We start from the raw sequence: 72,089 nt of genomic DNA, 5'->3' as shown, positions 1-72,089 counted from the left end.
GCTACCTCTAAGACACTCAAATGTCTAGGCAATACCACTAAGCAACTGCAAACTTGCTTCAGCAAATTAGGGCTTGGATGGATTTGCTGAACTGGAGTTCATGAAGCCACTGGCAGTTTAGAAGTCACTCATAAGGAAAGGATAGCTAAAGCCAAGACAATGGAGAAAGGCACAGTTACAGGGGTAAGGGTACAGATAAGTGAGTCAAGGACTGAAGACACTCCGACAGTGAAGGGACAGCAGAAAGAAGAAAAGCCAAATGTGGAAACTACACCAAGAAGTATCAAACCCATTCCATCATACTGCCCAGATCTCCATTAAACACATCCCTGCCCCTCCACCCCTACTCCTCAGCTCAGCTCCTCACCTCTGTCTATCTGTACTGTGTCTGTGACCTCCTTCCCAACCGACCCCCATCTAAACTCCCATTTTGATCATGACATGACTGGAAAGTCCTATAGACTTGTCTCAAACTGAGGCTCTTTGTAGCGGTTCAATGAAATAAACTCTTTTTGAGACAGGGACTGTGCATGTAGTCAGAGTATGGTGAGGGCCTATGGAAAAAGACCCCTACCAAAACTCCCTATTAATTAAGTAAAATCAGAGTCACATTAATTCTCTAAAGTAAAATATCAAATTAGGAATATAAGCATTCTTCAGTGAAGATTAGTTAAAACTAAAAAGCCAGGAGTAACTTGGCCTGGAATATTTGAACATCCCCCAGATAAGAATATACCTCAGCATAGCCCATGTCTTCATTGTGTCAATTAAATGAGGCTATTGTAAAATTTACTTTAGCCTGCTAAAAGGCCCAGTTTATCTTCTTTAACTTTGCCCAGATGCTGCTTTTCCTCCTCCAGCCCTAATCAAGAATATATAACCTGGGCAATTAATATAGCATGCAGGCCCAGCCATAAACAACATAGTAAAAGGCAGGAATGATTCCAACTTAAAAGATAAGATTGCATTCTAACACCCAGGAAGTTAAGAAGATTCTTAACTTACTCTTTAGCAATCAGACAATAACCCAGCCCTTCTTGGGAGCAGGACAGGTAGTCTTGATTAATATGCTCCCAAACCAAGAAGCTGCTATTCTGGGAAAAAAATCAGAGCAGTAAATTTCTTGTGTTAACTCTGCAAAATACTCCAGAAGACTGATAAGAAACTTAGTGTCTCTTCAAAGATAAACATTTGGGGACCATTTAGCAGGTCTGCATCCCTAGCCCTTTTTCTCTCAACTACCTATAAAACCCCTAGACAATGCACCACTATGGGCTCTCTTGTCCCCTCCTGGCATGAGCCAAGAGCTCTGTCCTCTCACTGTATCTCTCAATAAAAGCATCTCCTTGGCTCTCCTACCTTGGGTATTTGCTAAGTTCATTCTTGACTCTGGAAACAAGAACCCCAGTGTCAATAGTACAACTTCATTTGGGTACCTGGGTCCAATTCCAATGTATGTTAAGTATGTTGGGGGTGGAGGGTGGTCTTCCCACACATACTTACACCAAGCAATTCTCAAACACCAGCAAGGTGTTGGCGAACTCAATTCTGGTGCTATCTGCCTGGAGACAGCACCAGATTCCCAATTTAAGGGCTCCATGCAACAGGACTGCCCTCATCTCCAACTCCAAGCACTGGTCACAAGCCCCAGGCAGTTACTTGTGCTTCTCATCTACCAGCTACAGTTTGGAGGTTCCCACAACCTCCCTCTTAGGCTTGTTTAATTTGCTACAGTGGCTCACAGAACTCAGGAAAACACATTTACCAGTTTAATAAAGGATACCATAAAGGATACAAATTAACAGTCAAAGAGCGATATCATAGGGTAAGGTCCCAAATAAAGGCGTTTCTATCCTCATGGTGCTCAGCACCTGGCTCAGTGGCACATGGGGGTTGTTCTTGTTCCCCAAGCATAGAAGCCTCTCCAAGAAGCAGGATCCAACTGATGAGAGAACAGTGAGCATAGCACAGAGAGCAAAAAGCTGTTCTCAGAGGTTTCTGTGATGGTGTCACTGCATAGTCATGATGGACTAAACAACTGGCCACCGACAGATCCAACATGCAGCCCCCACCCTTGGATGGTTGGGGGAGGGTCCAAAAGTCTCTCATTAACATGAAAAAATACCTGATTCACCTTTAAGACTCTGCAGTGTTTTCAGGAACTGTGGATGAAGAACAAATGTACCTGGGAAATGTTTCTTATGATTCGTTATATTGCAGTCTACCCCATGGTTTCCAAACACAGATTCCTTACAGCAAAACAATTGTACCCATCACAGCACTTACATCTGGTATGGCATTTATATCACAGATAGAGTAACAGTCCAATGCAAAAAGGTGTAATATTTGGAAAAGCCAGTGTGGGGTGTGGACAGATTTAAAGCGACACTTCACTTGTCCTATAAAATCTCATGACAAGCGAACTTTGGATTAAAGATGGTGGTGTGAGAGGTGAGACAGAGGCTTCTTCCTAAAACCGCATATAATATGAATCTATAATCAATACAATTAATCCTGAAAGAGCAACAGGAAAGAGGACTGTGCCAGACTGCATACACCTGGAGAAAAGAGCAGACTTCATGGAACAGGGTAACATACCCAAACTGTGGCCTGGTGGGATCCAAGCCCTTTCCCCACCCCAGGTCACTGGCAGGAGGAAGAGAAACAGAGGGGGGAGAGAGTAGAGACCTGGGACTGTTGAATACCTAACTCTGGAGATCTTCTCTGGGAGCAGAAACCTACATTTCATGGTGCTTTCATGATACTCTCGAGATTAGGGGATTGGAAAGCTAAGACAGGGAGAATTCCTGGAGAGACTGAGATTCCAGCCACTTGTGAAAAGCAGGGATACATATCCGCCTGCTCTGGGAAAAAAGAAAGGTGGGCAATATGAGAGACTTCCTAACAAGGAAGCCCTCAGCAAGAGGGCTTCTAAAGAGGCAAGGATTACACAGAGCTTATTGCTAAGGAAAAAGGACAGCTAGGAAAAATTGTCCGGATGCACTATGCCCAGCAGGTTGGGGGCTTTCTTGATCTTCAAGTGCTCCAGCTCCCTGGCTGGCTACACAGCTCCAAAGACTCCCTCCATGATTTGCAGCCTACTGCACCATTCTCCCAGCCAGCTCCAGCTGGCTTGCAAACCAGTAAACCTTACACTGGCATTAGGCCAGCCAGAGGGAAGATCTGTCTACAGCAACTTCAGGCAGTGGAGACAGGCATAGCAGCCGGGAAGCAGCAAACAGCTCTTTCCTCCCCCCAGGCACCAAAACCGCTCCCTTGCAACCCCCAAAATTGCTTCAGGGGCTGAGAAGCTCCATAGAGTAGAACTTCTGGGCACCAGAGTGCGCCATATGTGAAATGCCAAAGAAACCTGGTTCAGAATAAAATTATGAATACAACTCTTGAGAAAGATTTAAATGACATCGACCTCATGAATCTTTCTGAAAGGGGGTTCAAAATAAAAATCATTAACATGCTCATGGAGGTACAGAAAGATATTCAGTAACTCAGGAATGAATTCTGGTCAGAGAGCCAATCGTTGAAGAGCACACTGGAGGGCATTCAAAGCAGATTAGACATGGTGGAGGAGATGATAAATGAAATAGAATCTAGAGAAGACGAATACAAAGAAGCTGAGGCACTGAGAGAAAAAAGGACACCTAAGAATGAAAGAATATTGAGAGAACTGTGTGACCAATTCAAAAGGAACAATATTCACATTATAAGGGTACCAGAAGAAGAAGAGACAGAAAAAGGGATAGAAACTATCTTTGAGGAGGTAATTGCTAAAAACTTCCCCAATCTGGGGAAGGAGATAATCTCTCACGCGATGGAGGTGCACAGATCTCCCAACACAAGGGACCCAAGGAAGACAACACCAAGACATATAATAATTAAAATGGCAAAGATCAAGGATAAGGACAGACTACTAAAAGCAGCCAGAGAGACAAATAAGATCACATACAAAGGAAAGCCCATCAGGCTATCATCAGACTTCTCAGCAGGAACCTTACAGGGCAGAAGGGAGTGGCATGATGTATTTAATGCAATGAATCAGAAGGGCCTGTAACCAAGATTCCTTTATCCAGAAGATTATCATTTAAATTTGGAGAAGGGATTAAACAATTTCCAGATAAGCAAAAGCTGAGAACATTTACCACTCACAAACCATCTCTACAGGCTATTTTGGAGGGACTACTATGGATGGAAGTGTTCCTAAGGTTTAACAGCTGTCACCAGAGGTAGTAAAACCACAGTAAGCTAATTACTAAGCAAATGCAAAATTAAATTGACTATCCCCAAAGTCAATCAAGGGATAGACAAAGAGTACAGAATATGATACCTAAAATATAAATAATGGAGGAGGAAGAAAAAGGAGGAGAAAAAAAAGAACCTTTAGATTGTGTTTCTAATAGCATATTAAGTGAGTTAAGTTATACTCTTAGATAGTAAGGAAGTTACCCTTGAGCCTTTGGTAACCATGAATCTAAAACCTGCAATGGCATAAGTACATACCTATTGATAATCACCCTAAATGTAAATGGACTGAATGGACCAATCAAAGACACAGAGTCACTGAAAGGATAAAAAAAAGTCCCATCTATATGCTGCCTACAAGAGACTCACTTTAAACCCAAAGACATACAAAGACTAAATGTGAAGGGATGGAAAAAGATATTTCATGCAACCAATAGGAAAAAGAAGCAGGAGTTGCAGTACTTGTATCAGACAAAATAGACTTCAAAACAAAGAAAGTCACAAGAAACAAAGAACAACACTACATAATGATAAAAGGGTCCATCCAACAAGAAGATACAGCCATTATAAATATCTATGCACCCAACACAGGAGCACCCACATATGTGAAACAAATACTAAAGAATTAAAAGGGGAAATAGAATGCAATGCATTCATTCTAGGAGAATTCAACACTCTACTCACTCTGAAGGACAGATCAACAAGACAGAAAATAAGTAAGGAGACAGAGGCACTAAACAACACACTAGAACAAATGGATCTAACAGACTTCTACTGAACTCTACATCCAAAGCAGCAGAAAACACATTCTTCTCAAGTGCACATGGAACATTTTCAAGAATACATCATATTCTAGACCACAAAAACAGCCTAGGTAAATTCAAAATGATTGAAATTGTACCAACCAGTGGCTCAGATCACACAGGTATGAAACTAGAAAGAAATAACACAAAGAAAATGAAAAATCCCACAAACACCTGGAGGCTTCACAACATGCTCCTAAATAACCAATGGATCAATGATCAAGTGAAAACAGAGATCAAGCAATATAAGGAGACAAACAACAACAGTAATACAACACTGCAAAATCTGTTGGACGTAGTGATGGCCGGGCTAAGAGGAAAGGATATTGCAATAAAGGCCTACCTCAGGAAAGAAGAACAATCCAATATGAGCAGTCTTAACTCACAATTAACAAAACTAGAAAAAGAACAAGTGAGGCCCAAAGTCAGTAGAAGGAGGGACATAATAAAGATTAGAGCAGAAATAAATAAAATTGAGAAAAATAAAACAATAGAAAGAATCAAAGAAAGCAAGAGCTGGTTCTTCAAGAAAATAAAATAGATGAAGCCCTTGCCAGACTTATCAAGAAAAAAAGAGAGTGTACTCATATAAACAGAATCAGAAATGAGAAAGGAAAAATCACTATGGACACCACAGAAATACAATGAATTATTAGAGAATACTATGAAAAATTACATGCTAACAAACAGGATAACCTAGAAGAAATGGACAACTTTCTAGAAAAATAAAACCTTCCAAGGCTGAACCAGAAAGGAACAGAAAATCTGAACAGACCAATTACCAGCAATGAAATTGAACTGGTAATCAAAAACCTACCTAAGAACAAAGAGCACGCCTGGAACAGATGGCTTCACCACTGAATTTTATCAAACATTTAGTGAAGACCTACTACCCATCCTCCTTAACATTTTCCAAAGAGTAGGAGAAGAGGGAATTCTTCCAAACTCATTCTATGAGGCCAGCATCACTCTAATACCAAAAACAGTTAAAGACACCACAAAAAGAGAAAATTAGAGGCCAATATCCCTAATGAAAAAACATGCAAAAATCCTAAACAAAATATTAGCAAACCAAATTCAAAAATACATAAAAAAGATCATCCATCATGATCAAGTAGGATTTATTCCAGGGATGCAAGGATGGCACAACGTTCGAAAACCCATCAACATCATCCTCCACATCAATAAAAAGAAGGACAAAAACCACATGATCATCTCCATAGATGCTGAAAAAGCATTTGACAAAATTCAACATACATTCATGATAAAGCTCTCTACAAAATGGGTATAGAGGGCAAGTACCTCAACATAATAAAGGCCATATATGACAAACCCACAGCCAACATCATACTTAACAGTGAGAAGTTGAAAGCTTTTCCTTTAAGATTGGGAACAAGACAAGGATGCCCACTCTCCCCACTTCTAATCAACACAGCTATGGAGGTTGTAGAATTAGGCAATCAGACAACACAAAGAAATAAAAGGCATCCAGATTGACAAGGAAGAAATTAAAGTGTCCCTGTTTGCAGATGACATGATATTGTACATAAAAAACCCTAAAAAATCCACTCCAAAACTATTAGATCTAATATCTGAATTCAGCAAACTTGTGGGATACAAACTTAGTACACAGAAATCTGTGACATTCCTATACACTAACAAAGAACTAGCAGAAAGAGAAATCAGAAAAAAAATTTCACTCCCAATTGCATCAAAAAGAATAAAGTACCTAAAAATAAATGTAACCAAGGAAGTTAAAGACCTATAGTCTGAAAACTACAAGACACTCATGAAGGAAATTACAGAAGATACTAATAAATGGAAACACATCCCATGCTCATGGATAGGAAGAATTAATATTGTCAAAATGGCCATCCTGCCAAAAGCAATCTACAGATTCAATGCAATTCCTATCAAAATACCGACAGCATTCTTCAATGAACTAGAGAAAATTGTTCTAAAATTCATATGGAACCAAAAAAGACCCTGAAGAGCCAAAGCAATCTTGAGAAGGAAGAATAAAGCTGGGGGGATTATGCTCCCTAACTTCAAGCTTACTACAAAGCCACAGTAATCAAGACAATTTGGTACTGGCACAAGAACAGATCCATAGACCAATGGAACAGACTAGAGAGCCCAGGTATGAACCCAAGCATATATGGTCAATTAATACATGATAAAGGAGCCATGGATATACAATGGGGAAATGACAGCCTATTCATCAACTGGTGTTGGCAAAACTGGCAGCTACATGCAAGAGAATGAAACTGGAATCTTGTCTAACCTCATACATAAAAGTAAGCTCAAAATGGATCAAACACCTGTATGTAAGTCATGAAACCATAAAACTCGTAGAAAACAACATAGGTAAAAATCTCCTGAATATAAACATTAGCAACTTTTTCCTGAACACATCTCCTTGGGCAAGGAAAACAAAATAAAAAATGAACACATGGGAGGGGCGGAAGATGGTGGTGTGAGTAGAGCAGCGGATATCTCCTCCCAAAACAACATATATCTATGAAAATATAACAAAGACAACCCTTCCTAGAATAAAGACCAGAGGACACAGGACAGTATCCAGACCACATCCGCACCAGAGAGAACCCAGCACCTCGTGAAGGGGGTAAGATACAAGCCCCCGCCCTGGGGGAGCCGAGCGCCCCTCCCCCAGCTCCCGGCGGGAGAAGAATAGGCAGAGCGGGAGGAAGAGGGAGCCCAGGACTGCTGAACACCCAGCCCCAGCCATCCGGGCCAGAGTGCAGGGCCCTCGATACTAGGAAAACAGGGCAGCAAGAACAGTGAGCAGGCACTGGAGGTTGGGCGCCAGAGGACATAAGAAAAGCACGCGACCATTTACTTTTTTTTTTGCTTTTTTGCTGTTTTGTTTTGGCGAGCGCTTTCTGGAAGTCTTAAAGGGATAGGGACCCCAATACTAGGGAAACAGGGCAGCAAGACCGGTGAGCAGAGGCCTGAGGCTGGCACCGGAGAATAAAGAAAAACGAGCGACCACCTTTTATTGTAATTAAAAAATTGTTTTGTTTTGTTTTGTTCTTAATTTAAAATTTTTTTTCTTTTTTCTTTTTGGTGGTCGTTGTTTTGTTTTGGCGGGTGCTTTTTGGAAGTCTTAAAGGGCAGGGCGGGACACTTAATCCAGAAGTAGGGAATCCGGGGATCTCTGGGCACCCTAACCCCTGGGCTGCAGGGAGCAGGGAGGCCCCTTACGGAGATAAATAGCCTCCCAGCCGCACCTGCTCCAACGCGACTCCACCATTTTGGAGTAGCTGCCCGAGCCAGGCCACGCCCACAGCAACAGCGGAGATTAACTCCATAGCAGCCGGGCAGGAAGCAGAAACCCTGTCTGCGCGCAGCTGCACAGCACAGCCACTAGAGGTCGCTGTTCTCCCAGGAGAGAAGGGCCACAAACCAACAAGAAAGGAAGTCCTTCCAGCCATCACTCATCCCAGCTCTGCAAACTATTCCTATCACCATGAAAAGGCAAAGCTACAGGCAGACAAAGATCACAGAGACAACACCAGAGAAGGAGACAGACCTAACCAGTCTTCCTGAAAAAGAATTCAAAATAAGAATCATAAACATGCTGACAGAGAAGCAGAGAAATACGCAAGAGAAATGGGATGAAGTCCGGAGGGAGATCATAGATGCCAGAAAGGAGATCGCAGAAATGAAACAAACTCTGGAAGGGTTTATAAGCAGAATGGATAGAATGCAAGAGGCCATTGATGGAATTGAAATCAGAGAACAGGAACGCATAGAAGCTGACATAGAGAGAGACAAAAGGATCTCCAGGAATGAAACAATATTAAGAGAACTGTGTGACCAATCCAAAAGGAACAATATCCATATTATAGGGGTGCCAGAAGAAGAAGAGAGAGGAAAAGAGATGGAAAGTATCTTAGAAGAAATAATTGCTGAAAACTTCCCCACACTGGGGGAGGAAATAATCGAACAGACCACGGAAATACACAGAACCCCCAACAGAAAGGATCCAAGAAGGACAACACAAAGACACATAATAATTAAAATGGCAAAGATCAAGGACAAGGAAAGAGTGTTAAAGGCAGCTAGAGAGAAAAAGGTCACCTATAAAGGGAAACCCATCAGACTAACATCAGATTTCTCTACAGAAACCCTACAGGCCAGAAGAGAATGGCATGATATATTTAATACAATGAAACAGAAGGGCCTTGAACCAAGGATACTGTATCCAGCACGACTATCATTCAAATATGACGGTGGGATTAAACAATTCCCAGACAAACAAAAGCTGAGGGAATTTGCTTCCCACAAACCACCTCTACAGAACATCTTACAGGGACTTCTCTAGATGGGAGCACTCCTAGAAAGAGCACAGCACAAAACACCCAACATATGAAGAATCGAGGAGGAGGAACAAGAAGGGAGACAAGAAAAGAATCTCCAGACAGTGTATATAACAGCTCAATAAGCGAGCTAAGTTAGGCAGTAAGATACTAAAGAGGCTAACCTTGAACCTTTGGTAACCACAAATTTAAAGCCTGCAATGGCAATAAGTACATATCTTTCAATAGTCACCCTAAATGTAAATGGACTTAATGCACCAATCAAAAGACACAGAGTAACAGAATGGATAAAAAAGCAAGACCCATCTATATGCTGCTTACAAGAAACTCACCTCAAACCCAAAGACATGTACAGACTAAAAGTAAAGGGATGGAAAAACATATTTCAAGCAAACAACAGTGAGAAGAAAGCAGGGGTTGCAGTACTAATATCAGACAAAATAGACTTCAAAACAAAGAAAGTAACAAGAGATAAAGAAGGACACAACATAATGATAAAGGGCTCAGTCAAACAAGAGGATATAACCATTCTAAATATATATGCACCCAACACAGGAGCACCAGCATATGTGAAACAAATACTAACAGAACTAAAGGGGGATATAGACTGCAATGCATTCATTCTAGGAGACTTCAACACACCACTCATCCCAAAGGATAGATCCACTGGGCAGAAAATAAGTAAGGACACGGAAGCACTGAACAACACAGTAGAGCAGATGGACCTAATAGACATCTATAGAACTCTACATTCAAAAGCAGCAGGATATACATTCTTCTCAAGTGCACATGGAACATTCTCCAGAATAGACCACATACTAGGCCACAAAAAGAGCCTCAGAAAATTCCAAAAGATTGAAATCCTACCAACCAACTTTTCAGACCACAAAGGCATAAAACTAGAAATAAACTGTACAAAGAAAGCAAAGAGGCTCACAAACACATGGAGGCTTAACAACATGCTCCTAAATAATCAATGGATCAATAACCAAATCAAAATGGAGATCGAGCAATATATGGAAACAAATGACAACAACAACACTAAGCCCCAACTTCTGTGGGACACAGCAAAAGCAGTCTTAAGAGGAAAGTATATAGCAATCCAAGCATATTTAAAAAAGGAAGAGCAATCCCAAATGAATGGTCTAATGTCACAATTATCGAGATTGGAAAAAGAAGAACAGATGAGGCCCAAGGTCAGCAGAAGGAGGGACATAATAAAGATCAGAGAAGAAATAAATAAAATTGAGAAGAATAAAACAATAGCAAAAATCAATGAAACCAAGAGCTAGTTCTTCGAGAAAATAAACAAAATAGATAAGCCTCTAGCCAGACTTATTAAGAAGAAAAGAGAGTCAACACAAATCAATAGTATCAGAAACGAGAAAGGAAAAATCACGACGGACCCCACGGAAATGCAAAGAATTATTGGAGAATACTATTAAAACCTATATGCTAACAAGCTGGGAAACCTAGGAGAAATGGACAACTTCCTAGAAAAATACAACCTTCCAAGACTGACCTAGGAAGAAACAGAAAATCTAAACAGACCAATTACCAGCAATGAAATTTAAGCGGTAATCAAAAAACTACCAAAGAACAAAACCCCCGGGCCAGATGGATTTACCTCGGAATTTTATCAGACATACAGGAAAGACATAATACCTATTCTCCTTAAAGTTTTCCAAAAAATAGAGGAGGAGGGGATACTCCCAAACTCCTTCTATGAAGATAACATCACCCTAATACCAAAACCAGGCAAAGACCCCACCAAAAAAGAAAAGTACAGACCAATATCCCTTATGAACGTAGATGCAAAAATACTCAACAAAATATTAGCAAACCGAATTCAAAAATACATCAAAAGGATCATACACCATGACCAAGTGGGATTCATCCCAGTGATGCAATGATGGTACAACATTCGAAAGTCCATCAACATCATCCACCACATCAACAAAAAGAAAGAAAAAAACCACATGATCATCTCTATAGATGCTGAAAAAGCATTTGACAAAGTTCAACATCCATTCATGATAAAAACTCTGAGCAAAATGGAAATAGAGGACAAGTACCTCAACATAATAAAGGCCATCTATAATAAACCCACAGCCAACATTATATTGAACAGCGAGAAACAGAAAGCATTTCCTCTGAGATCGGGAACTAGACAGGGATGCCCACTCTTTCCACTGTTATTTAACATAGTACTGGAGGTCCTAGCCACGGCAATCAGACAAAATAAAGAAATACAAGGAATCCAGATTGGTAAAGAAGAAGTTAGACTGTCACTATTTGCAGATGACATGATACTGTACATAAAAAACCCTAAAGACTCCACCCCTAAACTACTAGAACTGATATCGGAATACAGCAAAGTTGCAGGAAACAAAATCAACACACAGAAATCTGTGGCTTTCCTATATACTAACAATGAACCAACAGAAAGAGAAATCAGGAAAACAACTCCATTCACAATTGCATCAAAAAAAATAAAATACCTAGGAATAAACCTAACCAAAGAAGTGAAAGACTTATACTCTGAAAACTACAAGTCACTCTTAAGAGAAATTAAAGGGGACACTAACAGATGGAAACTCATCCCATGCTCGTGGCTAGGAAGAATGAATATCGTCAAAATGGCCATCCTGCCCAAAGCAATATACAGATTTGATGCAATCCCTATGAAACTACCAGCAACATTCTTCAATGAACTGGAACAAATAATTCAAAAATTCATATGGAAACACCAAAGACCCCGAATAGCCAAAGCAATCCTGAGAAAGAAGAATAAAGTAGGGGGGATCTCACTCCCCAACTTCAAGCTCTACTATAAAGCCATAGTAATCAAGACAATTTGGTACTGGCACAAGAACAGAGCCACAGACCAATGGAACAGACTAGAGAATCCAGACATTAACCCAGACATATATGGTCAATTAATATTTGATAAAGGAGCCATGGACATACAATGGCGAAATGACAGTCTCTTCAACAGGTGGTGCTGGCAAAACTGGACAGCTACATGTAGGAGAATGAAACTGGACCATTGTCTAACCCCATATACAAAAGTAAACTCAAAATGGATCAAAGACCTGAATGTAAGCCATGAAACCATTAAACTCTTGGAAGAAAACATAGGCGAAAACCTCTTAGACATAAACATGAGTGACCTCTTCTGGAACATATCTCCCCGGGCAAGGAACACAACAGCAAAAATGAGTAAGTGGGACTATATTAAGCTGAAAAGCTTCTGTACAGCAAAAGACACCATCAATAGAACAAAAAGGAACCCTACAGTATGGGAGAATATATTTGAAAATGACATATCCGATAAAGGCTTGACGTCCAGAATATATAAAGAGCTCACACGCCTCAACAAACAAAAACCAAATAACCCAATTAGAAAATGGGCAGAGGAACTGAACAGACAGTTCTCCAAAAAAGAAATACAGATGGCCAACAGACACATGAAAAGATGCTCCACATCGCTAATTATCAGAGAAATGCAAATTAAAACTACAAATGAGGTATCACCTCACACCAGTAAGTATGGCTGCCATCCAAAAGACAAACAACAACAAATGTTGGTGAGGCTGTGGAGAAAGGGGAACCCTCCTACACTGCTGGTGGGAATGTAAGTTAGTTCAACCATTGTGGAAAGCAGTATGGAGGTACATCAAAATGCTCAAAACAGACTTACCATTTGACCCAGGAATTGCACTCCTAGGAATTTACCCTAAGAATGCAGCAATCAAGTATGAGAAAGATCAGTACACCCCTATGTTTATCGCAGCACTATTTACAATAGCCAAGAATTGGAAGCAACCTAAATTTCCATCGATAGATGAATGGATAAAGTAGATGTGGTACATATACACAATGGAATACTACTCAGCCATAAGAAAAGGGCAAATCCAATCATTTGCAGCAACATGGATGGAGCTGGAGGGTATTATGCTCAGTGAAACAAGCCAAGCGGAGAAAGAGAAATACCAAATGATTTCACTTATCTGTGGAATATAAGAACAAAGGAAAAACTGAAGGAACAAAACAGCACCAGAATCACAGAACTCAAGAATGGACTAACAGGTACCAAAGGGAAAGGGACTGGGGAGGATGGGGGGGTAGGGAGGGATAAGGGGGGGGAGAAGTAGGGGGGTATTAAGATTAACATGCATAGGGGGGTGGGAGAAAGGGGGGGCTGTACAACACAGAGAAGGCAAGTAGTGATTCTACAACATTTTGCTATGCTGATGGACAGTGAATGTAAAGGGGTTTATAGGGGAGACCTGGTATAGGGGAGAGCCTAGTATACATAATATTCATCATGTAAGTGTAGATTAGTGATACCAAAAACAAAACAAAACAAAACAAAACAAAACAAAACAAAAAAAAAGGGCACTTCCTGTGTGGTAACCTCCAATGAGTTCTACACAATGGTATAAAGGGCATATAAAAGTGCAGGCAAAGGGTCTGTTTGCATTTATACAGAAGACCAAAGCCTAATTGGGCTACCCCGAGAATGAACTAAGATACGATATGAAAGAGAACTTCCAACATCAGCTCTCTCTGGAAGACTCATACCAGAAGATGATCATCAAAAAACCCCAACAAAGATCCACGCACTGCTACAGCTGTAGATGCACTCATCCCACCAGCTCCTGGACTTGCCATGGGAATGAAAGAGATATCTAAGCTGGCCTGTGCGTACAGTAAAACAACAAATTTGACTGGATCTATACTGTTGGAACTCAACCAAGAATAAGGAGAAGTGCAAATTGTAGCGCTCCAAAATCTTACAACTACAGACTATTTACTGTTAAAAGAACATAAGGGATGTGAACATTCCCCAGGAATGGGTTGTTTTAATTTGTCTGGTTTCTCTCAGACTGTTCAAGTTCAGTTGGACAATATCCACCATATCATAGATAAGTTTTCACAAATGCCTAAGGTGCCTAACTGGTTTTCTTGGTTTCACTGGAGATGGCTGGTAATTACAGGTATGCTTTGGTTATGTAACTATACTCCTATTATGTTAATGTGTGTGCACAATTTAAGTAGTAGCTTAAAACCTATACATGCTGAAGTTACTCTACAAGAAGATATGTCAAAGAAATAATCAATCTTCCCCTGTTTTCTGCCACCTGCTACTTCTATAGCTTTTCTTCTTCCTTCCTAATTACAACCCTTAAATAGAATTCGTGCCTCATATCAAATTTACCGAGTATCATAATTCTTCCAAGTGGTAAAGATACCTCAAGACAAATGCTGGGCATAGAAGCTACAGGGCATAAATATGCAAAGAAATAAAAAGCTAACCATTTCAAACAATAAGGCTTCTCTCTCACTTACCAACTTAACATTTCCCTGTATGGCCCCGGAAGATGACTGGTTAGCCAGAGACGGGTAAGATTCCTCAAGGGAGGAACAACCTAAGACAGGCACAGTCGCAGGGGGGTCATCAGGTGAGAAATAGGGGATCAACAGAGGTGAGGCTTAGAACCTCAACCCCCGTTCTGAGAGAAATCTTCTGCATACATTGATGTTTTATTGCCCTTGTCTAGCTTGGATTAACACGTAGTCTACAGGCACACACCTGATCATCTACATTTGCTCTCTTACAACACAAACTATGTTTTCTACCTTTATCTTGTATCTACCTACCACTTCAGCATTTTATTAAAAATCATAATAATAAAGAGAGAAATGTGGTATCCACATATAAATCAAGTATAAAAACCAAATGAGTATTCATATTTGAACTGACTGTTTATAGTTCATAATGCATGAGCAAAACCGAAAGTTTCTGTGATGACTGCCCTTGTACTGTTCACTATGTAACTTATTCATTATGTACGAATTTGTTCTCCATGTAAGAACTTGTTTGTTATGCCTCAGAAGATTGGAGACTGACGAAAATTAGGCTTGGGGTGGATTAATGATTGTGCATTGAGCATTGACTCCTCTATACAGAATTTTATTGTTGTTAACAACCATTTGATCAATAAATATGAGAGATGTCCTCACAAAAATAAAATAAAATAAAATAATATAAAATAAAGGACAGACTTCCAATGGTAAAATAAAGTAACCGGGATGTAATGTATAGCATAAGGAATATAGTCAAGATATTGTAACAGCTTGGTAGGGTGATAGCTGGAACCTAGAATTATGTATATAAATGTTTTATCACTGTGTTGTACACTTGAAACTAATGTAATGTAATACTGTGCGTCAACTACCCTTCAATAAAAAATAATTATCTAAAAAAAGAAATGAACTCATGGGACTATATCATGCTGAAAAAGTTCTGTACAGCAAAGTACACCATCAACAGAACAAACAGGCATCCTACAGTATGGAAAAATATATTCGTAAATGACATATCTGACAAGGGGTTAACTCCCAAAATATATAAAGAACCCACATGCCTCAACACCCAAAAAGTAAATAACCCTATTAAAAAATGGACGGAGGATCTGAACAGACATTTCTCCAAAAAAGAAATTCAGATGACCAACAGGTACATGAAAAGATGCTACACATCGCTAATTATCAGAGAAATGCAAATTAAAACCACAATGAGATATCATTTCACACCAGTTAGGATGGCCAACATAGAAAAGACTAGGAACAACAAATGCTGGTAAGGACGCGGAGAAAGGAGAACCCTCCTACACTGCTGGTGGGAATGTAAATTAATTCAACCATTGCGGAAAGCAGTATGGAGGTTCCTCAAAAAAATAAAAATAGAAATACTATTTGACCCAGGAATTCCACTCCAAGGAATTTACCTGAAGAATGTAGGATCCCAGTTTCAAAAAGACATATGCACCCCTATGTTTATTGCAGCACTTACAATAGCCAAGAAATGGAAGCAACCTAAGTGTCCATCAGTAGATGAATGGATAAAGAAGATGTGGTACATATACACAATGGAATATTATTTAGACATAAGAAAAAAATCCTACCATTTGCAACAACATGGATGAAGCTGGAGGTCATTATGCTCAGTGAAATAAGCCAGGCAGAGAAAGACAAGTGCCAAATGGTTTCCCTCATTTGTGGAGTATATCAACGAAGCAAAACTGAAGGAACAAAATAGCAGCAGACTCAGAGACTCCAAGAAGGAACTACTGGTTACCAAAGGGGAGGTGTGTTTGAGGGTGGGTGGGGAGGGAGGAAAAAGGGGATTGAGGGGTATGTTTAGTATGCATGATGTGGGGGATCCCAGGGAGAATAGTGTAGCACAGAGAAGGCAAATGGTGGATCTCTGGCATCTTGCTGCACTGAAGGGCAGTGACTGCATTGGGATATTGGAGGGGACTTGATAACATGGGTAAATGTAGTAACCACATTGCTTTTTTCATGTGAAACCTTCATAAGAGTGTATATCCATAATACCTTACTAAAAAGTTTTTTTTTAATGCTGAGATGTAAACAGTATAGTAAGAACAGAATGGACCTCATCTGAAGGCTAAGATTCCATTTTAAAAAACAGGGTGTTAGGAGGTAAGATTCTTAACACATTTTCTGGTAATCAGCCAACAACCGACCCTGTCTTAAGTCAGGCAAGTAGTCCTAAGCGATACATCCGCACTGTTTGAGGGTAACCACTATCTTGGAGAAGAACAGTTCAAGAAATTCCTTGTGTTAAGTTTATTGTACAGAACATCTAGAGGGCAGACTGTGGATAGTGATATAATGTCTCTCACTGGAAATACACATCATGAGACCACATGTCAAGCCTACGCCCAACAACGCCCACCCCACGACCACCCTTTATCCCATTCTTGAAAGCCTTAAAAGACAGAATCCTAAGCCTCTAAGTGCGCCTCCTCTCTGAGGTTGCCCACACTCCCCTTTCTTTGAGTGTGTACTTTTTGACTTCTCACTGCACATAATTGCTTTTGGTCTCTGCCCTCTTCCAGCGGTAAGCATCTTTGTTACTTTGCCATTTCATTCTGTTTTCCAGACTTAAGCACAAGTCTTCACTGTCTCTTTTCTACTTCAGATAAGTAGGGAAAGGCTACTAAGATCTGATTTGGGCTTACATGTTCCTGTCGCCTGAGTGATCCGGACAGAACTGCAGCTGTGTGATCATGCTGTTTGGTAGCCTGCCTGAAAATCTCCTTTCTTGGCCTTTGGGAAGTTCTCAGAATATAATCTCACTCCATCCAGTGCTCCGTGGCTTCCCCAAATCCTGGGGTGGTAGGGAGTCAGTTCCCATGCCATGCAGATTCAAGAAGACACTGGACGCCATAGGAGTTGGAAAGGGATCTGCTATGTTGAGCAGGAGTTCAGTGAGGTTCCCTTTCCCCCTCCGTTCATCCTGCTCTCTGCTGCCTGCACAGCAGCTGCCTTTCCCTGCTACTCTCACTTTAATTAACTCCTTCCTTATCTATACAAGTCAGACCGGCTGGAGAATTCTTTCCCCGTTCAGAGTCAAGAACCCTCCCCCATCCATCTTGAGGTTTCAGCTAGTGTGCAGGGAGAGACCTCCTGAGATGCAGCTGCCCGGCAGCACTTCCACTGCTCTGTCCTAACCTCAACGCCTTTCAGGGGAAAGATGAGTTGGGCTGGGGCAGAGGTCTCCCTTCCCCCAAGGGGGTCAGAGGCCATACACATATCAAGTATGTTAGGGAAATTCAACCAAGGCGGGGATGTAATCTTTCATGGCTCTGTTTGTTAGCTACAGACATGTCTCGGTCCTGTTAGGCCCCCAGGTGACCTGTACCTTCAGGTTGTCCTAAGAGACCTTCAAGGGCTTAAGGAAACACCCGCAGTGGATCCTGCGGCCCTCAGGCAACTGCAGAGATCTCTTCCAAATAAGGCTGCTGTTGTTTACTCGGACTATATATGTATACCCTGAGGACATTTTTCCCTACAATGAGAGTCATCCAATTAGGAAAAGTGGGATGAAATTTGTCCCTGATTTTAGCTGAAGTCAATGACACCACCTTGGCCTGGTGGCCTCAGGCAGCCTTAGCTCCCTGGCCCTGGTTGGTATAGATGATGGTATCTCCCTAGCCTTCCTCCTTGCTGGCCACAGTGGAGCCTGCAATTGCTAATACATTCTGTGAACCTGGATTAACCCCTTGGGCCAAGAGGAAAGGTTAATAGAGCAGTTTAAGGAGAAAGCCACCTGGTTTGTAAAGTAGAAATCCCTGGTGATTGATGGGATTTGTTCAGCTGGTTGGGTCCAGGATCCTGGGGGACATAGCTGAGGCCAATGTTGGTCAGCTTGGCCTCATCCTGTGGCTTGAAGGCTTCACAGTTGGCCTAATGAAATGGTGTATGAGTCAAACTAAATGAATCTGGCTAGCCTCTGTCAGTCAGATGAATCAGATCAAGGAGGAATTCTTCAAAAGCCCTGTCCAAGAGTCTTTCCAGAAAACTGTACCTCTGGGGGTTTTACATTCTTCAGTTTTGTTCAGTGCCTTCTGTGTGTCCTTCCTTCCTTCCTTCCTGTCTCAAATCCTCCATAGACCTGGCAGTGTTCTCCAGGACAGCTTTCTGAGGCTGGGAGGATCTGAATGGGGCCACTGTTGTGAGCACGGGGCATGGACCACCCATCACTAAAGCCACTCGGAGTATAAATGTACAATTGTGTTTGTTAGGGGGAAATTCCCAGCAGAGAAGCTGCAGAGCACATCCAGAGGTGGGCTCGGGCTTGTGACAGCTGGACAGGGTACCCTGTAGGAAGGTTCCAGAAGCGTCACACCCCTGTAATGCCCTTCATTTGTAGGCCTAGTGGAAATATTTGGGCAATTTTGAAATGCTGAAAGCTTCCCGGTCGGAAAGTGGCCTTGTACAAAGAACCTCTGACACTTAGGAACTAATGTCAGCCTGCTTTATGTTGCCTAACTGAGACAAGCTGAGCCAGCTCTCAGCCATCGGAGAGGAAACCAGCCTCAAGCTGCATGCATTCAGCAGCCTCGGCCCTGCCATGAGTGGAGTATGATTTAGGAGTTCCTCATAAAACACTGTGCTTGTGCCATGTGCAAACCCTCCATTCATTCATCCAACAGGTAAGTCTTGTGTCTCCCAGCATATTACGAGTGTTGGTCCAGACCCAAGGGATGTGCCAAATGCTAAGGCAGTCAAGCTCTCTGCCTTCATTCACATCCAGCCTCTGCTTCCGCTGAGCTGGGTCCCACATCGTTCTGGCCCTGTCCTAATTTATCTTGCGCTTTCCCCACAGCCAGACCATTTAGCTGGACCCTACTTTCATGGCCTTCCCCCTTGCATTTTTCAAGTTCTCCCAAAGCTGGCCTCCAACCCCATAGGTGCTTTCTCCTGGTGACCCTTCCATGGATGAGAGAAAAGGTAGCAGTGTCTGCTCATCTCCAGGGATATATTTTCCAAGGATCAACACTTGGACAATTCAGATCTCTGAGAGGACACTAAGTCAGTGGGGCAGAATGAGTGGGGGGCTGGGCTTCAAGCCTGACTCATCCTCTAAGGTTCTTTTTTGTTTTTTTTGACCTTAAACAAACAAATCTCATGTCTACATCTGTTATTTTCCAGGAAGTAAGTCAGGTTCCATAGAAACATGTTTTTCCTAACAGAAATTCCACTGGAGCTTTAAAAGTGATACATTATATCCATATAGGTGGACATGAAAATTTGATTTTGTGTATCAGTCCTGAAAGAGTAATTCCATTCTGCTTGTATTTGTATGCTTTACAAAAAGGCATCTAAAACATTTGTAGCCAAAACATACCAATCAGTAAAAATCTTTTCAGTATAGATTCAGCCTGGGAATACGATAGAGCCCCAACAAGTCATCAGTGCTTGGGTATTTTAAAAGATAGACATCTTTTTAATACTCAGAAACAGGACACTTACAAACTGTTGCACCTGTCAACACACCCATAATAAAATTGTTAGCCATAGAAATGGGATCTCCAAACCCCAAACTCAGTCTCACTCACCCCCTTGGCCATAAACTCATCATTCTTTCTGATTGGTCAGATCACTTGCACTGGAGACAGGCATGCAGCCAGCCAAGAGTTTGGCCAAGTTTCTATACCCCCTGTTTAGGAGGCCAGACAGACAACAAAACAGGCCTCAAGATGGCCATTCTTAAAGTATTTATAGTGTCCTAAGGAGGTCACATTCTAGACCATCTGGGAGGTGACCTGGGAATAGAATTCTGTCTCCATGTCACACTCCACTTAACAAATACCACTTCCACCAAGCTTCCTGAGTGGCTTTCTATAACCTCTGACCCACGTGCCAGATCTTCGTGCCATATCCTGAGTAAGCCATCATTCACAGAACCTTCCCGGTAGAAGTGGCCCTGGCAGGTATGGGGGTTCTGACCTCTTTACAGTTAAGCAGCATAAAGATACATTTTAATTATATTAAGATTACTGTCACTGTTGAACTAGGTTGATAGTAGTTAGATTCTAAATTTTGTAAACTTTAGAAGGTGGAATTGACATTTTGAAGGTGGAACTGGCAGGATTTTTGAGGGGCTTAGATGAATGGGTTAAGAGAAAGAGGAGCTGTGGGTGGATGGATTTTAGCCTGAGTAACTGACTGGGTGAACTGGGCACCGTTTATGGAGACAGTGAGATTGAGGGTTGGTGGAAATTATTGGATGTGGAGGAACTTTCTGGAATAACTTTTTTAGAAGAAAATATGCATTGATCTTGAAAGTCTAAATGGAGAAGCAGCCTTTAAGGGCACTCACTTGACGCTCGCCTGTAACTCTAACAATGACTGCCTGTGGAAACTCCGGCATCTGTTCGGTTGCTTACCCACCACTTACACCATCTGTTCGCTTACAGAGTAATTTACAATGTGTCAGACACTGTACTTCAATAATGAAGTTACTATTATAAACATATTTTAAAGATGACAAAGCTGGAGCTCAGATCTTAAATAACTTGACTAGAATTATGCACAGTAGAATTCTCTGTGTACTTGTATTATAAAGAAAGTTAGCCCAATAAGTAGGTCCTTCATCGCTTCAAAACAGCACCAGCTCCCTGGTACCTGTGAAATCCACACTCTTTTTTTTTGTCCATTTAGCTTCCTCTGATCGCTGGATGCTTCACCCACTGAGTGCACAGTGCTGCTTACTTGCTGAGAAAGGTGAATCTGAGGGACGTGTCTGAGAAATCACTGGAATCTTCTTGGAATATATTCATGGTGACCATTTCTTCACCAAAAGTTGTGACACGAGATCCAAGATTGTTAGCACATTTGAGATCAGGCCTGCTCTGGACAGCCCAGGTTCCCCCTTAGGTGCAGGATTTCATTCCTGAGAAGAGTGGTCGCTGGGAGCTGGCCTCCTGGCAAATAAGCCATGGCGCCACACTCTCAGATCCAAGCCCTCCCCTAGCGGTGTGACTCCGCACTGTGGAGCGTTGTCCTAACACCTGGGGCCTCAGGAACCAACAGACTTCACAGGCGATGGAGGAGGCCGTCTCTCTAAAGAACAGCCCCGTGCCCTGGTCCAGACCCTAAGACCCCCTTTGAATTTATATTACTTGTGACTCTTTGGGTAATAGAAATCCAGGCAGCTAATGAGGAGGTAATTTCTTACGTGGGTGCAGCAATACTCATGGAGGCCACGCGAGGAAAGCAGCCAGACTGGTGAGGACCAGAGCTGGGAGTGGACATCGTCCCGGAACACTAGGGGGCGCCGTGGGCGCCGCCTGTGCTTTTCTCCCAGCTGCTGCTACCCTCTTACTTCCCAGTTGTTGGACTTCTCTGCTTTTGCCTTCACAGTGGTGCCCCCAGAGCTCTCAAATCCCCACCGTGTTAGTTCAGATGCCCAGAGGGAAATGGATTCTTTCTTGTCCCCAGCCCACACTCTGGGGAAATGTCTACTGAATCTACACTGTGTTCTCTTCTGAACCCATCACGGCGGGGCTGCATGGTACAAACACGGCTGTGTGTGGGCCCCAGAGTTGGAGAGACATCACCAGAAAGAGACTTCTCTGAGTTTAGCTCTGGGCAGACGCTGCTCAGAACAGTCAAGGCTGGGAGCATGCCTGGGCCCCATCGAGGAGGTCTGTGCCATTTGGTCACTCTCCTCTTGGCTCTGTGGGGACCATAAGCATTCTGTACCCAGTACACTTGCCACTTTTTTATTTGAGTAATTGCCTCTTCCCCGTCCACGTAGGTCTGGTGGAAATCATACAGTCTTTGTCCCTTGTGACTGGCTTATTTCACCTAGCATATGGCTTCTAGGTTTATGCATGTTGTAGCATGTGCCAGACGTTTCTTCAAGGCTAAATAACATTTATGTATATACCACATTTTGCATATCTGCTTGTGATGGACACTTGGGTTGCCTCCACCTTTTGGCTATTGTGAATACTGCTTCTATGAACACAAGTGTACGAAGATCTCTTCAAGACCCTGCTTTCAGTTCCTTTGGGTGTATACTCAAAAGTGGAATTGCTGCATCATGTAGTCATCCTATGTTTAATTCTCTGAGGAACCACCATTCTGTTTCTCATAGCAACTGCACCCTTTTGTATTCCCACCAACAGTGTACAGGGTGCTAATTTCTCCACATCTACAATACTTGTTTCTGGTTTTTGGATAGTAGCCATCCTACAGCTGTGAGGTGGTATTTCATTGTGGTTTTAATTTGCATTTCCCTAATGATTAATGATGTTGAACATATATTCATGTGCTTATTGGCTATTTGTATATCTTCTTTGGAGCTTTCTATTGAATTTCTGCTTGACTATATCTACTCAAGTCCATTGCCCATTTTTGAATTGGGTTGTTAATTTTTTGTTGTGGAGTTGTAGGAGTTGTTTATGTGTTCTGGATATTAACCCTTTATCAAATACATAACTTGCAAATGTTTTCTCCCATTCCATGTGCTGTCTTTTCACAATGTTGATTGTATCCTTTGATATACAGTAGTTTTAAATTTTATGTAGTTCTGTTTCTTTTTCTCTTTTTGTCTATGCTTTTATGGTCATATCTAAGAAATTATTGCCAAATCCAGTGTCAATAATGAATGCTTTGATTCATTTTGAGTTAATTTTTGTATATGGTACAAGGTAAGGGTCCAACTTCCTTCTTTTGGATGTGGGTGTCCAGTTTTCCCAGCACCGTTTGTTGAGAAGTCTGTCCTTTCTCCGTTGAATGATTTTGACAACCTTGTCAAAAATCATTAGACCACATCTATGAGAGTTTATTTCTAGGCTCTCTATTCCATTATCCTATTATGTCTGTCTTTGTGCCAGTACCACACTGCTTTGATTACTAGTTTACTAGCTTTGTAATGAATTTTGAAATCAGGAAGTGTGAGACCTCCAACTTTATTTTTCTTTTACAAGATTGTTTCGTGTTTGGAGTTCTTGAGATTCCATATAAATTTTAGGACAGATTTTTCTATTTCTGTAAAAGGCACCTTGGTATTTTGATAGGATTACACCAAATCTGTAGATTGCTTTGGGTAGTATTGGCATCTTAACAATATTAAGTTTTCTAATACAAAAGCACAGACTGTATTTCCATTTATTTGCATCTTCTTTAATTTAGTTCAGCAGTGTTTTACACTTTTCAGTGTATAAGTCTTTGGCCTCTGGTTAATTCGTAAGTATTTTATTCTTCTGGATGTGATTGCAAATGGAATTATTTTCATAATCTTTTCAAGATAGTTCATTGTTGCTGTATTAGAAAAGCAGCTGATTTTTGCATGTTGATTTTGTATCCTGTGACTTTTCTGAATTCATTTACTACTTAAAATAACAGTTTCTTTTGTGTGTGCATATAATCTTTAGGGTTATCTAAATATAAGAGCATTTTATCTGTAAACACAATAAACCTTTTATTTCTTTTTTCTTGTCTAACTGCCTTGGCTAGACTTCCAGTAATGTGTCGAACAAAAGTGGTGAGAGTGGGCATCCTCTCCTTTTGGGACTCCAGTGATATAAGGTTTAGATCTTTTGTTATTGTCCCACAGGTCCTGAGGCACTGTTCCCTTTTTTAAAGAAAAGTGTTTCCGTTTGTTATTCATATCATATAATTCTATTAACTATCTGCATGTTCACTGGTCCTTTCCTCTGAATTTTCTATTCTGCTGTTGAGCTCATCCAGTTTTATTTGTATTGTTTTGTTTACTTTGGTTATTGTATTTTTCATTTCTAAAATTTCCATTTGATTCTTCTATCTTTCATTTCTTTGCTGAGAGGTTTTGCTTTTCCCCTTTGTTTAAAGAGTGCTTGTAATTGCTTGTTAGAGCATTTGTGTTACTGCCTTAAAGTCCTTGTTGGATAATTCCCACCTTTGTATCATCTCGATACAGGTGTCTGTTAATTATCCTTTCTCACTGGAGTTGAGGTTTTCTTGGCTCTTGTTATGGGTGATTTTGGATTGCATCCTGACATTTTGAGTACAAGGTTATGAGACACTCTCTCCTTTACAAGTCTATTTTAGCAGCAGGCAATCTGTTAGTGTTAAGAATTCATGTGCTGGCCCACTTTTGTGGGCTATAATTTAAATGTCGGTTACTTTTCAAAGCCTTTTCTGTGCTTTTGTGGTCTGCTGCTTGTATGCTACCCAGAGACCAGTGTGAAACCTGGGCAGCATTCCATACCATAGTTCACTCTCCGAGGTTTTTGCTGAGTTGATCCTGGTCAGTTTTATACATGAGAGGTGTGCCGGACTTGATACATTGATTTAAAGCATCCCATTCTGCTATGGACTGAATTGTGTCCTCCACTTGCTTGAATTCATGTATTAAAGCTCTCAGCCCTAATGTGCTGGTATTTGGAATGAGGCCTTTGGGAGGCAGTTAGATTGAGATGAGGTCATGAGGGTGGGGCCCTTGTAATGGGATTAATGCCTTTAGAAGATGACACACCAGAGAGAGCTTACTCTCATCCCTTTCTCTGTCCCTGCCTCTCTCCCTCTCCCCATGCCTGGGGAGGACACTTGGGAAGGGAGCCACCTTCAGGACACGAAAATGCTCTCCCTGGAAGCTGACCATGCTGGCACTTTGACCTTGGGCTTCCAGCCCCCTCTACTGTGAGAAAGTGGCACTCATGCCTGTCTCCGCCTTTCCTTCCAGTCCCTGCTTCCAGGGCACTGAGGCCTTAGCGTAGACCCCGTAGCCTCTCGAGGGGCATCTGCAGAAGCTCTTGGCTGGCCTTCCCACCTCTGTCCTCCTGCCTTTCATTGCAGGGTGAACCTCAGGACTGTGACCACTGTGACACTCTCCTGGCCAAACGCCGTTCAATGGCTTCCTGCGCCTTCGGAAAAGCTTAGGCTCCCAGCCAGCAAGGCCAGGATGCTGGTTTCTGCAGCTCTGGCTCTCGCAACACCTCCTCACTCCCAATCTAGCTTTGCTGACTGCATTTCCTCAAGGTGCCGAGGACTGGTGAGCTGTGAGTCTCCCCTTCATCTGGGTCATGCTTGCTTGGGCTTAACTAGCTTGTCCTTACTAAGTCCTCCCCAGGTGAGAATGGTTCCCTATAGGGGCTGTGACTTCCAGTGCTAAAGTCCCTCACACTTAATGACCTGGGCTTTCCTGCTGACTTCCCTACACTGTAGCCTCCAGAGCCAGTGGCCCTGGTTCCCTGTAGTGCATTCTGGTTGTCTAGCACTGGGCTTGATGTGTGGTGGACAAGGAAGTGAACATCAAACCTTCCCCTGCGTTTTCAGCCTCACAGCTGCACTTAGATTCCAGCTGCAGTGTTTTGCAGTTCACGGGGGGCAGGCCTTTCTTCTGAGGCCCCTCAGCCTGCAAGCCCAGTCCTGTCTCCTCCTCCTATTTAATTCCTTTTCTTTCTATATCAAGTAGAAATGCATCTTTCATGAAAATCCTCTCATATGAACGCAGATGAATTTCATACTTTGTTAGTTGAACTGAATCTCAGAATAAATGACAGACCATCGTGGAAGGGAGGGTTTGGAGTCCTAGTTCCTCGCTCACATAAGTAAGGGGACCTGGGGAAATGCTCCCCCAACGTTTCTTGCCTCCTGGGGGCTCCCCTTGCCCTGACGGAGCCTTCTGAGCTCCCTGAGGATGTGGATGGAACACTTACTGGCACATCAGGGCATTTACAGGACTGAAACAGCACACCTGCTCCTGTGCAGAGTGCCCCTGCCTTGCTCTCTGTCTTTGGTAGCACTGCCCTGGGCTTGTAGGGCCTTGCAGGTGCTATCTGCAGCCATCACGTGCTTGGCAACACGCAGCACAGTTTGCACTTTTAGAAGCAGCAACCTTATGCTGAGAGAAGGCTGGGAAGTACTATTCAAAATCCAGAATCTATGTGGCAAACACTTGTTGGGGTGGCCTGACCTACTTTCACTGAGCTGACAGCTAACCAGTGCAAGCGTGTGGAGGTAGTGAAACAGCGTGCACCCCAGCGATGGCAAGGCAGCCAAGTTTTATTAAAAGTATCCTGGTCTTATTGAATGGTTCTAAGTAAACATGGTTTTGTATAAGCCAATTAAATTCATATGAAGAAAAAATTATATTAGGTTAATTTATTTGCTAAGCTTATTTAGTGACTATTCATGATATTTTTATTTCTGCAGATAGGTGCATTTCTCATCATAAAAAGAAAAAACAACTGGAAGGATGACATGCAACAGTTTCCTAGAAATAGGAGCAAAACTACTATGCATGAAGATGTAGTGTGCTTAGAATTTAAAATATTTGGATTTCAAAATTAGAAGTCAGTATCTGGAAATAACGTATACTTCATGGAGCTTCGACATTAAATAAACTATCTTTAGAGACATTTGGGATAATATCCTGGGCCTAGAGGACTGAGTTGGCTAGTAATTCCCATTTAGTGCTGGGAAGGGATGACAGGTAAACCCCCACAGGTGGGGAAACCACAGTGTGAGATCTGTTGGTATAGCCAAGGGACTCAGGGACGTGTATTGACTTCTCCTAGCAGAGGACCTCAGTGCTTGGGATCCTCTTGTGTCAATGAAGCAAGAAGCTGTCAGTCAACATTTGCTGGCTTTTTAGTCTCCTCTGGATTGTTCCTCAATTTCAGCTTTGTTTCCAGTCTCTGCCGCCATTCTTCTCTGAGCCTGAGATAGAAAGAAAACACATGAATGGAGCGCTCATCTCCATGGCTGTTGGTTCAGGGATGCTGCCTTCCTTTTTTCTGGGAGTGTGTGTATGTGCACTCACGTGTGTTCAATTAGGTTTTAAGGTATGCAGAGGACTTGCAAATTTAAATAGATACATATTGTAACTCTCACTTTTGTTCAAAGTGTTCCAATCTTAATCCTCTGAACCATCCTTTGGAAGTGCAATATCTTTAATGGAGAGTAAAGAATTCTGTCTATGCAGAATTGCTTACCCAGCAAAGCTATCTTTCAAAAACAGGTGAGACAGGAGGCGGAGCCAACATGGTGGCGTGAGTAGGACAGTGGGAATCTCCTCCCAAAAACATATATACTTTTGAAAATACAACAAACACAACTAGCCCTAAAAGAGAGACCAGAAGACGCAGGACAGTGGCCAGACTGCAGCTACACCAGCGAGAACCCAGCGACTGGTGAAAGGGGTAAGATACAAGCCCCGGCCCGGCGGGACCCGAGCGCCCCTCCCCCCAGCTCCCGGTGGGATAAGAATAGGCAGAGCAGGAGGGAGACGGAGCCCAGGACTGCCGAACACCCAGCCCCAGCCATCCGGGCCAGAGCGCAGACACAGTACATGCCCAGGGGGCCCTGGATACTGGGGGAACAGGGAGTAAGACCTCTGAGCGGGTGCTGAAGCTGATGCCCCTGTGACAAAGAAAAGCGGGGGCTTTTTGAAAGTCTTAAAGGGACAGGGACTTAACAGCTTGACGGAAACAACCCAGGTCACAGTACAGCAGCTGGAAATTACAGGGAAAACCGGGTGCACTAACCCCCTGGGCAACAGCTCTGAGACCCCTCACGGAGGCAAACAGTCAAGCAGCCCCCCCATCCATTACCCCACCGGGCGTTGCGAAAGCAGAGAAGCAGCCTGAGACAAATTCCGCCCACAGAAAGGGAAATTTCTCCCTTCCGGCCAGGCAAGACACAAAGACCCACTCTACACGCAATTACCCAACACAAGCCACTAGGGGTCGCAGTTGTCCCAGTAAAGAAAGGCCAGTAGCAAGTGAAAATTTTGGCCCTCCCAGCTGACAGTCAATAGCACCTGTCAACATGAAAAGGCAAAAAAATATGATCCAGACAAGACTAACCCAGACAGCTTCAGCATCTGCTACATCTTCCCCTGAGAAGGAATCTGGGGAGATAGATTTAGCCAGTCTACCTGAAAAAGAATTCAAAACAAAAGTCATAACCATGCTGATGGACTTGCAGAGAAATATGCAAGAACTAAGGAAGGAGAATTCAGAAATAAAACAAGCTCTGGAAGGACTTCAAAGCAGAATGGACGAGATGCAAGAGACCATTAATGGACTAGAAAACAGAGAACAGGAACGCAGAGAAGCTGATGCAGAGAGAGATAAAAGGATCTCCAGGAATGAAAGAATTTTAAGAGAGCTGAGTGATCAATCGAAAAGGAATAATATAAGAATCATAGGTATTCCAGAAGAAGTAGAGAGAGAAAAGGGGATAGAAAATGTCTTTGAAGAAATAATTGCTGAAAATTTCCCCAAACTAGGGGAAGAAATGGCCTCTCAGACCACAGAGGTACACAGAACACCCATGACAAGGGATCCAAGGAGGGCAACACCAAGACACATAATAATTAAAATGGCAAAGATCAAAGACAAGGACAAAGTATTACAAGCAGCCAGAGAGAAAAAAAAGGTTACCTACAAAGGAAAACCCATCAGGCTATCATCAGACTTCTCAACAGAAACCCTACAGGCCAGAAGAGAATGGCATGATATACTTAATGCAATGAAACAGAAGGGCCTCGAACCAAGACTACTGTATCCAGCACGAATATCATTTAAATATGAAGGATGGATTAAACAATTCCCAGACAAGCAAAAGTTGAGGGAATTTGCCTCCCACAAACCACCTCTACAGGGCATCCTACAGGGACTGCTCTAGATGGGAGCACTCCTAAAAAGAGCACACAACAAAACACCCAACATATGAAAAAGGGAGGAGGAGGAATAAGAAGGGAGAGAAATAAAGAATCATCAGATTGTGTTTATAATAGCTCAACAAGCGAGTTAAGTTAGACAGTAAGACAGTAAAGAAGCTAACCCTAAACCTTTGGTAACCACAAACTTAAAGCCTGCAATGGCAATAAATTCATACCTTTCAATAATCACCCTAAATGTAAATGGACTGAATGCACCAATCAAAAGACACAGAGTAATAGAATGGATAAAAAAGCAAGATCCATCCATATGCTGCTTACAAGAGACTCACCTCAAACCCAAAGACGCGCACAAACTTAAAGTCAAGGGATGGAAAAAGATATTTCAAGCAAACAACAGAGAGAAGAAAGCAGGTGTTGCAATTCTGGTATCAGACAAAACAGACTTCAAAATAAAGAAAGTAACAAAAGACAAAGAAGGACATTACATAATGATAAAGGGCTCAGTCCATCAAGAGGATATAACCATTATAAATATATATGCACCTAATACAGGAGCACCAACATACCTGAAACAAATATTAATAGAACTAAAGGAGGAAATAGAATGCAATGCATTCATTTTGGGAGACTTCAACACACCACTCACTCCAAAGGACAGATCCACCAGACAGAAAATAAGTAAGGACACAGAGGCACTGAACAACACATTAGAACAGATGGACCTAATAGACATCTACAGAACTCTACATCCAAAAGCAACAGGATACACGTTCTTCTCAAGTGCACATGAAACATTCTCCAGAATAGACCACATACTAGGACACAAAAAGAGCCTCAGTAAATTCCAAAAGATTGAAATCCTACCAACCAACTTTTCAGACCACAAAGGCATTAAACTAGAAATAAACTGTTCAAAGAAAGCAAAAAGGCTCACAAACATATGGAGGCTAAACAACACGCTCCTAAATAATCAATGGATCAATGACCAAATCAAAATGGAGATCCAGCAATATATGGAAACAAATGACAACAACAACACTAAGCCCCAACTTCTGTGGGACACAGCAAAAGCAGTCTTAAGAGGAAAGTATATAGCAATCCAAGCATATTTAAAAAAGGAAGAGCAATCCCAAATGAACGGTCTAATGTCACAACTATCGAAATTGGAAAAAGAAGAACAAATGAGGCGTAAGGTCAGCAGAAGGAGGGACATAATAAAGATCAGAGAAGAAATAAATAAAATTGAGAAGAATAAAACAATAGCAAAAATCAATGAAACCAAGAGCTGGTTCTTCGAGAAAATAAACAAAATAGATAAACCTCTAGCCAGACTTATTAAGAGGAAAAGAGAGTCAACACAAATCAACAGTATCAGAAATGAGAAAGGAAAAATCATGACAGATCCCGCAGAAATACAAAGAATTATTAGAGACTACTATGAAAACCTATATGCTAACAAGCTGGGAAACCTAGGAGAAATGGACAACTTCCTACAAAAATACAACCTTCCAAGACTGACCCAAAAAGAAACAGAAAATCTAAACAGACCAATTACCAGCAACGAAATTTAAGCGGTAATCAAAAAACTACCAAAGAACAAAACCCCCGGGCCAGATGGATTTACCTCAGAATTTTATCAGACATACAGGGAAGACATAATACCCATTCTCCTTAATGTTTTCCAAGAAATAGAAGAGGAGGGGATACTCCCAAACTCATTCTATGAAGCTAACATCACCCTAATACCAAAACCAAGCAAAGATACCACCAAAAAAGAAAACTACAGACCAATATCCCTGATGAACATAGACGCAAAAATACTCAACAAAATATTAGCAAACCGAATTCAAAAATACATCAAAACCATCGTACACCATGACCAAGTGGGATTCATCCCAGGGATGCAAGGATGGCACAACATTCGAAAGTCCATCAATATCATCCACCACATCAACAAAAAGAAAGACAAAAACCACATGATCATCTCCATAGATGCTGAAAAAGCATTTGACAAAGTTCAACATCCATTCATGATAAAAACTCTCAGCAAAATGGGAATAGAGGGCAAGTACCTCAACATAATAAAGGCCATCTATGAAAAACCCACAGCCAACATTATATTGAATAGCGAGAAGCTGAAAGCATTTCCGCTGAGATCGGGAACTAGACAGGGATGCCCACTCTCCCCACTGTTATTTAACATTGTACTGGAGGTCCTAGCCACGGCAATCAGACAAAACAAAAAAATACAAGGAATCCAGATTGGCAAAGAAGAAGTCAAACTGTCACTATTTGCAGATGACATGATACTGTACATAAAAAACCCTAAAGACTCCACCCCTAAACTACTAGAACTGATATCGGAATACAGCAAAGTTGCAGGATACAAAATCAACACACAGAAATCTGTGGCTTTCCTATATACCAACAATGAACCAACAGAAAGAGAAATCAGGAAAACAACTCCATTCACAATTGCATCAAAAAAAATAAAATACCTAGGAATAAACCTAACCAAAGAAGTGAAAGACTTATATTCTGAAAACTACAAGTCACTCTTAAAAGAAATTAAAGGGGACACTAACAGATGGAAACGCATCCCATGCTCATGGCTAGGAAGAATTAATATCGTCAAAATGGCCATCCTGCCCAAAGCAATATACAGATTTGATGCAATCCCTATGAAACTACCAGCAACATTCTTCAATGAACTGGAACAAATAATTCAAAAATTCATATGGAACCACCAAAGACCCCGAATAGCCAAAGCAATCCTGAGAAAGAAGAATAAAGTAGGGGGGATCTCACTCCCCAACTTCAAGCTCTATTATAAAGCCATAGTAATCAAGACAATTTGGTACTGGCACAAGAACAGAGCCACAGACCAATGGAACAGACTAGACAATCCAGACATTAACTCAGACATATATGGTCAATTAATATATGATAAAGGAGCCATGGACACACAATGGCGAAATGACAGTCTCTTCAACAGATGGTGCTGGCAAAACTGGACAGCTACATGTAGGAGAATGAAACTGGACCATCGTCTAACCCCATATACAAAAGTAAACTCAAAATGGATCAAAGACCTGAACGTAAGTCATGAAACCATTAAACTCTTGGAAGAAAACATAGGCACAAACCTCTTAGACATAAACATGAGTGACCTCTTCTTGAACATATCTCCCCGGGCAAGGAAAACAACAGCAAAAATGAACAAGTGGGACTATATTAAGCTGAAAAGCTTCTGTACAGCAAAAGATACCATCAATAGAACAAAAAGGAACCCTACAGTATGGGAGAATATCTTTGAAAATGACACATCCGATAAAGGCTTGACGTCCAGAATATATAAAGAGCTCACACGCCTCAACAAACAAAAACCAAATAACCCAATTAGAAAATGGGCAGAGGAACTGAACAGACGGTTCTCCAAAAAAGACATACGGATGTCTCCAAAACAGACACATGAAAAGATGCTCCACATCGCTAATTATCAGAGAAATGCAAATTAAAACTACAATGAGGTATCACCTCACACCAGTAAGGATGGCTGCCATCCAAAAGACAAACAACAACAAATGTTGGCGAGGCTGTGGAGAAAGGGGAACCCTCCTACACTGCTGGTGGGAATGTAAACTTGTTCAACCATTGTGGAAAGCAGTATGGAGGTACATCAAAATGCTCAAAACAGACATACCATTTGACCCAGGAATTGCACTCCTAGGAATTTACCCTAAGAATGCAGCAATCAAGTATGAGAAAGACCAATGTACCCCTATGTTTATCGCAGCACTATTTACAATAGCCAAGAATTGGAAGCAACCTAAATGTCCATCGATAGATGAATGGATTAAGAAGATGTGGTACATATACACAATGGAATACTACTCAGCCATAAGAAAAGGGCAAATCCAACCATTTGCAGCAACATGGATGGAGCTGGAGGGTATTTTGCTCAGTGAAACAAGCCAAGCAGAGAAAGAGAAATACCAAATGATTTCACTCATCTGTGGAATATAAGAACAAAGGAAAAACTGAAGGAACAAAACAGCAGCAGAATCACAGAACTCAAGAATGGACTAACAGGTACCAAAGGGAAAGGGACTGGGGAGGATGGGTGGGAAGGGAGGGATAAGGGGGGGCAGAAAAAGAGGGATATTAAGATTAGCATCCATAGCGGGGTGGGAGAAAGGGGAGGGCTGTACAACACAGAGAAGACAAGTAGTGATTCTACAACAGGTTGTTACGCTGATGGACAGTGACTGTAAAGGAGTAGATAGGGGGGACCTGGTATAGGGGAGAGCCTAGTAAACAAAGTATTCGTCATGTAAGTGTAGATTAATGATTAAAAAAAAAATGCAGTTCCTATGTGGTGACCTCTAATGAGTTCTACACAATGATATAAAGGACATATAAAAGTGTAGGCAAAGGGTCTGTTTGTGTTTATACAGAGGATCAAAGCCTAATTTGGCTACCCCGAAAATGAACTAAGATACGATATGAAAAAGAACTTCCAACATCAGCACTCTCGGGAAGACTCATGACAGAAGATGATCAGAAAAAAAAAAAAAAAAAAAAAAAACTTCAACAAAGATCCACACACTGTCATAGGTGTAGATGCACTCATCCCACCAGTTCCTGGACTTGCCATGGGAATGATGAAGGAGATATCTAAGCTGGCCTGTGCATACAGTAAAACAAAAATTGGACTGGATCTATACTGTTGGAACTCAACCAAGAATTAGGAGAAGTGCAAATTGTAGCACTCCAAAATCTTACAACCACAGACTATTTATCGTTAAAAGAACATATGGGATATGAACAGTCTCCAGGAATGGGGTGTTCTAGTTTATCTGAATTCTCTCAGACTGTCTAAGTTCAGTCGGACAATATCCACAATATCATAGATAAGTTTTCACAAATGCCTAAGGTGCCTAACTGGTTTTCTTGGTTTCACTGGAGATGGCTGGTAATTACAGGTATGCTTTGGTTAGGTAACTATATTCCTATTATGTTAATGTGTGTGCACAATTTAATTAGTCGTTTAAAACCTATACATGCTGAAGTTACTCTACAAGAAGATATGTCAAAGAAATAATCAATCTTCCCAGGTTTTCTTCTGCCTGCTACTTCTATAGCTTTTCTTCTTCCTACCTAATCACAACCTTTAAATAGAACTCGTGCCACATGTCGAATTTACCGAGTATCATAATTCTTCCAAGTGGTAAAGACACCTCAAGACAAATGCTGGACATAGAAGCCACAGGGCATAAATATGCAAAGAAGTAAAAAGCTAACCTTTTCAAACAATAAGGCTTCTCTCTCACTTACCAACTTAACATTTCCCTGTATGGCCCCGGATGATGACTGGTTAGCCAGAGACGGGTAAGATTCCTCAAGGGAGGAACAACCTAAGAAAGGCACAGTCGCAGGGGGCCATCTGGTGAGAAAATGGGGAGCAGCAGAGGTGAGGCTTAGAACCTCCCCCCTCATGTTCTGAGAGAAATCTTTGGCATACATGGATGTTTATTGCCCTCATCTAGCTCGGATTAACACATAGTCTACAGGCACACACCTGATCATCTACATTTGCTTTCTTACAACACTAAACTCTGTTTTTTACCTTTATCTTGTATCTACCTACCACTTCAGCATTTTATTAAAAATAATAATAATAGAGAAATGTGGTATCCACATATAAATCAAGTTTAAAAATTAAATGAATATTCATATTTGAACTGACTGTGTATAGTTCATAATGCATGAACAAAACCGAAAGCTTCTGTTATGACTGCCCTTGCACTGTTCACCATGTAACTTATTCACTATGTAAGAATTTGTACTCCATGTAAGAATTTGTTCGTTATGCATCAGAAGATTGGAGACTGACGAAAATTAGGCTTGGTGTGGATTAATGATTGTGCATTGAGTATTGACCCCCCTATACAGAAATTTATTGTGGTTAACAACTATTTGATCAATAAATATGAGAGATGCCCTCACAAAAAAATATATATATATATATAAACACACTTCCAATTGTAAAATAAATAAGTAACCGGGATGTAATGTATAGCATAAGGAATATAGTCAAAATATTGTAACAACTTGGTATGGTGATACCTGGTACCTAGAATTATCATGTATATAAATGTTGAATCACTGTGTTGTACACCTGAAACTAATGTATTGCAATGCTGTTGTCAACTACCCTTCAATAAAAAAAAAAAAAAAAAAAACAGGTGAGACAAAGATGTTTCAGACATGCAAAAACTGACAGAATTCATCACTAGCAGACTATCAGCACAAGACTTGTCAAAGGAAGTCCTTCAAGCCGAAGGAGAGTGACACCAGGTTGACACCAGACAATGGTTAAAAGCAAAACTGTTAGTTATGTAATGTGGGGTTTACAACAGATGCGGAAGTCAAACTGTATTTTGTACAACAGCACAAAGGCCGAGAAGGGAGAAATGGGACAATACCATTGTAAGATTCTTATGCTGTACATACCGAGTGAATGACATGTCAAGTGAAGTTGGATTGTGATAAGGATGTATATACAGAGTAAAGCAGCCACTACAGTAACACGAGGAGATACAGTTAAGAAGCCAGTGGAAGAGGTAAAATGGAATCATAAAAAATATTTAACTAATCTAAAGAAGGCAGAAAAAGGAAGGGAATAAGGAACAGGTAAGAGAAATAGAAGACAAATAACAAGAATATAGATTTAAGCCCAGTCATACCAAATGATGGAAACAATCCAATGAAAATGAAAGATTATCAAATTGTATCAAAAAGCGATATCCGAATATAGGCTGCCTACAGGAAAATCACTTTAAATATGAAGACACAAATAGGTTAAAAGTAAAAGGATGGAAAAACAATCCATCGAAACCCAAATCAAAGAACTCTGGAGTGGTTATATTAATATCAGTCAAGGTAGATTTTACAGCAAAGAATATTACCAAAGAGAAAGAGGATCGTTTGGCAATAAAGGGATCAATTCATTAAGAGGGTATAACAACCCTAAATGTTTGTGTGGTAACGAGTTTCCTAATACATAGAACAAAATGTGATTGAACTGTAAGAAGAAACAGACAAATCCGCAATCAGAGCTAATGATTTCAGTACCCACATCTCAACTGTCAATAACACAAGCACACAAGAAATCAGGAAGGATGTGGAGCATGTGAACAACACTGTCAGCCAACTGGTCCCCAGCATAAAAGGCAGTACCTCCCCAACATCCCTCTGGCTTCTCTTAGTGGCTCCTTCTCTATGATAGAAATGATAAGGAGGAAGCTGAGGCGTTTGCTGTCTCACCCAGAGACCCAGAGGGCTGAGATTCTCCTCGAGCGTCTTGCTGCTGCTGTGTTCAGTGCCGGACTAAGTGGGAGGAGGGAGCAGGGAGGGGAATGACATGCTGAGCCCTGACCCGGGCCTCCGCCAGGTTGGGCGCTGCAGGCACGCTTTCTCTGTCAAGCCTCAGGACAACCAAATGACCTGGGGCTGTGTTCTCCATTTTTTGAAGGGACAAGACTAGTGGTTAAAAGCAGAGATGCTCTGAAGCAAGGCTACCCAGGAAAATGGGGGAGAAGGATAAATAAGTCTTGACATCCCACCAACCAGAAAGCTTTTTTCCCGCAGTGTTCTGGACGTGCATAGACAGATGCTGCCCACATGTATTTTCATGTTTTAATGAATGGCACAGTTGTTCCAGAGCTAATTTTGCTCACCCCTTGCCTTGCACTTCCTCTAGGCTTTGGTTTTCTTGTCATTCTCAGGCAGGTTTCACTGCCCCTGAGGCCTCTGCATGCTCCCGGGGGGCACACGGGCCCAGGGCATGGGGCTCACTGTGGCCTCTGGTTGGCGGCGTGCTGAGTGGCCTGGCCTGGGAAGGAGGCTGGCAGGGGCCGCAGAAATGCCTGCTGACTGCCCCAGCTCAGCTTCTCTCCGATGAGAGATGACATGATGCTCCAACATGAAGGATGGCATGCTTTTTCTTGCCTGTGGCTGGTAATACAGCTGAGCTGGTCTGTGTACGTGGAAGCCCCGAGGGCTCGCGTCTAGCGTGAGGAGGGGGTTTGGAAGGCAACAGATTTTCACTCCCATGAACTGACCCATGGTCTTGCCCAGCGGCCCCGGACTGCCGGAACGGAGTCCGGGCGGGGCTCCTGGGCCAGGCCGCCTCTGGTGCCCCAGCACCCGGCCCCGCACAGCCTGCGGCCTCAGTGGTCAGCGGGGAGGCGGCGTGTGCGCAGGGAGCCGCGCTGCTCCCACAGTGACGGTCTGCGCATGCGAGTTGCCGCTCTCCGCTTGGAAGGCTGACTTGGCCAGAGCAGCGACGCCCACCACAGGAGCGGGAGCCCATCAGGTCTTCTCTGGGGACCACACAGGGCATCCTGAAAACTGGTCGCTGCTTGCTTGATTGCTTTGCACGGACTCATCTGCTGACCTGCTCTGCAAGTTTAGTGTGACCCTCACATCCCAGAAATGGTGACAGAGAGGAGAGATTTCTCTGTTTATGAAGATAAGAATGACTGAGAAGAATTTTGAAAATTATTGCCCATAACTATAGGTGGTGGCAGGATTATACGCATGGAAAATTAAAATAATTACATCCTCTGAGATGCTCATCTGGCATTCTGCTGGGGAAATTGATTTCACTGTAAAATAATAGACAGGGGTGATAAACAATGATGCGTCAATGTCTGTGGTGGGAACGGTTGTGCATGGCGGGAGGGGTGTATGGGAACACCTTCCGTTCTGCTGAGTCTTGCTCTGAACCTAAACTGCCCTAAAAAATAAAGTCCACTTTAGAAATTAATTTAAAAATAAGCAAACAAGCCACGTACTTCCTCAGTGCACTTCTTCCCAGGTGGTGCTCCTCCGATTCTCAGTAGTAAGTCTGTTTGCCAATTTCCCTTTCCCAGAAGCGTTTGAGCTCGTGACAGGTGTTCCGGCAGAAGACCTCCCGGCGGGCATACTGGTTGTTCATCCCCTGAAAAAGAAGATAGCAGCAACCCCCCATAGAACATGGTCCCTTTGACTCTGAAGGGTACACACTGTTTGAATCCAGACCCTGCCATTCATCTGAGGGAGGGCCTGGCAGCCACAACGTCACAAGGAGGACAATGACACCACCTCACGGCTTGCTGTCAGGACCCAGTGATGTGAATGCAGAAGCTCCCCAGGGGAGGGTGGCATGTCACAGGCCAATACCTTTGACCTTCCTTGGTCCTCACAGAGGACTGGCTTCTCAATTTTTTTTAAATTTATCATTTTCTACAATTACATGAAGAACATTATGTTTACTTGGCTCCCCCCTTCACCAAGTCCCCCACACACACCCTGTTACAGTCACTGTCCATCAGTGTAGTAAGATGCTGTAGAATCACTTCTTGTCTTCACTGTGTTGCAGAGGCCTCTCCATGCCCTCCCACTACATTATACATACTAATCGTAATGCCCCCTTTCTTTTTCAACGCCCTTATCCCTCCCTTCCCACCCATCCTCCCCAGTCCCTTTCCCTTTGGTAACTGTTAGTCCATTCTTGGTTTCTGTGATTCTGCTGCTGTTTTGTTCCTCCAGTTTGTCTTTGTTCTTATACTCTGCATATGAGGGAAATCATTTGGTATTTGTCTTTCTCCGCCTGGCTTATTTCACTGAGCATAATACCCTCTAGCTCCATCCATGTTGTTGCAAATGGTCGGATTTGTTTTCGTCTTATGGCTGAATAATATTCTATTGTGTATATGTACCCCATCTTCTTTATCCTTTCATCTACTGATGGACACTTAGGTTGCTTCCATTTCTTTGCTACTGTAAATAGTGCTGCGATTAACATAGGGGTGCATCTCTCTTTTTCAAACTGGGCTGCTGTATTCTTAGGGTAAATTCCTAGAAGTGGAATTCCTGGGTCAAATGTTATGTCTATTTTGAGCTTTTTGAGGAACCTCCATACTGCTTTCCACAATGGTTAAACTAATTTACATTCCCATCAGCAGTGTAGAAGGGTACCCCTTTCTCCACAACCTCACCAACATTTGTTGTTGTTTGTCTTTTGGATGGTGGCCATCCTTACTGGTGTGAGGTGATATCTCATTGTGATTTTAATTTGCATTTCTCTGATGACTAGTGATGTGGAGCATTTTTTCATGTGTCTGTTGGCCATCTGAATTTCTTCTTTGGATAACTATCTGTTCAGCTCCTCTGCCCATTTTTTAATTGGATTATTTGCTTTTTGTTTGTTGAGGTGCATGAGCTCTTTATATATTTTGGATGTCAACCCTTTATTGGATCTTTCATTTATGAATGTATTCTCCCATCCTGCAGGGTACCTTTTTGTTTTATTGATGGTGTCCTTTGCTGTACAGAAGCTTTTCAGCTTGCTATAGTCCCACTTGTTCATTTTGCTTTTGTTTCCCTTGCCCAGGGAGATATGTTCATGAAGAAGTCGCTCATGTTTATGTCCAAGCAATTTTTGCCTATGTATTTTTCTACGAGTTTTTTGGTTTCATGACTTACATTCAGGTCTTTGATCCATTTCAAATTTACTTTTGTATATGGGGTTAGACAGTGATCCAGTTTCATTCTCTTACATGTAGCTGTCCAGTTTTGCAAACACCATCTGTTGAAGAGACTGTCATTTCCCCATTGAATGTCTATGGCTCCTTTATCGTATATTAATTGACCATGTATGTTTGGGTTAATGTCTGGAGTCTCTATTCTGTTCCACTGGTCGGTGGCTCTGTTCTTATGCCAGTACCAAATTGTCTTGATTACTGTGGCTTTGTAGTAGAGCTTGAAGTTGGGGAGCAGGATCCCGCCCCACTTTATTCTTCCTCCTCAGGATTGCTTTGGTTATTTGGGGTCTTTGGTGATTCCATATGAATTTTTGAACTATTTGTTCCAGTTCATTGAAGAATGCTGTTGGTAATTCGATAGGTATTGCATCGAATCTGTATATTGCTTTGGGCAGGATGGCCGTTTTGACGACATTAATTCTTCCTAGCCAAGAGCATGAGATGAGTTTCCATTTGTTAGTGTCCTCTTTAATTTCTCTTAAGAGTGTCTTATCGTTTTCAGGGTATAGGTCTTTCACTTCCCTGGTTAGGACTATTCCTAGGTATTTTATTCTTTTTGATGCTGTTGTGAATGGAATTGTTTTACTGATTTCTCTTTCTATTAGTTCATTGTTATTGTATAGGAAAGCCACAGATTTCTGTGTGTTAATTCTGTATAATGCAACTTTGCTGTATTCTGATATCAGTTCTAGTAGTTTTGGAGTGGAGTCTTTAGGGTTTTTTATGTACACTATCATGTCATCTGCAAATAGTGACAGTTTAACTTCTTCTTTACCAATTTGGATTGCTTGTATTTCTTTGTTTTGTCTAGTTGCCGTGGCTAGGACCTCCAGTACTATGTTGAATAACAGTGGGGAGAGTGGGCATCCCTGTCTTGTTCCCGAACTCAGAGGAAAAGCTTTCAGCCTATCGCTGTTCAGGATGATGTTGGCTGAAGGCTTATCATATATGGCCTTTATTATGTTGAGGTACTTGCCCTGTATGCCCATTTTGCTGATAATTTTTATCATGAATGTAAGTTGTATTTTGTTGAATGCTTTTTCAGCATCTATGGAGAGGATCATGTGGTTTTTGTCTTTCTTTTTGTCTATGTGGTGGATGATGTTGATGGATTTTCGAATGTTGTACCATCCTTGTATCCCTGGGATGAATGCCACTTGGTCATTGTGTCTGATCCTTTTCATGTATTTTTGAATCTGGTTTGCTAATATTTTGTTGAGTATTTTTGCATCTACATTCATCAGGGATATTGGTCTGTAGTTTTCTTTTTTGGTGGGATGTTTGCCTGGTTTTGTTATTAGGGTGATGTTGGCTTCATAGAATGAGTTTGGGAGTATTCCCTCCTCTTCTATTTTTTGGAAAACTTTAAGGAGAATGGGTATTATGTCTTCTTTGTATGTCTGATAAAATTCTGAGGTAAATCCGTCTGGCCCAGGGGTTCTGTTCATGGGTAGTTTTTTGATTACCTCTTCAATTTCTTTGCTGGTAATTGGTTTGTTTAGATTTTGTGTTTCTTCCTTGGTCAGGCTTAGAAGGTTGTATTTTTCTAAGAAGTTTTCCATTTCTTCTAGGTTTTCCAGCTTGTTAGCATATCGGTTTTCATAGTTTTCTCTAATAATTCTTTGTATTTCTTTTTTTTAATTTGGTACCATTAATCTACAATTACATGAAGAACATTACGTTTACTAGGCTCCCTCCTTCACCAAGTCCCCCCCACTTACCCCTTCACAGTCGCTGTCCGTCTGTGTAGTAAGATGCTGTAAAATCACTACTTGTCTTCTCTGTGTTGCACAGCCCTCCCCGTGCCCCCCATGCACTATACATGCTAATCGTAATGTCCTCTTTCTTTTTCCCCACCCTTATCCCTCCCTTCCCACCCATCCTCCCCAGTCCCTTTCCCTTTGGTAACTGTTAGCCATTCTTGGTTTCTGTGCTTCTGCTGCTGTTTTGTTCCTTCAGTTTTCCTTTGTTCTTATACTCCACATATGAGTGAAATCATTTGGTACTTGTCTTTCTCCACCTGGCTTATTTCACTGAGCATAATACCCTCTAGCTCCATCCATGTTGTTGCAAAAGGTAGGATCTGTTTTTTTCTTATGGCTGAGTAATATTCCATTGTGTACATGTACCACATCTTCTTTATCCATTCATCTACTGATGGACATTTAGGTTGCTTCCATATCTTCGCTATTGTAAATAGTGCAGTGATAAACAAAGGGGTGCATCAGTATTTTTCAAACTGGAGTGCTGCATTCTTGGGGTAAATTCCTAGAAGTGGAATTCCTGGGTCAAATGATATTTCTATTCTGAGCATTCTGAGGAACCTCCGTACTGCTTTCCACAATGGTTGAACTAATTTACATTCCCACCAGCAGTATAGGAGGGTTCCCCTTTCTCCACAACCTCACCAACATTTGTTGTTGTTTGTCTTTTCGATGATGGTGATCCTTACTGGTGTGAGGTGATATCTCATTGTGGTTTTAATTTGCATTTTTCTGATGATTAGCGATGTGGCACATCTTTTCATGTGCCTGCTGGCCATCTGGATTTCTTCTTTAGAGAACTGTCTATTCAGCTCCTCTGCCCATTTTTTAATTGGATTATTTGCTTTTTGTTTGTTGAGGTGTGTGAGCTCTTTCTATATTTTGTATGTCAGTCCTTTAGCAGATCTGTCATTTATGAATATATTCTCCCATACTGTAGGATACCTTTTTGTTCTATTGATGGTGTCTTTTGCTGTACAGAAGCTTTTTAGCTTGATATCGTCCCACTTGTTCATTTTTGCCTTTGTTTCCCTTGCCTGGGGAGATATGTTCATGAAGAAGCCACTCATGTTTATGTCCATGAGATTTTTGCCTATGTTTTTTTCTAAGAGTTTTATGGTTTCATGACTTACTTTCAGGTATTTGGTCCATTTTGAATTTACTTTTGTGTATGGGGTTAGACAGTGATCCAGTTTCATTCTCTTACATGTAGCTGTCCAGTTTTGCCAGCACCATCTTTTGAAGAGGCTGTCATTTCCCCATTGTATGTCCATGGCTCCTTTATCATATATTAATTAGCCATATATGTTTGGGTTAATGTCTGGAGTCTCTATTCTGTTCCACTGGTCTGTGGCTCTGTTCTTGTGCCAGTACCCAATTATCTTGATTTCTGTGGCTTTGTAGTGGAGCTTGAAGTTGGGGAGCGAGATACCCCCCACTTTACTCTTCCTTCTCAGGATTGCTTTGGCTATTAGGGGTCTTTGGTGGTTCCGTATGAATTTTTGAACTATTTGTTCCAGTTCATTGAAGAATGCTGTTGGTAATTCAATAGGGATTGCATCGAATCTGTATATTGCTTTGGGCAGGATGGCCATTTTGACGACACTAATTCTTCCTAGCCAGGAGCATGGGATGAGTTTCCATTTGTTAGTGACCTCTTTAATTTCTCTTAAGAGTGTCTTGTAGTTTTCAGGGTACAGGTCTTTCACTTCCTTGGTTAGGTTTATTCCTAGGTATTTTATTCTTTTTGATGCTATTGTGAATGGAATTGTTTTCCTGATTTCTCTTTCTTTTAGTTTATTGTTAGTGTACAGGAAAGCTACAGATTTCTGTGTGTAAATTTTGTATCCTGCAAATTTGCTGAATTCCGATATTAGTTCTGGTAGTTTTGGAGTGGAGTCTTTAGGGTTTTTTATGTACAATATCATGTCATCTGCAAATAGTGACAGTTTCACTTCTTCTTTACCAATCTGGATTCCTTGTATTTCTTTGTTTTTTTCTGATTGCCATAGCTAGGAACTCCAGTACCACGTTGAATAACAGTGGGGAGAGTGGGCATCCCTGTCTTGTTCCTGATCTCAGAGGAAAAGCTTTCAGCCTCTCGCTCTTCGGTATGATGTTAGCTGTGGGTTTATCATATATGGCCTTTATTATGTTGAGGTATTTTCCCTGTATGCCTATTTTGTTGAGAGTTTTTATCATGAATGGATGTTGAATTTTGTCAAATGCTTTTTCCGCATCTATGGAGATGATCATGTGGTTTTTGTCCTTCTTTTTGTTGATGTGGTGGATGATGTTGATGGACTTTCAAATGTTGTACCTTCCTTGCATCCCTGGGATGAATCCCACTTGGTCATGGTGTATGATCCTCTTGATGTATTTTTTAATTCGGTTTGCTAATATTTTGTTGAGTATTTTTGCATCTGCGTTCATCAGGGATATTGGTCTGTAGTTTTCTTTTTTGGTGGGATGATTGCCTGGCTTTGTTATTACGGTGATGTTGGCTTCATAGAATGAGTTTGGGAGTATTCCCTCCTCTTCCATTTTTTGGAAAACTTTAAGGAGAATGGGTATTATATTTTCTTTGTATGTCTGATAAAATTCTGAGGTAAATCCATCTGGCCCGGGGGTTTTGTTCTTGGGTAGTTTTTTGATTACTGATTCAATTTTGTTGCTGGTAATTGGTCTGCTTAGAGTTTCTGTTTCTTTCTGGGTCAGTCTCAGAAAGTTGTAGTTTTCTAGGAAGTTGTTCATTTCTCCTCGGTTTTCCTGCTTGTTAGCATATAGGTTTTGATATTATTCTCTAATAATTCTTTGTATTTCTGTGGGGTCCGTCATGATTTTTCCTTTCTCATTTCTGATTCTGCTCTCTTTTTCTCTTAAGTCTGGCTAGAAGCTTATCTATTTTGTTTATTTTCTCGAAGAAGCAGCTCTTGGTTTCATTGATTTTTTTTCTATTGTTTTATTCTTCTCAATTTTATTTATTTCTTCTCTGAGCCTTATTATGTCCCTCCATCTGCTGACCTTAGGCCTCATTTGTTCTTCTTTTTCCAATTTCGATAATTGTGACATTAGACTATTCATTTGGGATTGTTCTTCCTTCTTTAAATATACCTCGATTGCTATATACTTTCCTCTTAAGACTGCTTTTGCTGCGTCCCACAGAAGTCGGGGTTTTGTGTTGTTGTTGTCATTTGTTTCCATATGTTGCTGGAACTCCATTTTAATTTGGTCATTGATCTGTTGATTATTTAGGAGTATGTTGTTAAGCATCCATGTGTTTGTGAGCCTTTTTGCTTTCTTTGTACAATTTAGTTCTAGTTTCATACCTTTGTGGTCTGAAAAGTTGGTTGGTAGGATTTCAATCTTTTGGAATTTACTGAGGCTCTTTTTGTGTCCTAGTATGTGGTCTATTCTGGAGAATGTTCCATGTGCACTTGAGAAGAGTCTGTATCCTGTTGCTTTTGGATGTAGAGTTCTATAGATGTCTATTAGGTCCATCTGTTCTAATGTGTTGTTCAGTGCCTCTGTGTCCTTACTTATTTTCTGTCTGGTGAATCTGTCCTTTGGAGTGAGTGGTGTGTTAAAGTCTCCCATAACGAATGCATTGCATTCTATTTCCTCATTTAATTCTGTTAGTATTTGTATCATGTATATTGGTACTCATATATTGGGTGCATATATGTTTATAATGGTTATATCCTCTTGTTGGACTGAGCCCTTTATTATTATGTAATGTCCTTCTTTATCTCTTGTTACTTTATTTTGAAGTCTATTTTGTCTGATACTAGTATTGCAACACCTGCTTTCTTCTCTCTGTTGTTTGTGTGAAATATCTTTTTCCATCCCTTGACTTTTAATCTGTGCATGTCTTTGGGTTTGAGGTGAGTCTCTTGTAAGCAGCATATAGATGGGTCTTGCTTTTTATCCATTCTATTACTCTGTGTCTTTTGATTGGTGCATTCAGTCCATTTACATTTAGGATGATTATTGAAAGATATGTACTTATTGCCATTTCAGGCTTTAGATTCATGCTTACCAAAGGTTCAAGGTTAGCTTGTTTACTACCTTACTGTCTAACTTAACTTGCTTATTGAGCTATTATAAACACAGTCTGATGATTATTTCTCTCCCTTCTTATTCCTCCTCCTCCATTCTTCATATGTTGGGTGTTTTGTTCTGTGCTCTTTTTAGGAGTGCTCCCATCTAGAGCAGTCCCTCTAAAATACCCTGTAGAGGTGGTTTGTGGGAGGTAAATTCCCTCAACTCTTGCTTGTCTGGGAATGGTTTAATCCCTCCTTCATATTTAAATGATAATCATGCTGGATACAGTATCCTTGTTTCAAGGCCCTTCTGTTTCATTGCATTAAATATATCATGCCATTCTCTTCTGGCCTGTAAGGTTTCTGTTGAGAAGTCTGATCACAGCCTGATGGGTTTTCCTTTGTAGGTGACCTTTTTTCTCTCTCTGGCTGCCTTTAATACTATGTCCTTGTCCTTGATCTTTTCCATTTTAATTATTATGTGTCTTGGTGTTCTCCTCTTTGGGCCCCATCTCTCAGGAGTTCTTTGTGCCTCCATAGTCAGATCAATTATTTCCTCCCACAGTTTGGGGAAGTTCTCAGCAATTATTTCTTCAAAGACACTTTCTATCCCTTTTTCTCTCTCTTCTTCTGCTGGTACTGCTATATAGCGGATAGTGTTCCTTTTGTATTGGTATCACAGTTCTCTTAATATTGTTTCATTCCTGGAGATCCTTTTATCTCTCTCTGTGTCAGCTTCTATGCATTCCTGTTCTCTGGTTTCTATTCCATCAATGGCCTCTTGCATCTTATCCATTCTGCTTATAAATCGTTCCAGAGTTTGTTTCACTTCTGTAATCTCCCTCCAGACTTCATCCCTTAGCGCTTGCATATTTCTCTGCAGCTCTGTCAGCATGTTTATGATTTTTATTTTGAATTCTTTTTCAGGCAGACTGGTTAGATCTGTCTCTGCAGATCCTCTCTCAGGTGTTGTCTGAACTATCTTGGACTGGACTAAATTTTTCTGCCTTTTCATGGTGATAGCAGTGGCTGAAGGCCATTTGCGGGTGTGTCAGCTGGGAGAAGAAAGTCCTTTCTTGCTTGCTGGATCTCTTGCCCTTCTCCACTGCCTGTGTCGGTTACCCGCACTCCTGGAGCAGCCACCGGGTTAGTCCCCTAAGCTGCTTTGGGCGGGGTCTCTGTCAGAACAGCACAGAGCCCTGTGGGGGGTGGCAGGCACGTGATAGCGGCGCCCCTGCTGGGCAGCTGTGTGCCAGCAGTGGCCTTTGGGTCTGGCCCGGGTGGCTGTGCATTGGGCTGGGATTCTGGTAGGCTGCTGGGAGCGGGCCTGCTCCCTCTGGCTCTGCTGCAGGTGTGCGCAGGGCTGTCCCACATGGGCCTCTACTGGGCTCCTCTGGCTCCACTGCCGCCAGAGCAGCGAGCTGCACCGGGCTGTTTGGTTGCCGCCGCTGTGGGCTCGCACAAGCCTCTCCTGGTCCCCTCTGGTGCTGTTGGTGCATGCGATCTGCTCCCGGTCCCTTCCGGCGCCACCGCCCCCAGCACACGCTGCCACTCTCCCGCTACTGGGCCAGCGTGTCAGAGTCTGCACCAGTTGGAGGAATGACTGGCAGGCTGCTTAGTGCTGTGATGGTCTTCAGAGCTGCGCTGCCTCCCCAGGATTTAGGACGCCTAAGTTTCCCCGGTATTCCCAGCTGCTGGGACGACTTCGTCCAGCTATGGGGTCCCTGTCTCTTTAAGACTTGCAGAAAGCACTCGCTTTTCTTTTGTCTCAGGGGTGCCAGTTGTGGGGACCTGCCCACAGGTTTTGCTTTTCCGTTTCTTTAATATCCAGCACCCCGTGCACCTTGTGTCTGCACTAGGGGTGCAAATTTCTAGAGCTGGTTGTTTAGCAGTCCTGGGCTTTCACTCCCTCCCCACTCTGACTCCTTTCTTCCTGCCGGGTTCTGGGGTGGGGGAGCATTCGGGTCCCACCTGGCCATGGCTTGTATCTTTCCCCCTTCATGTGATGTTGAGTTCTCACAGATGTAGATGTATCCTGGCTGTTGTACTGCATCCACTGGTGTCTCTTTTAGGAATAGTTGTATTTATTGTATTTTCATAAATATATATGTTTTGGGGAGGAGATTTCCTCTGAACTACTCATGCCGCCATCTTCCCGTGATCCCCCAACACTCATCTAATTCTTTGTATTTCTATGGGGTCCATCGTCATTTTTCCTTTCTTGTTTCTGACTCTGTTGATGTCTATTGATTCTCTTTTTCTCTTAAGAAGTCTGGCTAGAGGCTTATCTATTTTGTTTATTTTCTCAAACAACCAGTTCTTGGTTTCATTGATTTTTTTCTATTGTTTTGTTCTTCTCAATTGTATTTATTTCTTCTCTGATCTTTATTATGTCCTTCCTTCTGCTGAGTTTAGGCCTCATTTGTTCTTTTTCCAGTTTCGATTATTGTGACATTAGACTATTCATTTGGGATTGTTCTTCCTTCTTTAAATATACCTCAATTGCTATATACTTTCCTCTTAAGACTGCTTTTGCTGCGTCCCACAGAAGTTGAGGCTTTGTGTTGTTGTTATTTGTTTCCATATATTGCTTGATCTCTATTTTAATTTGGTCATTGATCCATTGATTATTTAGGAGCATGTTGTTAAGCCTCCATGTGTTTGTGGGCCCTTTTGCTTTCCTTGTACAATTTAGTTCTAGTTTTATTCCTTTGTGGTCTGAGAAGTTGGTTGGTAGCATTTCAATTTTTTTGAATTTACTGAGTCTCTTTTTGTGGCCTAGTATGTGGTCTATTCTGGAGAATGTTCCATGTGCACTTGAGAAGAATGTGGATCCTGTTCTTTTGGACGTAGAGTTCTATAGGTGTCTATTAGGTCCATCTGTTCTAGTGTGTTGTTCAGTGCCTCTGTGTCCTTACTTATTTTCTGTCTGGTGGATCTGTCCTTTGGAGTGAGTGGTGTGTTAAGTCTCCTAAAATGAATGCATTGCATTCTATTTCCTCCTTTAGTTCTGTTAGTATTTGTTTCACATATGTTGATGCTCCTGTGTTGGGTGCATATATATTTACAATGGTTATATCCTCTTGTTGGACTGCCCCCTTTATCATTATGTAATGTCCTTCTTTATCTCTTGTTACTTTCTTTGTTTTGAAGTCTATTTTGTCTGATACTAGTACTGCAACACCTGCTTTTTTCTCCCCGTTGTTTGCATGGAGTATCTTTTCCATCCCTTGACTTTTAGTCTATGCATGTCTTTGGGTTTGAGGTGGGTCTCTTGAAGCAGCATATAGATGGGTCTTGCTTTTTTATCCATTCTATTACTCTGTTTCTTTTGATTGGTGCATTCAGTCCATTTACATTTAGGGTGATTATTGAAAGATATGTACTTATTGCCATTGCAGGCTTTAGATTTATGGTTACCAAGGGTTCAAGGTTAGCTTCTTTAGTATCTTACTGCCTAAGTTAACTGGCTTATTGAGCTACTATAGACACTGTCTGGTGATTCTTTATTTCTCTCCCTTCTTATTCCTCCTCCTCCATTCTTTATATGTTGGGTGTTTTATTCTGTACCCTTTTGTGCTTCCTTTAACTGCTTTTGTGGGTAGTTGATTTTATTTTTTGCCTTTAGTTAGTATTTGGTTGGTCTGCTTTCTTTGCTGTGATTTTATTTTCTCTGGTGACATCTGTTTAGCCTTAGGAGTGCTCCCATCTAGAGCAGTCTCTCTAAAATACCCTGTAGAGGTGGTTTGTGGGTGGCAAATTCCAGCAACTTTTACTTGTCTGGGAATTGTTTAATCCCTCCTTCATATGTAAATAATAATCTTGCTGGGTACAGTATTCTTGGTTCAAGGCCCTTCTGTTTCATTGCATTAAATATATCATGCCATTCTGTTCTAGTCTGTAATGTTTCTGTTGAGAAGTCTGATGATAGCCTGATGGGTTTTCCTTTCTAGGTGACCTTTTTCCTCTCTCTAGGTGCCTTTAAAACTCTGTCCTTGTCCTTGATCTTTGCCATTTTAATTATTATGTGTCTGCGTGCTGTCCTCCTTGGGTCCCTTCTAGTTGGAGTTCTGTGTATTTTCGTGGTCTGAATGATTATTTTCTCCCCCAGTTTGGGGAAGTTTTCAGCAATTATTTCTTCAAAGACACTTTCTATCCCTTTTTCTCTCTTCTTCTTCTTCTTCTGGTACCCCTATAATGCAGATATTGTTCCTTTTGGATTGGTCACACGGTTCTCTTCATATTGTTTCATTCCTGGAGATCCTTTTATCTCTCTGCATCAGCTTCTATGCATTCCTGTTCTCTGGTTTCTATTCCATCAATGGTCTCTTGCATCTTATCCATTCTCCTTATAAATCCTTCCACAGATTGTTTCATTTCTGTAATGTCCTTCCAGACTTCATCCCTTAGGTCTTGCATATTTCTCTGCAGCTCCATCAGCATTGTTATGACTTTTATTTTGAATTCTTTTTCAGGGATATTGGTTACGTCTATCTCCTTCTCAGGGGAGGATGTCTGGGTTAGTCTGGTCTGTATCAAATTCTTCTGCCTTTTCATTGTGATAGAGGTAGTTGTGGGGAGATGGCGTGTCTTTTGGCTGGGAGAATGTCCCTTCTTGCTGGTTTGTGGTCTTCCTCTCCTGGGAGAATGGCGACCCCTTGCTGCTTGTGCTGGGCAGCTGCACGCAGACGGGGTTTCCAATTCTTGCCCAGCCACTGTGGATGAAGCTCTGCCCGGTTGCTGTGGGCGTGGCCTCTGCCGCTATGGCAGAGTGGCGTCTGATGGGAAATGGCTGGGAGGCTGTTTATCTCCATGAGGGGCCTCCAAGCTGCCCTGCTGCTCAGGGGGTTAGGGCTCCCAGAGTTCCCAGGGATTCCCAGCTGCTCGGCTAAGTGTCCCGGGATGCTTGCTTCCAGCTGTGGGTTCCCTGTCCCTTTAAGTCTTTCAAAAAGCACTCGCTTTTCTTTGTCCCAGGGGCGCCAGCTGTGGGGACCCACTCACAGGTTTTACTGTCCCGTTTCCCTAGTATCCAGCACCCCACACATTGTGTGTCTGCGTCCTGGTGCGGATGGCTAGGGCTGGGTATTCAGCAGTCCTGGGCTCCTTCTCCCTCCCCGCTCCAACTCCTCTCCTTCCACTGGGAGCTGGGGTGAGGGGCGCTTGGGTCCTGCCAGGCCGTGGCTTGTATCTTACCCCCTTCACGAGGCACTGGGTTCTCGCAGGTGTAGATGTAGCCTGGCTGTTGTCCTGTATCTTATGGTCTCTCTTTTAGGGATAGTTGTATTTGTTGTATTTTCAAAAATGTACATGGTTTTGGGAGCAGATTTCCACTGCTCTACTCACGCCACCATCTTGGCTCCATCAATCTGACTTGGGTTCTCAATTTTTTATCACCAACTGGTGTGTACAGTCCATTTAATTATCCATTCAATTGCCACAACACCCTCATGAGTGTGCATCATCTTCCTCATTTTATAAGTGGGACGCTTGAGGAGTTACAGAGCTTGCTTGTGGCCCCATGACTATAGCTGGCGGTCAGCAGCAGGCTGCGTACTGCTGAGTGTTTTCAAGTCCTTTACTAAAGGCGTTTGCCACAGGAACTGTCCCAGTGTCTGCTGTGCTCTGGGGTGTGTGTATGGAATTATACATCAGACACAAACATGATCAGTTTTTACATGAGAAACTGCATGACTCCCAGACCTCAGTGCATTGAGCAGACAGGGCCAAGGCAGGGACTGGAGGGCAACAGGACTTGGTGGCTATTGGAAATGTCCAGGGAGAGGCTGGGAGGCAAGGGGAATGAAAAGTGGACTGATCCACAGGAGACTCCATGCCATAAATGGAGGCGAGGGGGCTTCAGAGGAGACTCCAGGGACTGTGCCTGTGCAGAGACAGGAAACACCAGTGGAGGGTGCTCGTGGGGTGGCCTGAACAATGCCACACAGAGTTGGAGCTGCCTGGGGTTAGCATCCAAGGGGCAGTGATACTGGGAAAGCATCTAGGTCTGGAAACAGCTCTCTTGTAGAGCCTGACTGGCACAGGGGGCAGGGTGGATGGAAAGAGGGCTTTGAAGTCAGGAGTTTACTCCAGACTTGTTTGACCATTAACTTGATGTACCTTCTGCTTGTCAATGCATTCTTCAGGACTCAGTTTCCTTATCTTTAAAATTTCTCTGAAGATCAAATTTGATCATGAATGGGAAAGTGTTTTGCAAAACTTATAAAGTTCTGATTAAATGTCCTTTTGTAGTTCTTAAACCATTGTACAGGGCATAATACTATAATTAACAATAATGATCATAGTACACTCCCCTACTTTCTTTCTGTTAGAGATGAAATCATGCCATTTCTCTTTCCTTCTGGATCAGGGGTTGATAGCTTCCCCACTGAACTCAGCTGCGGAGTTGTATTGATGCCAGGGCTTCAGCCCCACAGAGGCTGCATTTCATCAGCTGGGATGTGACCTGGACACCAGAGGTTTTTAAAGCCCTCTCTCAGATGCCAGCATGCAGCCAAGGTGAGGACTGCAGTGTTTGATCTGTTGTCTCACTGTGTGGTCACGTCTGTGTCTAGAGCTGCCCACAGAGGTGGTGGGGAGGAGGGCTGGGCACAGGGCTGTCACAGTCACAGCCAGCGTACAGAGTAGGCACTATGTCCCATACTGCAGGTAAGAAAGCTGAGGTGCAGAGGTAGCAATCTGACTTCATTCACCGAAGTCATGCAACTGGTAAGTGGGGCAGCTGTCACACTTGGCCCAGGCTCCAGCCACTCCTCACAGCTGTCCCCAGTAGAGGAAGAGAAGAACTTTCTTACCTCCTAGAAGTACTCAGTGATCTCATACTTTTTTGGCAAAAGAGTAGAGATCCAGCTGACTTTGCAGTAAACCCCCCACCCAAGAGCACGGTTCTTTGGAAATGCAAACTATCCTGTTTTATTTAAATATCTTAAGCATGCAGTGGTGCTCCATAAATATTTGTTGAATTGAATAAATGTCCCTGCCACCCCCTGAGTTATCTTCATCCTGAACCAGCAGTGGTCCCTTGGGCAGTGCTTCAGGCATTGAGGGAAGCCCGTAAGGACAGTGTAAGGGCACCTTGACTGCCTACTGACCCTGGGGGATCCTTCAGACACATGTTACTGCATGATGTACTTCTGAAGGAAACCCAAGGAATGAACCTCATCTGCACTGGCAATTGTTTACAGCTGTGTGATCATATCTAGGAACAGTATATAGACTATGTCCATAACCCTAAATCCTGAGTGCATTGTTACAAAATGATCCTGATCCTGATAATTTTGAGATCATATGAAATTTCTGGCATACAGGGGACACACAGTTTGGAGAAATAAATTGTTTTACTAGATTTTTTCCCATAAAATTTGGAGGGCTCATTTTTACTCTGAAATGTTTACTTATTTAAGACAACGGAAGCCTCGGCCTGAGCAGGGACTGTGCATACATTCAGAGCACTTCACAACAGCTCGTCTGGATGCACTATGTGTGTGTGGGTCTGGAGGCTGCTGAAGCTACAGATGCAGGAGCTGGGATCCCAGGTGCACAAGAGGAGTCGTCTGAGCTGGTCTGACGGCCTCGAAGTGCTTCCTAGGTGAAGGGGTATGCAGAATGTGAGGTAGGAGCACCCAGGTTGCAGGAAGTGGACTCTGCAGAGGCCTGGGTGAGAGGCCTGCAGACCCAGAGCTGCAGAGACAGACGGTGGTGGCCTGGGGCTGGGTTAGGGACCTGAAGGCAAAGGGGCCTGGGAGATTTAGGGTTCTGGACACCGTCTATAGGCTGTTTATTGAGATGATTACACAGCTGTAAACAATTGCCAAAACTTATCAGACTTAAAATGGGTGAATTTTATTCCATATACCTTTTACCTCAACAAAAGCAGACAAGAAGTGTCTTCTGTCTTTGTACTAGAGATTGATCCAAGTTCCCAGGCCCTAACCTACTGGGAGACTGTCAGCATCTCATTGTTAGGGTTTAGCTCATTCCTTCACAGATAACATGCATTTCTGTGAGCATTTGTGTTTGGGCTTCCTGTCTTCTAAAACGCAGACATTATTCTACCTTGCGAAAGTATGATGAGGAAAGTATCAATAGTTGGAATGCCCTTGGGAACTACAGGGTACTGTCCTAGACAAGCAAATGGCTCTATTCCTCCCTATCTCCTCAGCGAAGAACGCCATCCACTAGATGGCGCATCCAGGGAGAGAACTGGTGTTGCCTCTTCCAGTCTGTCACCAACTCGGAAAAGTAACTTCAATGACAGTTATGAACTTTACAAAATCTAGTAGTGTTAAAGAAAATGACAGCACATAACACCTTTGCATCAACTCCGTTAAAAAAACGTGTTGGAGTTTTACCATCCGTGAGGCATCTGCAATGCACGAAGGGCCAATAAATGTTAGTGAGCCGACAGAGACAAAGGCATGTTCATGAGGTGGAAGCTAGCGCATTGCCAACCCTTTAGTTTCCCATGGCTCAGGTTACTCAGAGTATTAACCCAAACTGAGGAATGTGAGAGCTTTTTGCTTTCTGTTCTGTTTTTTGTTTTTTAGGGTTTTGGCTTATATTGATCATTCTTACGACTTTTGGCTAGAGCGGCTTGTTGCACAGCAGCTGGTAGTGCCCCAATTACTTCTTGTGTCCCCAACACCTCAGAAGACCGACTGACTGTCTTGTGATTATTTTTCATAACATTTCAAAAAGCTTCATAAAGATCATGGCTTGAAAGAGAACAAAGAGTTCCAGTTCAGATGAAATGGAGGAAGTGCACTCTATCCTGTCTCTGCATAGAGTGCAAAGCCTGGACAGAATGCAGTGCACTGACTGGGGACTGAATTCCAGGTAGTGCCGAAGGCTCTGAGTCTTCCATTTTCACCCTGGAATCCCCAGTTTGCTCTCAAAGCAACCAGAGACCCAGAAGTGGGAACATGGCCGCGGAGAGCGGCAGGGGTCCTCTGCTTCTAGGGAGAAAGGCCCTCCTGGAGCTCCGAGAATGGGGGCAGCCCCTTGTGTTTCCTTTCTCTGTTCTCTCAGACCATCCGTGGCCTGCCGGCCTAAGCCCTGAAGGCAGGAGTACTTGATCAGATAGGAGGAGCTGCGGGCCTGTGGGTGCCGCGACCCCCGCTGCTTTCTTCAATCAATCAATCCTCTCAGCACGTGACCCCAGACGAGGGTGCAGCGCCGGAAGTGCTCGGCGGAATTGGTCGCTAAAATCCAGGCTTATGGCCAAAAAGGGAGTTTTTGGCCATAAACCTGGCCAAAACCTGACCGGAAAAAGGGAGTTCAGGGAATTGGAAATTACGGGTGGACCTGGGGAAGGAGACTCCTTCAAAGTTGTTAATGACCCCTAAGCTGCCTCTGGGTTGCACATGTGTGGCTCTGATCCTAAACTGCTGACCTAGTAGAGAGAAAAATCACAGATACGGGAAACTGAACATCATCAGGCAACTAGATTTAAGTGAAATTTATAGCTCTCTCCACCCAACTAGAGCAGAATACAAATTCTTTTCAAGTGCACATGAAGCAAGCCAAACACACACACACACACACACACACACACACACACACACACGAAATTCCTAGAATAAGTGAATTTAGCAACAATGCAGGATTCGAGGTCAATACACAAAAATTAATATATGCTAGCATGAACAATTGGAAACTGAAATTAAAAATAATATACCATTAGAATAATATCCCAAAATGAAATATTTAGGTGTAAATCTTATAAAATATGTTGCAAAATGCTGATGAACAAAATAAAACTTCAATAAATGGAAAGACATATCATGTTAATCGGTTGGAAGACTCAACATAGCTGAGATATCAGTTCTCCCAAAATTAATCTACTGAATATCTCTAATAAAAGTTCAAGCTGAACTTTTTTTATAGACAAAGACAGGCTGATTCTAACATTTACAAGGAAAGGCAAAAGGACTGGAGTAACTAAGGCACTTTTGAAAATGAATAAGTTGAAGGAATCACACTGTCTGATTTTAAGACTTACTATAAAGCTACAATAATGCATACGTGGTTTTGGCCAAAGGAGAGATGTATCAGAGATGTGTCTCAGCAAACGGTGTTGGAACAGAGGATAACAAAACGAATAAACACACAAAAACCAAAAAAGAAAACACCAAGAACGGTTTCAAACTAAATCCCACACCTTTTCAAAAATTAACTTAAAATGGATCATAGATCTAATATAAAATGTGAAACTGTAAAACTTTTAAAAGAGAACAGGAGAAACTTTATGTGGCTTAGGGGTAGACCAAGAGGTCTGAGATATGACATCAAAAGCACAATCCATAAAAGAAAAATTAATAAATTAATCTTCATCAAAAATAAAAATATGTTCCACAAAAAACAGTGAAAAGAGAATGAAAGAGGAGATGCAAACTGAGAAAAAAGAATATTTGCAAATCACGTAGGTGACAAAAGCTTTGTGTTTGGAATGTATAAAGAACTCTCAAACTCAATAATATGAAAGCAAAGAACCTAGTTACTAGATGGGCAAAGCACTGTAACACATGCTTCAACAAAGAGGATACAAAGATATCAGAAAAGCACATTAAAAGAGGTTGAACATCATTAGTCACAAGGAGAATACAAATTAAAACCCTGTAGAGATACCACTGTAGCCCTATAAAAACGGCCAAAATAAAAAAAATATTGACAATATTACATGCTAGAGAGGAAGGGTATGGAGCAGTTGGAACTCTTACACATTGCTGCAGGGAATACAAAATGGTTCAGGTATTATTCTGAAAAACAATTTGGCCGTTTCTTATAAAATAGAACATATACCTACCATATGAGCCAGCAATCCCACTCTCCTAGGTATCTAGCCTAGAGAAACACAAACTTGTGTTCTAATGAAGACCTGTCATCTGTGGGGTGCCAGTGACACTTGCTGCTCTTTTCAATCAATCCTCTCTGCATAACCTTGGGTGCAGCGCTGGAAGTGCTCTGCAGAATTGGTCGCTAAAATGCAGGCTTTTGGCCAAAAAGGGAGTTTTGGGCCATAAACGTGGCCAAAACCTGACTGGAAAAAGGGAGTTCAGGGAATTGGAAATTATGGGTGGACCTGGGGAAGGAGACCCCTTAAAAGTTGTTAATGACCCCTAAGCTGCCTCTGAGTTGCACATGTGTGTCTCTGATCCTAAACTGCTGACCTAGTAGACAGAAAAATCATAGATACAGGAAACTGAACATCATCAGGCAACTAAATTTAAGTGAAATTTATAGTTCTCTCCACCCAACGAGGGCAGAATACAAATTCTTTTCAAGTGCACATGAAGCAAGCCACACACACACACACACACGAAATTCCTAGATTAAGTGAATTTACAACAATGCAGGAATTGACATCAATACACAAAAATTAATATATGCTTGCATGAACAATTGGAAACTGAAATTAAAAACAAAATACCATTACAATAGTACCCCACAGTTTTATCTGTAATTGCCAAAAAGTGGAAACAGTGCGTGCTGAGGGAGAGATGCCCATCGGGGAGTGAATGGGTGAGCACTGGAGCATCTGCACCATGGCATTCTGTGTAGCTTACCAAGGAACAGATGATTGACACACTTGGTAACTTGGATGGATCTCGAGGCATCATATCCTGCTGAGTGGAAGAAGTCAGTCTCAGTTGACTACACATTCTCTTGGACTTCACTAATGTGATGTTCTTGAAAAGACAAAGCTAAATAATTGCCTGGCGTTGGGGGTGGAATCTCACTACAAAGTCTTAGCATGAGGGGATTCTTGGGGAGTGAGGGAACTGGTCTGTATGGATTGTGACGGTGACCACACAGAGCTGCCTGTGTGAGAAATTCATAGAACTGAGCACATCACCCGAGCCATTTTTTGCACTACGTTAATATAAAAACATATTTAAGGATAGAACATAGATGGTTTTAAGAAAATATATTTTGGCTTTTTGCTGATTTGGTAAGTTTCAGTCATTAAAAAATCTAAAGATCACTTTCCCTGAAACACCATTGAACCTGCTACTCAATTGTGTCATGAGCCAGCAGCCTGGGCATCATTTAGGAGTTGGTGCAAATGCAGGATTTATCAAGCCCCAAATCTGAATCAAAACCTACATTTGAACTTGATCCACAGATGATTCATGTGCATATTTAAGTTTAAGAAGCTCTGTTTCAGAATTACGAAGACCATAGTGTAGTACATCCCCTTAAGCAACAGCCTTCTGGTGAGCCTCTCTATCTGAACATTCCTTGGGGCTGTCAGCATCTCCAGGGGTTTAGCATCCCTCCCTCAGCACGCACTGTCTTTCTGCACAGTATTTCATCTTACCAGAGCCTTGTGAACTGAGCACTGGCACTGATTACTGGCTGTCTCACAGTTTAGCTTGTTCTGAATGCACCATTTAAATATATAAATTTGATATGGAAAAGCGGCATGTCTAAGTCACACCTAAGCAGATGCAAAGTAGGGTTCTCCGAGGGCAAGATGAAGCCCCATGGCTGAGAAAGAGAGGTTTCCAAGGAGTATGCCCATTTCACTTCTCCCAAGAAGTCAAAGACGAACCATTGCAGGCACACTCAAGTTCAACATCCTTTACCTTTGAGATGAATCTGCTGCTGTCTTGATGTGGTGTAAAGGAGGGTATCGCAGCTGTGGGCTTTGCAAAGGCTACAGCCTGGTCCTGAAACCTCAGGACCTTTATATGTGGGGTGGAGCACTTACAGAAATGCCTGGGCCTTTTGAGGTTACATGCACTGAATTAGTAGCAGAATCACAGACATCTCATTCCAGGGACATGGTGGCCTCCTTCCTGATGATAAATAGCCCCCCGTCCCCAACTCCCCCTGCCTGCCTCAGGGCAGGCGAGCTTCTTCTCTGGCAGGACCTGCAGGGACCATGACTTGGCTGGAAACAGAGTTACTTTTTAGAGCACATTCTGGATTATCTTTGAGCATGAACCTGTCGTGCATCAAGCAGAGCTGCCCTCCACCCCTTGGAGGGTAAAAGAGCCTGAGATGCTGTGACAAGTCACACTTTGGGGTCACGTTACAGGATGACTTAGAGAGGCGTGTTGCCCTTTGGAGCCTCTAATCCATGCCTAGGGCTTGGTGGTATTGCACAGTCTGCCTACTTCTCCCCAAGTAGGATCAGGAGCTGGCCTGCCATGACTGTCTTCTAATAAAGGGCACCCAACTTAGAAGGGCTTCTCAGTCGAAAGGGGCCTTTGAGCCATTTCCAGGAGCCTGCTATGTTCTTGGGTTAAACATTTAGAAGGATCCTGTCTGAGAACAGCCAAGTACTCATCAAAGCCTACTGGGCCCCTGCTCAGCATGCTTCTGACTTAGCTACATGCATTGCAGCACCAAAGCTCAAGCCTCCACTGCAAAATCCTCGGGCCATGAAGGGAACTGAAATAGGTGATGTTGAATCTCTGAAGGTTAATAAGCCTATTCCCTCTGAATGTGAATGCCTAATGGAGCCTGGAACCAGATAATCAAGTTGAGGACTTTTCCCAGGAGAGAGAGGGAGGCAGATCTGGAAGCCATTCTTCAAAGCACTGCCTATTCAAAGTGACACCAAGAGTGACACTGATTTGGCCCAAGTACACAGAAAGAAAGGTAAAAAAAAACTATTTTGCTAATTGTGTTTTTCTGCTGATAAATGTTTTATGCAAGCAGAGAGGATAGGATCAAATTGCTAGTAAAAAATGTTTTTACTGTGAGTGTTTTAATACCTTTTACCTCTTTAAAAGAAATCCACAGTGGAACTGAATGTTTAATAGGAGAAAGTTTATCTTGAAGGATTTTTTTTTCTTTTTTTTGCACCAACATCCTAAATACTAAAGCCTTCTCGGTTGCAGGGGATTCCCAAGCTTTACTTCCCAAGCCATTAGCAAGTCCTTTAAGAAAAATCTTATCAAATTATGCTTCCCAAGTGTTGCTGCTCCCCCTGGGCTCACAAGTGGACTGAATACCTGCTTAATCTCTTAGCATGGAATTTCCCAGCCTTCATAATTTGTTTACTTCAAAGGACAAACATTTGTGATTTTCCCAATTCAACTGAATGTTGAGTTGACAACCTTCTGAGTTTCCACACTGTCATTCTGCATTTGCATCTAATTTATTTAATGAAGAAATTCTTCCTACATGTCATCTGAATCAGATTCTCCATCCAAGTGGAACCCAGCACCTTACTGAGAATGGGGGTGTGCCAGGATCTATGTTATCTCTAGATTTTCTCTGAGAAGTTGAAGAAGACTTCAGAGACAATAAAGCTCCCCTTCACTGGGGAGTGGGGTAGGCTGACTGAGCACGTGTGTGTCCCTAGCCAGGGTCACTCACTTGGACCTGTTTCTGATGTATTTTCCTTGTTTCAGGGTCTATGATCGCCCAGGGAAGGAGAAGCGCCAGGTCCTTTCTCCTCTAATACCAGCGTTGTTTGCACTACAGTTGAGACCTGAACAATGTTGGGGCTGGGAGAACTGACTCCCAGGCAGTCAAAAATCTGCACATGACTTTGAACTTCCTAAAAATTTAACTACTATTAAAAAGAAAATCCACAGACCCAAAATGGAGTCACCTCTGCTAGGCCAAGGCACCAAAAGGGGGCTTAATACCTAACCTAACTGCAACTTCAGCCTCCCCCAGAAACGTAATCGTAACTGCCAATCAGGAATTTTTTGGTCAGCAACCAAGAGGCAATCTGATGAGGTAATGTGTCACTTGCGCCCTTTGCATCCTCCCCACTCCCTGGGAGATGAGGTGATCTGCATAGTAAGGGACCTTATTCATCCCCTAAGGCAAAGTTCCCTGACCTGACACATCCCTTCTGATCTTTGGCCACTAAGTTCCCCCCACCCTCCTTCCTATAAAAAATTTCAGATCATACAATTCTTTGGACCATCTCTACTTGCTAAGTGGAATGCTGCCTGATTCATGAATTGCTTAATAAAGCCAATTAGATCTTCAAACTTACACAGCTGAATTATGTTTTTTAGCAGTGCTAATTGCCTACTGTTGACAGAAAATCTTAGCAATAACATACAGTCAATTACTTGTGTTATATGTATTATATACTATATTGTGTTGTATGTATTATATACTATATTCTTAGAAATAAAGTAAGCTAGAGAAAAAGAAAATATTTTGTCAAATTTTTGCAAATCTCCAAAAAATTTTCCAATATGTTTAGTGAAAAATATCTGCAGATATCAGTGACCCACATAGTTCAAACCTATATTGTTTAAGGGTCAATTGTATAGACTAGGAAATTTTTCCCACCTCATCATACTTCTACCTGTGCTTGTGTTTTTTTTTTTAATATCTGCAAAGTTTTGCATTTGTCACTGTAAGATTTAATTTCAAGTTGTTCTGATTAGTTGGAGCTAGTCCCCCAGAAGCCACGGTCCTAAGGGGGTCCCACTAGAGGTTGTGGGAATTGTGAGGAGGGAAGGGTTTGGCTCCTTGCCTAAGCCTAGTCCTGGCTCTAGCAAGGTTCCTTCTCTGCTGCCTGGACCCCTCGGGAGCAGGAGCTTCCAGGACAGGGGCTACGGGTGACTTTTCTAGAACCTTGATATTCTTGGCTCTCCTCCCTTTCCTGGACACATGGATGACTGAACTACCAGACTTCCCTGCACCTGCGCACAGCCATGGGATTATCACTAGGCAAACGCCTAGAGAAAGAAGGAACACATGTTGCTTACCGGCCACAGCTCTTATGAGATTCTGCAAGCTTGCTCCTGCCTGGCAAACCTGAAGCCTCGGCTGAGATGGAGACGCCAGGTGATTGCACAGCCTGGGATGCTGCCATCTTGGGTGGTCCTGGAAAGGTGCCTGTACCTGTCCTGGGGCTTGGAACAAAAGATAAACTGCTGCACTTGTTTGTTTCAGGAATTTCGATGCTGACTTTACGACATCATAGCTCAGCCTGTACTGACTGATACATGCAGGTATCAGGTATGAATGTCAGAAGCTAAGTCTACCTTGGCTGACCTATCAAATATGATTCACAGAACCTAAGGCTACTTTAGCTGAGCTTTGTAAGACTCGTGTTGTGTTTCAAATTTTCTCAGTGCAGCTTATAGAAATTTGTCCCACTGGGGACCAACCACACATTACACACTGCATTTACTTGCCATGTATCTTTAGTTTCTGTGAATCTGGAACACTTACTTTTTCTTTTGGTCTTTTATGACATGCACATTTCTTAAGACTATAGGCAGGAATTTTGGAGAATGCCTTTCAACTTGATTTTGTTTGATGTTTCATCCATCATTAATGTCAGATAGTACATTTTTGCCCTCGGTACCACTGAAGTGATGCTTACTGCTCAGGACATCCTAACAGGAGGCACAGATAGCCATTTGTTCCAAAATTGGTGGTGTCAAAATCGATACCTAAATTAAGTGGTGTCTGCCAGTTTTCCCACTGTGAAGTTACTATTTCTCCCTTTATAATTAGTGAATATTGGGTGGGGAAATACTTTGAGGCTATGTAAAATCTTGCTATTCATCAAACTTTCAGCCTTTAGTTTTGAAAGGAAAGGAGTGACACACAGCAGCAATTCACCGGAGAATTCCGCTTTATTGGGGAAAGTGGCTGGGTTATATAGGAAGGGGCATGGGGTGATTGTGGTGTTACTTCTACGGGGCTGGTGGCTATTGGCTAGGTGCTGGGAGTGGGAGTGGGGAGAGAGGTGATAGGTCTTTAGGTGGCGCCGTCGGGAACTGAGGACCCGGAAGAGAAGCCGGAAGTTCACCATCTTACTGGTGGGGGCCCTTCATTCCCCCCTTTCTCCTCTATGGGGTTGTGGACGTTGCTTTCTCTCTGACTGCTTCCTGCTGAACGGGGGTGGAGAAGGGAGTGAGGGCTTGAGGACTGGGAGGAAAGGGTTGATAGGACTCCCCACAGTAAGGATGAGTAGATGCGGACTTCTTCAGGTTGGAAATCAATGAAGGTTCCTTTTAACTATAGGTCGAGGACTTGTTGATTCCAATGGTGCCAGGAGGATACGGGTGCCAGAAGCCAGGCGTCTGCGGCCATTGTTTCTAGGAACAGTTTCCAGCGGAGAGAGGGGTCCATCTCAGCGTGTGGTGAGGAGGTTACGTGAGGGTGAGGGATCTTCTGTGGCCAGAAGCTGATAGTTCCTGAGTAAAAGCTGGTTGAAAGTTTGATTAGAGATTTTTCTGACTTGGGATTTGATGAACTTTATTATACAGGGTAAGAAGAGACAGGCGAGGAGAATGATTATTATGGGGCCTGCAACGGGCCACAGTGAGGTAAGAGGGGGTTTATTAGTATTGAAGAGAATGGGTTGGAATTGGAAGCAGAGTGGAGGCTGGAGGCAAGGTCGGTGAGTTTGGTAATGGCAGTTTGTACAATGCCGGATTCGTTGATGTAATAGCAGCACTCTTCCCGAAGGAAGACGCAGGTGCCACCCTTCTCGGCTGTAAGCAGATCTAAGGCCTGCCAGTTTTGAAGGGTGACTTTAGCTAGCGAAGTGACCTGTCTTTGGAGAGAGGCTAGGGAATCGGCAGTGGATGTCAGGGCTCTTTCAAGTTTGTCGTTGAGATTTCTAATTGCCTATAGAGAGTGACTCAAGGCTCTTCTCGAAAACCCTGCACCAATGGCTGAGGTGGTCAAAGAGATACGGACCATGATGGGAAGGAAAGCAGCCCTTTCTGTGCGCGAGGGCAAGGGAGGTTGGAGCTCAAGGAATTCTGCCATGTTGTAAAGTGTAAGCTGTGGGATTAGGGTGACGAGAATGCAGGGTATATAGGAGTTGGGAGGCAGTGAGTTGAAAAGACTGCCATTGCACTAAAAGAAGTGTCACGGTTGAGTGAAAGTCTTAGAGCTGGAGGTAGGGGTGTAGATAGAGAGGCAGTGAAGTGCGCTGGAGGGGGGTGGAGCTGGGCCTACACAGTGGTGGATGGTGAGATTATCTGCATATTCTGGTTCCCATAGGGGTATGTCTGCCAGGGGGCAGAGGGGTTGTCCTTCTGCATGGAAGAAGTAGTTGGAAATATTAAGGGGCACAGCGGCCAGCAATGGACGCTGTAGTGATGCACACAAGAAACAATTGGCGGTGTTGAGGGTGTGGTTGAGAAAGATGGTGGTGTCTTGAATAAGCTGCAACTAAGAGTAGGAGGAATAAGAAGATGAAGAAGTGCCATCAAGAGTTTGGATAATGACTTTTTCGGAATGTCCGATATCTGATGCAACTTGAGAGATCTGGGAGTGAGAGGGAACATACTCTCGAGAGATATGAAGGGTACCGTGGGGGGTCGAGGACTCCTCATAGTAAACTGAGGCTGTGACTCCGGCGGCCCATTGAGAGTCCCAGTTACTTGGGATTGATAAGGAGAATGAGCCGTTGGGGTATCTCATGAAATGGTTGGAGGAGTAATACTGTGGGTACTGGGAGTTACTCATGTAGTGAATGGCGCAAGACCTGTAGGGACATCTCCCGTAGGTGTCTTGCCATCACCTACAGTAGGCTTGTCTTTGGTCATAGAGGAAGCAGAGGTAGGGAGAATAAAGGTAGCTGCTAGTGAACACTTCGGTGGAGGGAGGAAAGTGGAGGTATAAAGGCTCGGAGCAGCTTTTCAGAGGGCAGTCTGATGTGGCAATGAGGGCAGTAACTTTTGTTTGTTGCTGTGTGTAAGTCTGTCTTACTTTGAATCGCCATACAAAGGAGGCTGGGGTGGCGGGGAAGACAATAGGAATGAGGAGAAAAAGCAAGAGAGCGGTAAAGGAGGAAAAAGTCATGATTTGGGTATGGATGGCAAAGGGAGTGAACGCGATTTTGGAGGAAAGAGGACAGTAAGGTCAGGAGTCTGGAGGGAGGGAAAGTCTGTAAACTTTTGTAGGTTAAGAGATCCTTTAGGTGATGTGGGGACAGAATGGTAAGGGGCGCCCCGAATGTCAGTTTATGAGCTTCCTTCTGCAAGAGCTGTCCAGCGGCTAATTCCCGTAGGCAGGGGGCTCATCCCCAAACTGTGGGGTCTAATTGCTTGGAAAGATAAGCTACTGGGGCAAAGGATGGGCTATAATATTGGCCTAGGACTCTTAGAGCTTGACTGGACTTCTCATGAATGTATAATGAGAAGGGCTTCGACAAATCAGGAAGATGGAGAGCTGGGGCTTCCACAAGGGCTCGACGGAGCTTAATGAAGGAGTGTCGGGGTGAGGAGGATAATGGATCTTCAGGGGGGCCCTTGCTGAGGGGTCTTGCCAACAGGGAGAAGTTAGGGATCTACGCTCTAAAATACCCAGCCAGGCCTAGAAAGGAAAGGATTTCTGTCTTAGTTTTGGGAACAGGCAGGTCAGAGAGGAGCTGTTTTCTGTCTAAGGTAATGGACTTTCTTTGTTGAGATAGAAGAAATCGGAGGTAAGTGACAGAGGGGGAAGAGATTTGAGCTTTGACAGGGGATACCCAGTAACTTCTGGAAGCTAGAAGGTTAAGTAGGGAGGCAGTGTCTAGTTTAGACTGTTCCCACGAGGGAAGATCGTCCACGTATTGTAATAAGGTGGACTCGGAAGACTTGTGGCAAAACTGTCTAAGTGAGTTGTTCAGAATGTCTTGTGTATGGGTCTGTCCAGGTGAAGGCGAAAAAATCTTGGGAGGAGGGGTCTCAGGAGGCTAAGGCAGGGCAGCTATAAAAGGGTGTATGGATTTGGGACTAAGGGATGGATAGGGACAACGGCCATGTTGATGAGGCGAAGGTCTTGGACGAGGCAGAAAGATCCGTTGGTTTTTTTAACAGCTAATATGGGGGTATTAAACGGGGAGTGAGTGGGTCTAAGGTAATTTTTGTTTAAGAGATCTTGGATGATGGGTTGGAGGCCTATGAGGGCTGAAGTGGTTAGGGGGTATTGGGCTTGACAGATATACTGAGAGGGGTCACGTAGTTTGATAGAGGCAGGAGGACATAGAGCCACAGAGGGGCTTGTAATGTCCCAAACTCTGGGATTTACAGGGTGTATGAGGGCGAAACTGAAGCTTTCATTGGGTAGAGGGGTGTCGTCGACTATGAGAGCCATCAGAAAGGGAGTACTGGGGGCTGTGGGAGTGGATATAGTTATGGAAACATGGAGGAGAGAAAGGATGTCTCATCCTAGTAAAGGGATGGGACACTGGGGCATAACTAGGAAGGAGTGGGAGAAAGGTATAGGAATGTCTTGGATTGTGCATAAAGGGGGGGGGGGTTAATGGGAAAATCTGTTTACCTCCTACCCTGACTATAGGAGTAATGGCAGGCGTGGTAGGGCCCCAGTATTCCTGCAAGACTGAGAAGGTGGCTCCTGTATCTAGGAGGAAGGAGATGGGGCGACCGTCTATTACTGAAGTAACCCTGGGCTCCTGTTTGGTGATGGAAATGGTTGGGCGAGAAGCTCCCAGGTCCCGTCAATCTTCTTCTGCCAGCCCCACTACGGCAGGCTTAGGATGGGGGTTTTCATGCAGCCTCCCCTTCGGGTGGCTGGGCAATCAGACCTCCAGTGGCCCTTTTTGTGGCATCTGGGGCATGGGGTGGTAGGAGATCTGGGGTAGGGGCATGCCCTTGACCAATGTCCTTCTTGTCCGCACTTGAAACAAGCTCCTGTGGGGGGCTTGTTTGTAGAAGGGTGCCCAAGTTGTGGTTTTATCAGCTGGGCTAACATTTGGAAATTGGCCTGATCAGCCTTTTGTTTACGGCGTTCTTTCTCCTCCTCCTGGTTATGGAAGACTTTAAAGGCCACTGTTAAGATCTCAGTCTGTGGGGTAATGGGGCCCTGTTCTAACTTTTTGAGTTTAGCTTTAATGTCGGGGTAGCTTTGAGCTAGGAAGTATGTCATAAGGACATGTCTTCCATCAGGCGTTTCTGGGTCCAGGCTGGTATACTGTAATAGGGCTTGAGTGAGTCTGTCTAAGAACTCGGAGGGAGCTTTTGAAAATTGATTATTTACGAGCTGTTTTTTTCAGACTTGCTATTAAGCAGCAGGCGAAGATATCTCGAGAGCAGAGACTCACAGTGGTGTTATAATCTCAGTGTGGGTCTTGTTCGGGGACAGCGGTGGGGCCAGAGGGATAGGTGGGGTCAGTCCTGTGGGTTTAGGTGGCGTGCATTTGGGCGAAGTCTCAAACTCATCTATGCTCTTCTGGAAGGAGGGTATTGGCCAGGAGCATGAAGATGTCATGATGTGTGAGGCTGTATGACTGGAGGGTCTATTGAAACTCTCTGATATATGTTGTGGGATCAGTGGAAAAGGAACTTAGGCGTTTCTCAAGTTGGGCTAAATCTCTTAAGGAGAAAGGGACGTGAACGCGCACGATGCCTTTGGATCCTGCTACTTCTCGGAGGGGGGGCAATAATTTTGGGAGGCCCTCGGGACTGAGTCTGAGGAGGACTGTAGGGTTCTGGCTCAGTCTGTGGGGGAGAAACAGGTGATGGGGGCAAAGACAGAGGAGGCTCTTGGAACTTAGTTAGAGGGGAGCTGAAAGGCTCAGGCTTGATCTGCAGGGGGGTGAGGTGGGGGAGGAGATGGTGGTGGAGGAAGGGGGAAGGGCTGTTGTAGGAGAGGAGGGGGAAGGGAGTGAACGGGAGGCTTCTGTGGGAGAGACGGCTTGCAGGCTAGGAGAACTTGGGGAGAGGTGGAGGGAGGAGGATGCAGCAGCTGCGAGGGAGGCGGAAGGAGGAGGGGGAAGGGAGTGAAAGGGAGGCTTTTGCGGGGGAGATGGCTTACAGGCTAGGAGAACTTGGGGGGAGGCGGGGGAGGAGGCGGAAAGCTTCGGTATAGGGAATCTCCTTCCATTTTTTCAGGCACTGGCAGTAGTTAAAGAGATCGCGAGTGATGTTAGGATCAAGAGTTCCCCCTGCGGGCCATTGGTTGTTATTGTTCAGGGGCTATGTCGGCCAATCTTGGGAGCAGTATTTGCGGAGAAGTTTTGGTTTTAGATCAGGCGTCAGGGAGAGGGTGGCTAGATACTTGAGCAGGCATTCAAGAGGTGAGCTTCCAGGGAGGGATGAGGAGGCTCCCATGGCTAAAGGACAGAGAAGGAGACAAACAGGGGAAGACGAACGGAGACCCTCGGACTGGGAGCAGACGGCAAGGAGACAAAGGGCGTCCCCGATGATCCTTGGTGGTCTGCGGAAACTCGTATACGAGTCGGTTTCTTAGGAAGTGTGGGTCGTCACCCAGACTCCTCTAAGAAGGCAGAGTGCCGGAGTCCGAGGTTCCTAGTACTAGGAGTTTTCGGCGGACGGAACGGATTTCAGCAGGTAAAATGGAAAGAGTGGAAAAGGGAGCGTTCTCATCCACAAAGGAGTCACCTCGTTTATGGCTGTTGGAGGAGGGGCCTGAGGGTCCGCCGCAGCCGTGAAGGCCTGAGGCGGGGAGAGTTCCCTCCTCGTCGGGGAAGAGCGGCCCGCTCTGGGGGAAAACTTACCTAAAGGCCAAAGAGGAGCGGTGAGTGTGAGGAGCCAGCGCCGGAAAAAGAGGACGAGGGCAGGCTGCTGCTGGTGTCGGGGGGGACGACGGGGCCCAGTTGGGGTGTCCCGTCTCCCGGGTTTCGGCACCAATGAAAGGAAAGGAGCGACACACAGCAGCAATTCACCGGAGAATTCCGCTTTATTGGGGAAAGGTGCTGGGTTATATAGGAAGGGGCATGGGGTGATTGTGGTGTTACTTCTACGGGGCTGGTGGCTATTGGCTAGGTGCTGGGAGTGGGAGTGGGGAGAGAGGTGATTGGTCTTTAGGTGGCGCCGTCGGGAACTGAGGACCCGGAAGAGAAGCTGGAAGTTCGCCATCTTACTGGTGGGGGCCCTTCAAGTTTCAGCATCATCTAAGGACTCTTGCCTATAACAATTTTATTATGATGGTCGCAAATGTACGTTTCTGACTCCATCTTTCCTTCTACATTTATTCGTCGGCATTCTATAGTTTCCTCTTCTCAACTGTCTTATCCTTGCTGATATATTTATTATCACTATGGACTCATGAAATCTTCTTCTATTCAATGAACTATAATCCATTACTACCATTTTTAATCTTGATGCTCAAATTGTTGCCAGTGTGTTTAGCGGCAGCCTCATGCAGCTGGCTTCTGTGTCTTTTGGTATGTCCCCACACCTTTTGGCATGAGATATCCCAGGCTCATCTGTATTTTCCCTACCCCAGTCCTGGAGTCATTTCTCTGAGAAGCCCTGGCTCCTTTTAGTGGAGAAAGGTACTGATGGACCAAGACCTGGGTGTGCTGGCTGCAGGGGAGGGGCTGGAGTGTCCAGGCCCCCTCACATGGGTTTCCAGCTGCAGTGAGTTATGGGGATGCTTCTATTGCTGTTGTCATTGGGTCTTTCTTGTTTCTCCTTTCTTGAAAGAAGGGTATTTCTGCTGATTCAAGTTTTGACTATGGGTTCTTCCAAAATGGTGAAGGAAAATTATAGGGTTTTTGCCAAGGCCCAGCTGGATCTTGAGACATTTGCATTCAGTGCACATATACTCATGGCTCTGGGGCTGAGCTAGGAGATGCGGTGAGGAGGGCAGGTAGAGACAGAAATAAACAGCATGAACAGAGGACTCTCCTGCAGAAGATAACAACCCAGGGGCCAAGACCCACCCAGCCAGTGAGGCCAGCCTGCAACCAGGAATCCTCACCGTCAAGTGTCATTCCGTTTTGGGCAAGAGGGTACCTGGTCCAGCCAGCAGATGCTCACTTATGAGAAGGGAGCTGCTTTACTAAGTTTGGGGACTGAGCAGAAGTAAAGAAGTCATGAGCCCTTGGTCAGAAGGGTTGGCAGGGAACACATTGCCGCCCAGACTGAGGATGCGGCGGAGCCCCGGAGGGCCGCTCTGTCCTGTGGGGTGGGCTCTGGGCAGCCCCTCCCTAGAGGGAGACAGTTTCATTCACCGCTGAGATGCAAGGACCATTTAGGCCTTTTACGGCAAGTTCAAGGTCAGCAGGGCAGAAATCGGGCGGCAACACGTCCCGTAGTGGGTCTGCCTTCTTGCTGATGTTGGCTCTGGGACACCTGGAGAGTTCAGATGGGCTGCCCCGGTGCTGAGGCTGCTTTTCGGGGATAAGCTGACTGGATCAGGAAGGGCCTGCCCAGAGCTGGTAACATGCACCCCGCCCATCAGCCCAATGACGCTCCTGCTTTCTAAGGCTCCGTCCTGAGCCCCACACCCCAGGAGCTCACAGTGCTTTCACACATGACACAGTAGTTATCCCATTGCTTTCCAGGCAGAAGAAGTATAAAATCAGCAAGTGGATGTTTAAGTTTAAGCATAGGAGACTGATTTTCTACAAGGGGGGAAGGCAAGATGAAACTACTATTTGTTTATATTATAGTGTTTTAGGTTCTAGTAGGTTCCTTCACTGACAGTCTTCACATGTAGCTATTGTCCTCTTTTATACACAAGAAAACTGGGGCTGGGAAACACTGGACACTGCCCGTGACCCCGCAGCTGGGAGAGGCAGAGCTGGGACCCAACTTAAGCCGGTCTGACCCCAGCCATGCTCTTGAAGTTGGTGTGTTTGTATCTGGTTGAAACTGACCCCTATATTAGGCACAAAAGATAAAAATTTTAAATATCCTTATAAAACATGATTAACATTGTATAATTTGAGCCACGCCTGCCTAATACATGTCACATCCCTGGTCATCATGTTAGTAGGAAGGAGGTAGGGGATTTTTGAATTTTTTATATTTAAATAGAAATTTTTAAATCTTTGATATTTAAATAGAAAATAGTTATGGCCGACATGGTCCAGTTAAAAAACAAATGCCCCAATAGAATAGGATTGCCAGGTCTGATCAATAGAAAGTGCAGGCTTGGCATCAAGGACTGTGGATTCTGGAATCCAGGTGACTCCATGTGATTCCTGACAGCTCACCTTCATTGGTTGTGTAACAGCCACAAACCTACCACCAATACAGGTAAAAGGTGTGCAACAAGGGATGGTGACCTTCCCACACAGCACTTTGAGGACAGTCCTGACCACAAATATGCCAACCTTTTATCTCTTGAGGTTGCTGCTACTTGAAGATCATTTCTCTTCTTTTTGGTTTGTAAAATACGGTCACCATAAGCAAAGAGGTCTCTGGATGGCTGGGCCAAGTATGGGAGAATTCTGGAAGTCATATCAGTAGTTTACTGCAGGGCTGTGTCCCTTACTCTGCCCTCTCGGGGTGGCTTTAACCTTGGGCAAGACTGTGCTCCTGTACCAGGGCCCACGGGTGGTTATATAGGAAGCAGGTGAGTACCTGTCATCTGTTTCTCTCAGCAATTCCTTTCCCAGGCCGGACTCCTTCCTCTCAGGCTTCTGGATCCAATGGAGAGGTTGAGAGTCCTGAGATGATTGTGATCCTGGAAAGCTAAACATTTAATGCTGGTTTTGTAGAACACTTTTGAGTGTATAGAGTGCTTTCAGACACATTATCTAACTTAATGAATTATCAACGAGGATAAGGGAAAATGATAAGAAATGCAACAAACATGCAAGACATAAGACAAGCATGGAAAGCCCCCTCCAAGAACCGCACCCCTGCTGTAGAGGCGGATGGGTGAGGGGGAGGTCTGCAGGTGGCCAGAGGCAAGATGGAAACGACCAGTCACTGACCCACAGGCTCTATTTCCCGAGACCCCTGCCCACTGCAGACCCAAAGTGATACCGAGCCAGGAATGGAACTTCTCTAGGAGACATCCTCTGCAAACTCCGATAGAGGCCTCCCTCCCAGTCTTCATGTGTTTTTGTGTGGCCAGGAGCTCTGGACCACTTTGGGATGCCCTAATCTGTAGGGAATTAGAAGCGTGTCTCCCTGGTGAGGCTTATCTTCAAGGACCTCATTTAAAACCATGCTTTGCAAAAGGTAAGAATTGTGGCATCGACAAGCCTGGGCTTGCATCTCTTTTGCCTGGCCTTTTCTACTCCTTTATGAATCTGACACATCTCCCATTACCTTCCAGTAAGCCGCCCCTGTTTGGCTGGGAGGGGACGCCAGTCAGTGAGCTGTCCTGGATTACACCAGCATTTACACTGGAGTCTTTGCTGTCACTCCCTGAAGACAAAATGAGACCAGAGAAGATTTTCCGGTAGTGCCACAGGGAAGATTATTTTGGGCAACGACTTTCTGGGGTCTTTATTTACAGGCACTAAGGGTAAGGAAGGCTGCTGAGTCTAGTCACACCAGGCCAAGCACGGCCTTATGTTTAAGAATACAGTGTGGGAAGGGTGGAGGCAGCCCACAGGGCAGCTCGCTGGTCAAACGGAGGCTGGCCTAATGGAGAAAGGGTCGT

General features: G+C 43.3%; 1 long non-coding RNA gene across 1 annotated transcript; it reads right to left on the bottom strand.

Moving 5' to 3' along the window:
- Positions 1 to 26,855: 26,855 nt before the first annotated feature.
- LOC130684015 (uncharacterized) lies at positions 26,856 to 38,246 on the bottom strand. Its single transcript, XR_008998150.1, has 2 exons — positions 37,535 to 38,246; positions 26,856 to 27,439 (listed from the first exon to the last, which is right to left on the bottom strand). It is a non-coding gene; the product is annotated as an uncharacterized LOC130684015 (long non-coding RNA).
- Between the last annotated feature and the right edge of the window lie 33,843 nt (positions 38,247 to 72,089).

Source organism: Manis pentadactyla, chromosome 1, assembly GCF_030020395.1.
Source record: "Manis pentadactyla isolate mManPen7 chromosome 1, mManPen7.hap1, whole genome shotgun sequence".
NCBI classification, from domain to species: Eukaryota; Metazoa; Chordata; class Mammalia; order Pholidota; family Manidae; genus Manis; species Manis pentadactyla.
The sequence above is the reverse complement of the archived record's forward strand: the minus strand, read 5'-3'. Positions and strand labels throughout refer to the sequence as shown.